Genomic DNA, 51190 nt, shown 5'->3' on the forward strand with positions numbered 1-51190 from the left:
GGATGGTGCTGGTGGCTGGTGTCAGAGGGCAGGTGGCCGGATGGGACAAGGGTTAGAAGTGTAGGTTTGGTTTTTGGGTTTAGGTGGGTTTTGTAAAATGGGGTTTGGGCTTCTGTTGGGTTAATTTTGAGTGTTGGGCTTGGGTTAATTTTGAGTGTTGAGCTTGAGTAGGTTTAGTTATTGTAATTGGGTAGTGGGTCTGGTTGTAACTAGGTTTTGGGTTATTTGTATTCGGGCTCGGGTAATTTGGGGTGGTGGGCTGATGGGTTAGTTGGGCTAATGGGTATTGGTTTAAGTGCGAGCAAAATTGGGCTGTGGGTATTTTGTAAAAGGGCCCAAAATTGGCCTACAACAGTATGTTCTTCTACTCTGATGAATATTGATCCATCATACTAATTGTCAAATTGTCGTTTGGAGATTGCTAGCGGAACTTAAAAAAGAAGTCTTAACAACCTACTGACTTAAATAAAAACTTTCGAATAGTTTAATGACCAAATTGTAACTTTTTTTAGTTAAGTGACCAAAACAAAAACTTACCCATAGTTCAATGACTAATGATTTACCCTAAACAAAAAGGGAACTAAGGAATGTGGGTTTCTTAGGGAGTGTTTCAATTACCTTGTTGAATTTAGTAGCATGTTAGTATTATAAACTAGTATGGTACACCCACGCTTCGTATTTGGTTGTTTATTTATTTGTGTCAAATTATTGAGTAAAAATTTAAAAATTAAAATGTACTCTAAGTCCTATAGACTTCATACATTTGGAATTTAGTCCCTTTACTTTTATTTTCAAGAATTTAAACCCTTTACTTTTCGGATCTAAAATTTACTTTCAGTTTATATATAACCACAAAACATATTAATTGGAAAGTTAATGATATTAACTATTTGGACTTATTAATAACATTATCAAAATATAATAACCACACTATGTTAGAAATTAAAGTATAAGGATTAGTTCTCAAATTTAAACATAATAGAGGGTTCAAATTTGAAATTTAATTATTTTTCTATGATGTAAAAAAGTAAAAATTAAAATTTTCTCTAAGTTTCTATACAATTCGTACATTTGGAATATAGTTCCCCTTCTTTTATTTTAAGGAATTTAGTCCCTCTACTTTTTGAATTAAAACAGTTCAAGTCTAGTTATGATCACTGTTAAAATCTTTCTATTAAATCCATCGACATTTTGAAATTAAAAAGAATATATTAAGTCATGTAACAATAAAATAATATTGAAAATATCGGTGTGAATTTTTTCTTAAAACACTTATTCGAACTCGTCATGATAAAATAATTTTTTTGTTGAAATATTGTTCTTAAGAAAATTTGACGTTAATATTTTGATTGAAATAGTTTACAATATTAACTATTTAGAATAACTAATAACATTATAAAAGTAAATGTACCAAATTATGTAAAAAAATTAAAGTATATAGATTAATTCTCAAGTTTCAGCACAATACAGGGGCCAAAACTAAAATTTGACCATTGTCTTATAACATAAAAGAAAAAAATACAAACCCAAATGGGAATCACTTGTCAATCTTCAAGATCCTTAGTGCATTCAAATTATATATAACTATGTAACGTTTTAGTTGAAAAGTTAATGATATTAATTATTTGGACTAATTAATAATATATAAAAATATATAACAATTAAATTTTAAATTTAGACATAATAGAGGATCAAAATAGAAATTTAACTATTTATCTATAATTTAAAAAAACACAAATGGTGTGTAGTCTTCCTTTTTATACATAGTTATAGGATCAAAATTGTAAATTGAGAACATTGTCATGCAATATAAAAGGGTTAATGTACTATTTGCCCCAAAATTACACTTAATTATCACTTTAGTACCTAATTTTTTTTTTATCAATTTGATACCTGAAATTTCCAAACGTCAAGCATGTTATCCCAGCCGTTACTTCCGTTACAAAAAATTGATGTGGCGTGCTCCCACCTAATTTTATGCTTTTTTCTAAAATAAATGCAAAAAACGAGAAAATGCAAAAAATAAAAAAATAGTAAAAAAAAGGAAATCAAGAACCTTTTAAAAAACATAAAATAAAAAAATAATTCAAAAAGAAAAAAAAAGAAAAGAAATCATTAAAATATATAAAAAAACAAAATAATATAGATATACGTATATGCTTAGTACTTTTTATTAACCTTGAAATTTTTTATTTTTACTTTTTGAAATTCTACCTTTTATTTTTTAAAATTTATTTTCGCATAAAAAAATAAGTATTCAAGGCTTGCCAGTTACTTTTTTTTTAAAATAATTATAATCTCAATTCTATGTAGCAAATATTAATAAATTATTTTTATATGTAATTCAACTTTGAAAATTTGTCTAAATCTATTTCAGATTTACTTTAATTCCGTTTGAATCAATTAAAAATTATAGTAAAAGAAATTAGAAGTGAGCATTTGATCGAACTAAATTAAATAAAATAAAAAAGTTTCGAGCTAATTGAGTTGACGGGTCTCTTTTTATCATGCTTACTCGATTTAAATTTTTTTCGAATAAAGTCGAGTTTTACTTCTCAACAAACTCTTACAAATATCACAAGCCTTTAACCTATTGGATAGTAACATTTTAATTATACACATTTCATCATAAAAGAAGACTCCAAATGCACGATCCATAGTTGTACTATACAGAATTTATGTCCACAATTGAACAGTCATCGTGGCCTATCACTTCTTTTGCAGTTCATTGATCCGTCACCCTATTTGTATTTAAATTAATCAAACTTGAAAGCATTTAAATTTAAAATAATTTAGCTCAAAATTAAATTAAATCTCAAATGAAAGACGTTGATTGAAGAAAATTATGATCACTACGAATTCATTTGCATAGAAATTTATGGTAATGACAGCTCCAGTTCAGAATCAAAAGTGTTGAAAAACACACATAAACAACATGTAACGTTATCTAATTTCTCCTTTTCTTGTGACTAGAATTATTGTCGCGGCAATAATCGTCCCCACGACTCGTGATGAGCTTCCTAAAAAAATAATAATAATGGGGGGAATGAAAATGTTTGGGAAGTAAATGAAATAAAATAGCCGTAAATAACAATTATATTAATCAAAAAATAAAATAAGTAAATGGAGTTGAATTTCGTAAGCAGTAAAATAAAGTATTAACCTTAGACTCGGTTAATTTCGATTTTGAATTGATCCTTGAAAATGAGTTTTTTCCTCCAAATCATAAGCTGGTTATAGTGGCTATGAACGTCCCAACCAGCAATTCTTCCTTTCATAGTTGATTCCGGTATGACCTACAAACCAACCCTTACCGATTGTCTAACTACAATACACACGTTCGAAATTCAAGACCCCCACAGCCTTGAGTTTTGAAGAACCCAACTCGGATCAATAGCCTCAACCGCGTGAATCATTTAAATTAGATCACTATCTCCTTTGACGAAAATCTCACTAGTATGACCCAACCAAGATACGTCAATTTGTTCGAGGGAATCCGAATACAACACGGTTGACTCGACTTCCCAACTGTAAGCCAAACAACTCCAACTCAACGCGCGCTTTTTGAATTGAAATTGAATTGACTTTAAGGGACGAATTTGTACTATCCCACATTCCGGACAGATGGTGAATACCGTTATAAAAGATTTTTAGTACGAATTCATTTCTCACTATTCTTGACCGAAAAGAATATCGACCTAAAACTAAGTAGAAGTTCAGTAAAGCATGAAATTAATCATGCTAGTTGGTGTATGTAAATAATTTTAATAAAAATAGTTGAAGGTGGAAAGGAAAAGGTACTTAGAAGTAATTTAGCCAAAATAATAAAATGAAAAAACAAATGACAGAATGTCTATACTTTAGCACTGACGCGTAAAAGAAAGAAAGGAATGAATTTTATTCAATTTCCAAGTGTACTCAAAGCGACTTTCAAAGGCCAAAACACACCCTATTTATGTACATATCATATATGAAAATTAGTCTACCTTAACTTAACAACCAATTACATGAAATCACATTTATAGCATTTTTTTTTCTAAACGTAGTTTTTACAAAGTCAAAAATTTGATTAGCACTTAAATGTCTCTAAATTTCTAATTCGGTCTCTTTTTTTTATTGTTTGTGCTCAAGTTTAGTACTTTTTCTGCTTATTTTTTAATAAAAGAATACAAATTTCGTTCCCGACAGAATTTAAATATAAAATCATCAAGTTAGTAGGAATTAATTGATTTGAACACGTAAAATATACAAAATAAACATAATATCAAAGCTCAAAGCATTTTGTACAATTTTAATTTAATTATTGAACTTGAAAGAACCAATTCCATATACATATTGTGTTTTTAAAATTATATATATATATATATATTTTCATAAATTTCTGGAATTTTTTTAATAATTTTGATTTTTTTCTGCTATGTTTTTTTAATTTTATTGTGAAAAATAAAATTTTAAAATATAGATAAATATTCAAAGGTGATTAAAAATTACTATAGATATTTTTATATATCCATATTATTCCATGTTTCTTTTTGCTATCTTTGAACTGGTTTTTTTTTCACTATTTTTTATATTTTATTTTTTTAAATTTTTTTGACCTTTTAGAGATTTATTTAAAAAGAGTGACGTGGCACACTCTTAGCATGCAACATCATCTTTTTCTGTAATAGCAATAAAGACTAGATAATGTACTTGACGTTTGGAAACTTCCGATATTAAATTGATGAAAAATAAAGTTGTTTAAAAATTAAAGTGATAATTGGATGTCACTTTGGAGGACAAATATTACATTAATCCTATAAAAAATTTGTGTGAAGAATATGTGTTGGACAAAGGACGTGTTGGACTTGAAGATCCCTTTTAGATTTCACTTTGAGCATTTTCTAAGGATTAAAATTGAAATTATACCATTTGTTTTAAAATTTCATGAAAAGAAAAGAGACTTGTATGTTGATTTGAGAGGTGTCGGCTGAAGAAGAATTTGTAAGAATATTTCTTATATTATATCTTATTTTTAATACAATTCTTAAAATTATTTATAATTTTTTTTTAAATCTCAACTTATAAATAGGAGGATAATACGTTTCAACACACTCGAATTTAAGTTTTTCTGCATTGACAACAATACCTATATCAATAGAGTATTATTATTTTTGTTAAGCAGTAAACAATTATTACATTGTCTAAATTTTCTAAACAAAAATAAGCATGTTTTTTATTAATACTTTTTAAAAAAAATAAAAACACATTTTTTTTTAATTTTTTTATTTTAATATTGAATAAATTGATTTTTTTAAAAAAATCAGAATAATTTAATTTTGTTCAATTTTAAAAATGAACAATTAAGCACAATTAATTGTATATATTTGTTATTAGTATGATAACAAATTCAGTCTACAAAATTTACACATCGTGTCAATTTGACTTTGATTTAATAAATTTAGTCCATAACATTTATTCTGTTAATTTAATTTTAATTTAATAAATTTAACATGTAATATTTACATATCCCGTTAATATTTACAGCAAATATATAAAAATCAAAGGTTAAATTTATTATTATACTAATCATAATTATATACAATTATTAAAAAATATTAAAATTATAATTAACCGTCATAATTATTTAATTTTTAATAAAAATTAAATTTTTTAAATTTTTTTAGGAGACAGTTCTCTTTACCTAAAGAAAATTAATGTAGTCGTTTCTGGGTAGCGTGCACGTTTCTTGGCCACGTGAGGAAACGACTCTGTTGCGTCCGCTCTTTCCTAGATATTCATATTTTCTGATATACTATTATTATATAAATTTATTGCTTTATAAATAAATCAATTAATTCATAAATAAAATATTGATAAAGTAACATAAAGATGTCGTATTTAGACTTATTCATGAGTCAATTTATCCGTCTAAACTCAAATACTTGTCAAAAATTTGAAAGTATTTAAGTAAAAATACTTAAAAAATAGACTTGAACAAAAAATTAAATCCGTTTGAAATATGATTTGAACTCGAACTTAAACATTGAACTCGAACTTAAACATTTAAGATTAAAGCTCAACTCGTTTTTAAATTTATAATACTTTATATTATATTATTTTTATATATTATATAATTTAGAAAGTATTAAAAAAATAAATCTATACTAAATATATTACTTTACTCTCATGCAAACATTAAAATAACAATAACATTAATATAACTATATAAAAGTTTTCAATAAATAGAAATATTAAAATAATATAATATAAATATTTTAAAAAAATCAAAAAATGATGTGAACAGACCTAAAATAAGTTTAAGTTAATTTTTTACAAATATGAACGGATTTGGACATAAATTTAAGTCTATATTTCAGACTGGACCGAACTTAGATAAGTATAAAATATGTTAATATCATACTTAGACCAAACCCGAACTTAAACCAACTCAGTCCATAAACACCTCTACTTGTATTAGAAATTAGATTACATTTTATTTTTTATTTAAAATGAATAAATTAATCCTATATTAAATCAAGGAGAAAATCAATTTTTTTATTAAAAATTTCATTTATTTATGATATTGATATGATTGAAAAAATAACAAGACAGTAACATATGAAATACCACGAATAGAAATGAATTAACCCAATCTAAATTAAACCAAGCAAAAATACGAAATCTTACCTTTTATAACTAGAAATTTGAAAAGTAAGCATGTATATGATACAACTATACATCTATGGGTAAATAAATCATGTGGTTGTCCAATGCAGACCACCATTTTTTTTATATTTTCTTTATGTTTTTTGCTCCTTTTTTGCTATACAATAAATGGAACAAATTATCATCAAGAATCATATGAAGAACATTGAAAAAAAGTTTACAGTTCTTTCAGGGGGTTACCAGAAAATACCATCATCAATTGCTGTTGATGTGGGCGGTTCATCATGTTCCTCCTCTATCTCCATCTCCGGGATTGGTTCTCCGGATCCGAATTCAGGTGACTCTATATCTGCAAGGTTCTTTAAATCGACAATAGAAAGCTCGTCTAAACGTCTTACCACCAAGTCTGGAGCCCTGAGCTCATAGACAAGATGCTTGTTAGCAACAGCAACGCACTTCATCCGTGCCTCATGAGCTGCCTCAACGGTCTGGTTAGAGTTTCCGAATACAATGCACCGCTCTGCAATGAATTCTAGAAGTTGTGCAGCGTATAGAAACATTTCTGGATCGGGTTTTCCTCGACATACGTCCTCTGCTGCCACAATGGCACTGAAGCACTCTTCGATGCCGATTGTTCTCATTGCAGCCTCTAGAGTTTTTCTTGGTCGAGTCGAAACCAAAGCCATTGGAATATTGTAATGCATCAAAATATCCACAAACTCACTAGATCCATCACAAAATCTATACACCCCACCTTGTAATGATTGGTAAATTTCTTCTTTCCTTGCGGCCATTCTTTTAACCGATGCCGGGTCTCTAGACCAACACAAGATTTCAGAAATCGCTTGCTCATTCTTCGTCCCTTCTATTCTTCTCAGCATAAAGGCTGGAATAGGGGATCGGCCTTCTTCTTCAGCAAGAGTAAACCATGCTTGCTTCTCGAGCTCGGGGTTATCTTTAATTATAACTCCTTCCCATTCGAAAATAGCTGCTATCCAACCACAACCCATCCTTTCATGACGAAGCCTGGGATTACGCAAGGAAGGCTTATCGGCTCTATTTTCCGGTGGCCACAACTCGGGTTTTTGAACTATACCAGCCTCAATTTCATCCTTCCAATTCTTAGGAGATCTTTCTTCTTCTCTATACGCATGCACCTCCTTCGTCAGCTCTATCGCACGAGCCTCTACCCCTAAATTAACTAACCTATCGGCTTTCAACCTCGGTAAAAGAGGCGACACAACAATTCTTCTGCCGGTAAATTCTGTAACTCGGACTCGATAACTGATTGGTTTCAGTTTGCCGGAAATGTCCCTGACAGAAACTCTACCATGCAAAGGACTATGACCAAGAAGAGATGTCGTTGCAATTGACTCCATCACTGCCATTTTCAACCAAAACTATAACTTTTACAAATTCCTCTATTAAAATCCGATCCTTCTAAATTATTTGCAGAAAAGTCCACACAAATCCAATCAAATGAACAGCAAAGGAAAATTAAAGAACCGAAAAGAAAATTCAACTTTCCTCGAATTTGCACCACAATTCACACATCAACATCCAAAAAAAAACGCCAAAAGATTGAAGTAAAAAAAAGCTGCAAAAACCAAGTTCTCAAATGATTCTCTTTGACCATAAAAGGGTAAAGAATAAAACAAATTGTCTCACAATAAATAAATAAATAAATAATCCAACTTTATCATCAAGCAAACTACCTCCAAACATACCCTTCAAGTCAAACTAAGCATAACCCAAAAAACCCAAATTCACAAACCAAAACAGGAAGAACAATTATAGAAAGCAATAAACGAAAAAACAAACCCAGAAAATAAAAAGTCGAATAAAAATACATAAATGGAAAAAATATGCAATTATTATAATTAAAACAACTCAAAGGAGGAAAGGAATAATGAAGAAGAACCTGGAAACCAAAGAAATGAAAACCCAAGATGAGATAAACTTGGATTCTTCAATTAAAAATCTGTGAATCTGCCATTTTAATTGTTTCTTGAACAAGTTGGTTCCCCTTTTCTTTTTTTTTGCGTGTGTGGTTTATAATTAAAATAAAAAGTTAATAACAATCATTATATATAGAGTTAAAAACAAAAAAAACAAAAAAAAGAATGAATGAAGAGAGAGTAGTGGAAGTGACTGGCTGGCCGTACACCTGTCGGTCATAAAATTTAACCTTCTGAATTTTAGGGGTTATATATGAAATGATATTATTATAAATTTGATCAAATTATGGTTTTAGTCCTTTTATTATGATAAAAATTTGAAATTAGTCATTATACTTTAATTTTTCATATAATGTAATTAATTAAAAAACACTTATTTGAACTTAAAATGTTTCACATTGTAATGATAAGTTGACAACAGTGTTTTTTTTTAAATTTCTCATCGACGTTTTATTTGAAAGAATTTCCACAATTACTTATTTGTATTAACGCACAAATATATTTTATAAAAATTAATATAAACAATAAATTAAGCCTTAGTTTAATGGTAAAGCATTGCTATTTTTCCCCCACAAATGAAGACACGTAGCAAGCCGAAAGACCACCTGAAGGATAAACTCCACCGGACCTTGAAAGTTACTAGAGGCTTCACCTCCCGTCTTAATCATCCAAACAAGCGGAAGGTAATCATTCAAGAAAGTTAGTTATTTGTTCTTCCAAGCACTCGACCTTCTGTTAAGAGTGTGATCTCTTTGGTCACCAAACCTCATGTACCATCGAATAAGAGTGAGTGTCAGGATTTATCCTATTATAGACATTCTTATCCCAATAAAGACATCCACCTCATACATCTCGCAATGATAGCTTGATGGCAAGTCCAACACGTTAATGCTATCCTCTACGAGACCCCTGAAGAAGGGATTGATTCTAAAATATACTAGCCTAACTCTGCCCTTTTACTCTCAGCACTCCACCTTAAACTCTCCCCATTTTCCACTCTTTATAGCCTCCAACTCTCCGCCTTGATTGGGTGAACTGACCTCCATTGACACTACCACATGCACCTCCATACTCCTTCCTTATTGTATCATTGTATCATCAAGATAAAAGAAGCATGTGTTCAAATATTATTATATGTATATTTTTCTATTTTTTTTTATATAAAAGATATAAAATGAAAAAAACACTCTCAAAATAGTACAATTTACTTTGTAAAATGAAGGTATTTTCGTCTTTTTTTCTAATTGAGTTGGTACTCTATTAATCCGTCACACCAACTTAATCGGAAATTTTATAATAAGTATACAGACAAAGAGAAGAAATTATGCCAAATCAAAATAAAAGAATTAAATCTCAAATTGAACATAATAAAGGGACTAAAATTAGAATTTGACCTTCTGTGTTACATGATCTTCATTATAATATTTTGAATTATTTGAAAATTACAAAGAGACAAAGAAAAAACCTAGATTATGGTATATTTACGATGTGGGTGAAAATTTTATCTAACAAAATTTTAAAAATTCAATATATCAACTTAATATGTTCTGATTGAAATGGTAAAATTGAGATGTTAAACATTGAGATGTTAAACATTGTGATGTTTTAGCTTCAAATCTCGTTATCCTAATATAAGTTTGTTCAATACTTCAATGTTGGGATTAATTACTAATTCGAATTTGAAAAAAAAAATTATATTGTTGGGGGAATAAATTGGAATGTATTCTTATTTATTAATAGGTTTTGGGTTCACGTGACTTGCAGTGGCAAACGCTTGTCAAAAAGTATTTATAATTAATCAGATAGGCGGTTTTGCGTTATTGTTAAGGATTTTAGGTTTTTATTGGATAATGGGAAGTTTTAAATTTCAAGATTTGTTTGAAATATTTAATAATGTGATTTACAATAATGAGGTTATTTTTTTCATTTGGTAATAGGTCTTTTATTGGAATGTTTTCTTATTTATTGATAGGTTTTCAGTTCACATGACTCACGGTGGCAAACGCTTGTCAAAAAGTATTTGTAACTAATTCAATATGCAGTTTCGGTTTATTATTAGGAATCTTCGATTTTAATTGGATAATGGGAAGTTTCAAATTTCAAGATTTGTTCAAAATATTTAATAATTTGATTTTTAATATTGAGGTTCAGTTTTTATTTGTTAATATTTTTTTTCACTAGAATGTATTCTTATTTATTAATAGGTTTTTGGTTCACATGACTCGCAACAGTAAATACTTGTCAAAAAGTATTTGTAATTAATCATATAGGCGATTTTGGTTTATTATTAGGAATTTTATGTTTTTTATTAGATAATAGAAAGTTTCGAATATCAAGATTTGTTTAAAATATTTAATAACTTGATTTATAATAATGGGTTTATTTTTTATTTGTTACTTTGGTATTTTTGAAGAAAAAAAACGATGTCGGTTAAATTTCAAATATGAAGATTTACTTCATATCCGGAATTGCACAAAAAAAGTGCAAGTTTTTTTTTTAGATTTCATATTAAAAGGTTATTTTACCTTAAAATAATATTTTTACTTTTTAAAAATAATAGATTTTTGGTAACTTTATAAATTATAACTAAGTTGGAAATCGGTTTATGGATGACACTAACTTAATCAAAATCTTAAATATAGTAAAAAGAATATAAGCATAAAATAAAATTATTCGTAAAACATACATGTATATATAGTTTTAGGGAAGAGAAGACAATAAACAATCTTTTCCAAACATTGTTTGTAGAGGAAAACTCGTGGAATTTCAAACTCCAAGTTGTGGCCTACTGACTGAGTGTTTACTTTTCTTAGGAATAACTTGAATTAGAATTACCGTTGTAAATATAATTATGAGATTTGTTTAGGGGTGCGCATTTTTCAGTTTTAACCGAATTAACTGATCAAATTGAATTAATCTAGTTCATCGATTCGCCACTAAATTTAATTCGATCGAGGTCGATTAAAAGTTTTTTGAAATTTTGGTTATCGATTAATTCAATTTGAAACTAGGTAACTAATCGAATTAACCAATTAACTGGAAATGATAATATATATTATAGGGTTATAAAATTTAACCTTATGAATTTGGAGGTTATATATGAAGATATTATTATAAATTTAATCAAATTATGATTTTGGACCCTCTATTATGTTAAAATTTTGAATTTAGTTTTTATACTTTAATTTGACATAATTTAATCTCTACTTTAATGTAATTAATTAATTCAAATAATTAATAATGTTAACTATTTCAATTAAAATGTTGACTTTTTTAAAAACACTTATTCGAACTCAAAAAGTTTAACCTCTCAATGATGAATTGAAAATGGTGTTTTTAAAAAAATTCACACCAATATTTTAACCAGAACAACTTTCGTAGTTATTTATTTAGATTAACTAATAAGATTATGAAAACTATATTATAGCACACTTACGATGTGGGTAAATAACAAAATTTTATAACAAAAATGAGGCCTTAGTTTAATGGTAATGTATAAATGTGGAAAACTAAAGAACAGTGGTGGATCTTGGCAATAAGTTTTGTGGGTCCTAACTAAAATTTTTAAGAACTTTGAGGGTTTTGGTGAGAATTTTCAAAAATTTTGGGGGACCAAGGCCCTCTTCGGCTAAAGAAACATGTGTTCAAATCTTATTATGTGTATTTTTCTATATAAGAGATAAAATGATAGAAACACTTTCAAAATAGTGCAATTTACTTTGTAAAGCAGATGTATTTTCATCTTTTCCTAATTGAGTTGGTACTTGATTAACCCTTGACACTAATGCAATAAGGGCACTATAATAAGTTTAAATAAGAGATGAAATTATGCTAAATCAAAAAAAAAATTAAATCTCAAATTTGAACTTGAAAATATAATAAGTTTAGATAAAGAGATGAAACTATGCCAAATTGAAATAAAAGAATTTACTCTCAAATTTGAACATAAGTTGTTCGAAAATTACAAAGAGACGTAAGAAAACTAGATTATGGTGGTAAAAGTATCAGGGAAGCCCTTGTACTTAGGGACAGATTGCATTTCGGCCTCTCTACTGAAACAATGGAGTCCTTATACATTTCAAAATGTGCAAATTAGCCGCTCCGTTAATTTATTTTTTGTTAAATGATGACGTTGAAGTTAAATCAATGTTGAAATTTATTTTTTTATGGGTGAATTATAAAAATGATCACCCGACTATTTCTTTCTATCTATTTTGATCAACCAACTATTATTTTTTTCGACTTAGTCACTAAACTTTTCAAAATTAAATATTTTAGTCACTCTGAGCTAATATGAGCTTTTTTATTAGTCTAGTAACAAAATTAGCCCTCTAATGTTTACACATTCTATCAATTTGATCCTAAATATAAAAATCAATAAATTTAGCCCTCAATGTTTACAAAATTTGTCAGTTTAGTTCAAATTCTAACTTTTTAGAGTTCTTGCAAGTTACTTGAAAAAGGCTACTCTTTTTCTTATTTTAATATCTCATATGGGTTAGCCAAAGGGTTATAAAGGGCTAAAAATGATTTTTTTTCAAAATATATTTTTTAAAATTTTTAGAGTTAAGACTAAATTACATATTTTGTAAATGTTGATGGCCAAATTTATTCAATTTTTTAGAATTAGAACTAAAATGACAAATTTTGTAAACATTGAGAGTTAAAATTGTTGAATTTTTTATATTTAGGATCAAATTGATAGAATGTGTAAACATTAGAAGGCTACTTTTGTAGTTTTGTTACTAGACTAGTAAAAAAAGCTCACATCAGCTCAGAGTGACTAAAATATTTAATTTTGAAAAAATTAGTGACTTAATCGAAAAAAATTAATAGTTGGGTGATCAAAAAAGAACGAAATACATAGTTAGGTGATCATTTTTATAATTTACCCATAAAAAATAATTTTCAGCATTGATTTAACTTCCACGTCATCATTTACTAGAAAAAAAATTTAACGAATGGGTTAAAATCTACGTTTCAAAATGTATAAGTGTTAATTTGCCTTTTTTTTTAGTAGAGGGGCCGATATGCAATCCATCCCCAAGTACAGGAGCTTCCACAGTACTTTTACCAATTATGGTACACTTATGATGTGGGTGAAAATTTTATCTAACAATTTTTTAAAAAATAATATAAACTATATATGCTTTGATTGAAATGGTAAAATTGAGATGTTAAACATTAGAATGTTTTAGGTTCAAATTTTTTTTGAACAATTTGATTATAAGTCCCTCCCTATCCCATAAATAAGAGGATAATGCGCTTCAGCACACTCTAACTCATGTCATTCTGCATTTGCAACAATGCTTATGCTAGTTAAAATCTTAAATATCGTAAAATATATAAGATAAAATAAAATTATTCTTAAAACATATACGATAGATGTACATCTATAGTTTTGTTATTTGGAATCTTTAACACACCTCGTATGGTGCCAAACTTCACAAAGATCACATGAGATCAATCATTCCCCATCGTCATCTATGGCTTCACAAAGGCAATCCACCATCCCAACACTCTTTACCCCATATTCATATCATATACCATTATCCTCCTTGTTAGGAGTAACTGTCTTACAGTTAGTTGGTTAGCTTTGTAACGTCTTTAGTTAATATGGTTAGCTGTTAGCTCATGCAGTTGTATTAAATACCAGGTGGATGATTGAGAATTCATTGAAGAATAGACTTCTATTTCCTCATATCTTGTGAATCTTAGCATGGTATCAAGAGCCAGATTTTTCTTGGCATATTTTTTTTTTCCTTCCCCTAGTGTGTCTTCATGGCCACAGATTCCGTACCTGCAGACGACACTCCACGCCACTCTTTGAATACTGAGGAAGCAGTTTATTCGCAGGGTCTTGGTAGTGGTACACCAACTGTTCATTATTTTGCTAAGCATGATACGATCAAGCTTGCTGCGCACAATTATCTGTTATGGAAGCATCAAATTTTGTTGATTCTTGAAGGAAGTGGACTTGAAGGATTTGTCTTGGGTACAGTTGCTGTTTCTCCAGCCTTTCTTGCTGGCAGTGAGGGTCAACTTGTGGAGAATCCTGTTTTTCTTGCTCATAAAAAGCAAGATAAGTTTCTTGCTTCTTGGCTTCTGTCAACAGTTACTGATGAAGTCCTGGTTCATCTTACAGCTGCTACAACCAGCTTTGATGTTTGGACTGCTATTGAAAGGAGGTTTGGTGCCACGTCTACACTCAAGATTTCGAGTATGCGTCATGCCTTGTACTCAATCAAGAAGTCTAATCTCACCATCACAGAATACTTATCCAAGGTAAAGACGCTTTGCGATAACTTGACAGCAGTGGGTAGTTTAGTCACCGAGGCAGAACAAGTTAGTGTTATTTTAACTGGTCTTTCTGTTGAATATGAGTCTGTCTGTGTTTTTGCCTCTGCTTCTCCTATCTCTTTGGATCTGCTCACTGACATGCTTCTTGACTGTAAAACAAGACAACTCGTTTTGTTGACTGAGGTTCCTCTGCAAGCCAATTTGGCTACTCGAAGTTCTGATCATATCGATGTTCAAAGTTTTCTCAGTCTCAGGAAACTAAGCATGGGCACAAAGGGCCTGGTCGAGGTTGGTCTTGTGGACGGTCTCGTGGAGGTGGTAGAAGCTGGTCTCGCTCTCGACCTCAATGCTAGTTGTGTGGGAAAGTTGGCCATATTGTCCAAAATTGCTATCATCGTTTTGATGAAAGTTTTTCTGGTGTTACTCATACTCCTTCAGTCAACTATCCTCAGGTTCCTAATTATGGACAATTTTTCTCTCCATGTTCTTCTATTGCTCATTGCTGTGGCTCGTTTTCTCCATCAACTGTTGTTTCTCCTCCGGTTCCTCCTAGACCTTCTACTCCGTTCACCTCTGATCAGCTTTGGTATCCCAATTCTAGTGCCACTAATCATATTTCACCTGAAGCATCCAATCTCACTAATGCCTCTCCCTACACAAGTACAAGTCATGTTACTTTGGGAAACGGTGAGTCTATTCCTATAGCAAATGTAGGATCGTCTACTCTCTTGGCTGGTTCCAGACTTTTGCGGCTTCAGAATGTTTTACATGTTCCTTCCGTATGCAAGAATTTGATGTCTGTGGGTCAGTTTGCTAAAGATAATGGTGTTTATTTTGAGTTTCACCCCTTTCTATGTTTTGTGAAGGACATTCAGACAGGGACGACTCTGCTCGAGGGCCACATGCATGAGGGTCTCTATCCGTTTCAGTTCTCAAAGACTTCTTCCACTAAGATCTCTTCTTCGGCTCAGACTTTTTGCCCCCCGTTGCTGAACAACACTCAGATTTCCTCTTCTTCGATATGGCACAACAGACTTGGCCATCCTTGTAATAACACGCTTGCTCATGTATTAAAGTCCTGTAATGTGTCTTTTCGACAGAATTCTTTGCCTAGTATATGTACTGCTTGTCAACTTGAGAAAGCTCACAAGCTCCCGTTTGGTTCTTCTCATACAATATACTTTTCGCCTTTTGAACTTGTGGTGACTGATGTTTGGGGTCTTGCACATGTGACTTCAAATGGCTTTACTTATTACGTTTCATTTGTTGACATGTTCAGCAGATACACTTGGATTTATTTTCTCAAAAGCAAGTCTGACGTACTTCAATGCTTTCTTGATTTTCATCAAATGGTCAAAACGTAATTTGAACAGTCCATTAAAATGCTTCAAACCGACTGGGGAGGGGACTATCGTATTTTGTCGAAGCAACTTTCTTCTCTCGGTATTCAACACAGGGTAACTTGTCCCTACACCTCCGAGTAAAATGGCGTCGCTGAAAGAAAGCATAGACAGATAGTAGACATGGGTTTATCTCTTTTAGCTCAGTCTGCTATGCCTTTACAGTTCTGGTATTATGCCTTTGCGCATGCAGTGTATTTGACCAACAGACTGCCTACACCTGTTTTAAGTCAAGTTAGTCCTTATGAGACACTTCATAAACTTCAACCTGATTATGGTTTGCTTCGCGTCTTTGGCTGTGCATGTTTTCCTGATCTCCGGCCCTTTAACCAGTACAAGCTACAGTTTCGGTCCCAACAATGTGTGTTTCTGGTTGGTGCTCCAAACCGGAAGGGTTATCGGTGACTTGCTCCCGATGGTCGAGTTTATTTCTCTCGACATGTTCGATTTGATGAGGCTAAATTTTCTTTTCATGATGGTGGTTTTTGTTCTCCTTCACCAATGGTTCCTCCAAGACCTCTTCATCAGCAATCTGTTCTTCCGGTGGTTGTTCCTAGCGTTTCTTCTAGTATCCCTGTTACAGGGTCAGCTCAGGCCTCTCTTGAGGTACCATCTTGTGCTCAGTCTCTTCATAGTCCTCCGTGCTCCTCTTTTCATTCTTCTGATACCCTCACAATAGCTGCTCCAGCTCCTACAGCTTGTGCTCAGTCTGAGTGTCCGCCTCCAGCTCCTCCAGTTGTGAGTCTTCACCCCATGCAGACTCGCTCCAAAAGTGGAATTTTTAAACCTTGAGTGTTTGCTTCTGCTCTGACTGAGATAGAGCCCGTCACCATCGCTGAAGCTTTTCACAGTCCTGTTTGGACTGCTGCTGCTTAAGCAGAATATGCTGCCTTGATCACCAATCACACTTGGGATCTCGTGTTTTTACCCGACGGTCGACGAGAAGTTGGGTGTAAGTGGATTTTTAAGATTAAGCGGCATGAAGATGGCTCGATCGCACTGTACAAGGGCCGACTTGTGGTTAAAAGATACCTACAGGAAGCTGGCATCAACTTCCAAGAAACCTTCAGCCCTGTGGTAAAGCCTACTACAGTCAAACTTGTTCTTGCATTAGCTGTGTCTTTGAATTGGCCGCTTCGTCAAGTTGACATTAATAACGCGATTCTGAATGGCGACTTGAGTGAGGAAATTTATATGGTGCAACCACCAGGGTTCGAGCAACAAGGGCCGAATGGGGAATGTCTTGTTTATAAGTTAAGAAAAGCTCTTTATGGTCTTAAACAAGCCCCTAGAGCTTGGTTTCACAAGTTGAAAGATTTTTTGGTCGATGACGGTTTTGAAGTGTCCAAAGCTGATAATTCACTCTTCATCCTTCGGTCTGGATCCCAGCTACTCTATGTTTTAGTCTATGTTGATGATATCATCATCACTGGAAATGATTCTAAAGCTATCGATCGGTTGTTACTAAACTCAATGATATGTTTTCGCTGAAGGATCTCGAGAAGTTGAGTTACTTCCTTGGGATTGAAGTTAATTATGGTTCAGATAGTGTGTTCCTTACTCAGAGGAAATATGTTCTAGATCTTCTCAAAAGAGCTTCTATGGACAGATCAAATAGCTTGCCAACACCGATGGTCACTACGTGTAAGTTGTCTGTTAGTGAAGGAAGTTCTGTGGAGGATGAACATCATTACAGAAGTATTGTTGGTGCTTTGCAATACGTGGTCATCACTAGACCAGACATTGCTTACTCAGTGAACAAAGTTTGCCAGTTCATGCATAAACCCTTAGACGTATATTTCAAAGCTGTGAAACGGATATTGAGGTATTTGCAAGAGACACTGAACTATGGGTTGCATTTCACTCGAACCTCAAAGTTCTTACTTGAAGACTACTCCGATGCCAGCTGGGGGTCAGATATCGATGATCGTAGATCTACCTCAGGTTTTTGTGTGTTTTTAGGTGGGAATCCCATTTCTTGGAGCTCCAGAAAACAGCAGGTTGTCTCTCGTTCTACCGCTGAAGCCGAATACAGGAGCGTTGCTCATCTTACTGCTGAAATAGTGTGGATTCAATCCTTACTAACTGAGTTATGTGTTCCAGTTAAAAATAAAGCGATGATCTGGTGTGATAGTTCGGCAGTAGTCGCAGTAGCCGGCAATCCTGTTATGCACTCCAAATTCAAGCATGTCGAATTAAACTTGTTCTTTGTCAGGAAAAAGGTTGCGAGTGGACAGTTTCAGGTTGGACATGTCCCTGCTTCAGATCAGATTGCAGACATACTAACGAAGTCTCTGTCAGAGCCGTTGTTCATGAAGTTTCGTCATCAATTTCGGCTTGGTGTTGCAACAGAGAGTTCTAAGGAAGTTAAAAGTTGACAAAGTATGAGGCATGTTAGGAGTAACTGTCTTACAGTTAGTTGGTTAGCTTTGTAACGTCTTTAGTTAATATGGTTAGCTGTTAGCTCATGGAGTTGTATTAAATACCAGGTTGATGATTGAGAATTCATTGAAGAATAGACTTCTATTTGCTCATATCTTGTGAATCTTAGCACTCCTTCATGGTCCCCGTTTGATCACCATGGAATGGTCCGATGGTGCTTGGTACCTTAAGGCAATGATATAAATGTCGTTGTAGGAAGACAATGGCATCCCCCCAGATTGCTTCGATGACTTTTCGATGGATCGACTCAATTACTATGTAGCAGCCTCATTCGAACTTTGTATCCCCACCGGCCGAACCATAGCTGACCATATGCTTACTCACTTTCCTAGGAAAATTATGCAGGGAAAATTGCTGAATTGTCTAAAAAAAAATTATAACTCCACCTTGCAAATCTATGGTTGAAGGTAGTTTTTCTAAATTATTTAATGGTTACACGGTTGAGGTAAAGAAAGGGAAACATTTTGCTACTAGTTATGAAACCAATTGCAATTATATTCATACTTAATTTCTATGGAAAACGTCAACTTATCTTTTTTATATGAAAAACAACATTATCATGGTTTCATTAGAAGAATTCAATTTCATGACCTCGCTTAAGTACTATATTACACTCAATGAACTCATAAAGTTCCTAGAAGATATATCGTTAAGGATTCTTTATTACATCTATCAATCCATCACATCTAGTTAACGTTTTGTCTAATTCTTTAAAATCGACTTGAACAATACCCTAAGTTGGCATCTACTATGATATTATGACAACCATGGAATAGGAAACTCAATGGTTGGGACTTGTACCTAATCATCTTCCCTCTATAAATACCCTTCAATATCAGGGTAAAAGGAGAGACAACATGTATAGTCAAAACTTTGTCAAGATTCAACCTTAAACCCTCTCGAATCTACAACCTTACTGACTTTCTGCATTATCCATGATGTGAACAACCTTCATCGTAGCAATTCTTCACACCCCTTACAATATGAACTACCCCCGTTGTACCAACGAACATCTTACATAACTTTAGTGTTATAATAATTGACGTATCCGTGAAAATTTAATAAAAAGCTATGTCTCTACTCTTGAAGGCTGCAATCAAGTAGTTTAAGTTTCATTCGATATAAAATAACATAGCTTGTACTAGTGCATATCAACCTGTACAGTTTGATATAAAATTTTTAAAAGTTTAGATTAAAAAGGAATTACAACAACACCCTAAATATATATATAAATTAAATAATATCCACGTGAATAAATAAACTACCACCCAAGCTCACTAGTTTTCACAATCATATATATATATGTATAATTATTAAGGTCATACCTTTTTGTGATCCAATTCCAAATAACTCGAATCAATCTTTAGAAATTGTCAAATATATTATTTTAATCTTATTAAGAAGTTGCAACAAATTTTTGAAATGACGTGAATAGACATTTGCAATTGTTGAATTGTTAAAGGAGGAAAATTACACAATTTTAAGAAATTTAGTTTAGTTAAACAAGTGGGCTTAAACCGAAACAAAGCTTTGAAATTAAGTGATATGTCAAATAGGAAGCTTAAAGGAACGAGGAGCAACTAGGGGAAGAAGAAGCAGATACATCTCGAAATTAGAGGCAATCTTTGAGCTAACAGTATAGCTTCGATACAGTGGGAGCACTTTATTTGCCGTTTCACTTAGTGGCAAAAAGACGAAGTCAAGGCGTCGCAATTATTGTTACCGGAAACACCTAAAGGAGTATTGCCTATTCACTTTCATCATTATACCTTTCTAAATGTCTGTAAAGAGAAATCTTTAGTGGGAATAGAGGAATATTGGAACTTGTCACTCGTGCAGCTTAACTCATGGAAGTGGAAGTCACGGCAGAATGCCTATATCATAACTTATAACTATTCCATCAATGATTATCTCAGCCTAAACGACACCATTGAGGAATTTATGACTTGTGAGAAAAGGGGTAATTATAAGACAACACAAGAGTAACTATACTTGAAATTGACTCAGGTGAGCAGTTAGAGTTAGAGACTACTTAGTGGCGCAAGACAATTTTCTCTAAGAAATTTGGAAAAAATAGCCCCATAATTTGGAGAGGAGGGATGCCTTCTCACAAAGAAAATTGTAGATTTTGTAGGAAAAATAGATAGATCTAGTGCTTTAAGTGTAGTATTTTCATTTATTTATACTTGTAATTTTGTCGAACAGATTGGTTATTAAAATAATTTATTGATTACATCAATATATTTTGTATAATGTTCTCATGTGCTTTTTGCATGCAAAATAAAATAAAAATAAATATTGGCTCACTGATTGTTTAATGTTTAAACTAATACTAAACGATATTACGTAGTCAGACCATAATACGAAAATACAATTTGTATTAGTAATACAAACCTAAACATGTCTTTAGTCTAATCGAAAATGAGCAAATCGATTGAAAGACTAATATATCGTCTATCAAGTCCAATTGGGATATGCTTTGTCTTGAACATCGGCCCAGATGACTCCCAAAAGATAAAGATATAAATGTGACTAACTAGACTGATAGTACATTGGACTGGATCAAAGAAGAATAGATCCTAAATCTGTTTATGGATTTATTCACTTGTGACGTTTAAAGTGTGACATACATTAACCTTCAGTGGATGACAGATTATATATGTGTGGCTCGTATATTTTAATGTAAGTAAAAACTTGAGTTCAAATAGATAAGGAATTAAAAGCTGGTGTGTCAGATATACGACTTCTGCAGTATGTAACGTCATTCACAACAGTGAAATTCATAACCTGAGGTATAGGTAAATGATATCTTCTCATTCACATTACATGGTTGATGAAAAGTAAATGTGGTAATGAGTCGTTCGTCTTTGTGATTAATGACTTGATTACTATTTGATAGTAATTGATTTTTCATGAAAAAATATGTAATGATTGCTACGACATCATATTGGAAGAACGGATTTATCCTAAAAAGATTAAAGATATTTTATAAGAGTAACACACTTATGATAAAGTCATTGGATAAGCACTGATCGAGTTGCTTTTGTAATTATATGTCATTAGGGAGAGCTCAGTAACGATACTATAGTGGACTGACTTCATGACTAAATGAGTTTATAATTCATAGGTGAAAAGCTGAAACTTAATTATCGCATATATGTCCAATCAATCTCTTCACTAGCTCATTGAAACCATAAATAAATTGTATGTTGAATTAAATGAGAATAAATGAATAAAAATGGTAAGAATAGAGAAATAGGAAACATTTGAAAATGAATGTGATTTCTCCAAAATGAAAATGAAAAATGATTTGAAAATGAATTTATTATTTTCAAATTAAATTAAGTTCAAAAATAGAAATAAAATATTTGGTCATAGTGAATCTATTTAATGTAAAAATATTAAATATTTTTCTCATAAATTCTTTTATGGTAAAGTTGTCATAATTTTAACGGAATTAGAATTGGGTGGAGAAAATTATTTAATTTATCAACGATAATTATTTTGGGAAATAAGAAAATAAATATCGAGTTGGATCGAATTATAAAGTATTAGGTTAAAAATCAAAGAAATACTTGTAATTGGACTCGATATGAGAGAGACCCAAAAGCCTCTCATGTTTAATGCTAGGGACGAGGAGCCCTAGTTTATTTAATTAGGGTTGTTGCCCTACCTAATTCTAATTAAACAAGGATTTCACATCTTCTCCGTATAAATAGATGGCACCAATATGGTTAAATACAAAACTTTGAGATATTGTTATTCTACTGAAAATAGTGATAGTTTATTCTTTAAGTATAAATTCTATTTTTTGAAACAACAATTCTACTGGTTTTATTAAGAGAAAATTTTGCTTCCCATCGGAAGTAAAGTAAACAATTTTTGGTTGTGTTTGATTCGAATTAGTTTGAGCCTACACTCGAAGAGTTTGTAGTACGAGAATAACAGAGATGGTCATTCGGTTAAAAGTAAGAACAACAAAGATCCATATAGCTGAAAACACTCGTGTAACTTCAATAAACAATTTATTGCTATAAATATAATAAATCAACTCGGTATTCGAATTTTTAATTTTCTGTTGTGCAAAAAGCACGTTTTCAAATCAATTTTTTTCATCAAAAACACTATACTCTTTATAAAGAGTAGTGAAAAAGAGATCGTGACAAAAGATATCTTAAAATTCTCATAATATCAATGTAAAAGAATAGATAATTTCGAAATACAAGCACACAATAACCAAGAACAAAAAATTGAGAGAAAAGAAAATGATTAAAGTCCCCTTAAGATCAATCACTCGATGAAGATGGACCATCAACTCCTCCATATGAACAAAGGCAACGCATGCTCAAGTTCCCTTCAAGATGAGTCACTCAATGGAGTTGGTCCATCAGCTTCTCCACGTGGACAAAAGTCCATTTGGACCCATTTTCAGTCATGATTTTGTCGCATTATCCATTTTCACCGAAGTCTTCTTCACAAAGTAGGGTAACATAATGGAGTGGGGGTTGGCGTCTAAGCAAACACCATGCTTAGTTATGGTGGTTGCCTAATTGCCGTTGTTAATGCTACACTTTATATAGCTAGAGTTATAGCTGATCTTCCCATTCTTTTCCTTTTTTTACCTATTAAAAGTCATAACTTTATAGAGCCTTGCAGGCAGCCTATCCCATGCAAAACCTTGATCCATCTCCATCCCCATCTCTATTATCACCCATCATTACTCTCAAGTCTCAAGGCATAACTTTTATACATTCCATGAACAAAAAGAAATCATTTTGAGATATAAATTATCCTTATAAAAATTTAATTTTATTTTAATTTTTACAATTTAAAATTACTTATAGTTTATGTTCAACATTTAAATAAAAAGATAGCGTATTTCAACACGTTCAAATTCATATCTTTCAACATTGACAATAATATCAATATCAATCGAACTAAAACTCAATTGACTTTTTTAAAATACAATTTATCTTATTGATTTCCAAGCTTGAAAAAGGAAAATAAAATGGGAAAAAGCAAAGAAATTGGAGTAAAGAAATAGAAGATTCTCCCGTGGGTTTGGTGTGAAATGTGATTGACCGCCCCACCCCCCACTTCTTTTGCTTCCTCCCGCCTAAACAAAATCACATGCATTTTATATAATAATATTATATACTTATATACTTTTACCATTTTCTCCTTCACCACCAATCATATTAATCATATAATTCCAAAAAAAGTTTATTATTAACTCGATTTATATCGATAATTTTTATTAATGTAGGAAGACGTGAATTCAAGTGTGCTGAAGTGTGTTATCTTCTTATTTAAAGGTTCGAAAGATATTATAAGTACTTCTAAATATAGATAAAAAAAAAGAGCAGATTATAAAAATATATATATAATAAAATTAATGTTAAAAAATTTAAATTTATGTTGGGATTTTAAAATTTTGTGTTTTGTTTAATCAAGATCAAAATTTAAAAAGCATTCAATTGGGTCTACCTTACATAAAAAAATGTTTTATCATTTAAAACCCATAAATTGATTGTTGTTACCTTCCCAAAAACCAATTTTTTTTCTTGAATTCTCTATTACAATTAAGTCACTTGAATGTTCAATCCTAACACTGATTTGGTTTTAGTACATATTTTAGGACCGAATTGAATGATGCAAAGGAAAGTTCTAACACTAAATTCGATTGTTGAACTCACTTTAAGTTGTTCACAACGAAAAGTAGGTCTAAATTTTATTGAACTATGGCTATGATTTGTGTGAATCTATAAATATCAATTAAAAATATATTTAATGTATTAACAAGCATTAGGCGTAATAATAAAATATATTACACTTTTAATAAGAAAATACATATTCAAATTTTCAATAATTAAATAAATTATTAAAAATTCATAAAAAAAATAAAAATTATTAAAACTCTCCGTTTTAGCCCGATTCAACTAATTTTAAGCGAGATCAGTACCTTTATGTAATTGATGTAATTCATCTTTTCTTTTCAAAAAAAAATCTATTTGATTACCTTTATTTTAAGTTACTATTTTGATAATCTTTTTTTAATTAAATTATAATATGAGAAATTATTTTATGGACCATTTCCAACATATTATCCATGATCCCCTTCTAATTATTTAAGAACATTTCAATAATTTTTTTTTTCTTGTCATTGAAATATAATTTTAGTATTTTTTTACTCTAAACCCCAACCTTAAACTTTCAATTTGAATCCTGAACCTTAAACTTCGAACACTAAATTCAAGCCCGAACTCAAACCTCGAACCCTAAACCTTGAACCTAGGGTTCAAGTTCGAGTTTGGGGTTCGAATTCAGGGCACAATGTTAAAAAAATTACCAAAATTATGTATTAATAACATGTAAAAAATTACTAAAATGTCATTAAATAATTAAAAAATAACCATAAATGATATGGTGGGAAAGACCCGTAAAATAATTTCTCTCTTAATATTCTACATTAATTTATACGAGTTTTTAGAGAAGTTATAATTTTTCAAAATTTACTCTTCAAAACCTTTTTTTTCCATAATTTAACCTATCCTCCCTCTTCATTCAAATATACCAAAAAAGAAAATATCTAATAATGCCAATGACTAATTTTTCTGGCTTTTATTATTTAGCACTGTATCAAGTGGTTGAAACATTATTATTTCTTAATCTAAACATAGTTTAGGGCAAATTTGTCAACAAAATTGGTCCACACTCCATAGCATTTATGATTGGGGAGGGGGTTTATTGTAATTCCAATGAGACAGATCCGCAATTTACAACATCATTAATTCCTAAATTAAATGATTATTTTATGTATTTATTATAATTATTTTGGAAATAGTTAAATTAATTATGGGAATCCAGTTTTTTAATACAATGTACACTTCCCAAAGCCATTAAGATAATGGTACTGTGCAAGTGATACAGACACCCCCTTACCTCTTTTCTCTTAAAGAATATTTTTTATTAATAACTTATGTGAAAACCCAAAAGCACCCATTACAAAGAAATTAAATTAGCATTGTTTATTGGTATTTTTGTCTTTCCCCAAACGGGTGCCCCCATTAACACCCTTTGGCTGGAAAAATTTGGCAAAATCGTAATATGGGGGTAAAATTGTATTTCGGGTTCCCTTTAAATTCAAAATTGAGCAATTTGGTCTCTTTAAAAAAACAAAGCAATTTAATATATGTCAATTATACATAACTTCGATCGATATGATAAAAAAAGTAAAATTTTAATATTTATATATTTGGTTTAAATTTTCAATATTTATATATTTTGTTAAGTTTTTGTTCACTTTTGAAATTAAGAAAGATTAAATTGTCTCGATTTTGCTAAAATGGATCAAATTGCTTAATATAAAAAATTAAGAGGGACCAAGGAAGTGTTTTTACCTAATATAGGCAACAAGCATATGATGATGAATTGGAACAAGATTGCTTTATTACAAGACATAAACAGAAGCTGAGCAGCTCATTGTCTCTCATGAGAGATCATGTGAGAGAGAAAGAAAAAAAAAACACTCAAATATACTTAACTCTCACTCTTTTTTGTTGAAAACACAATCTATAGCACACACAGTCAAGGAAAAGGGGCAAAGGAGCAAAGGCAAAGGCAAGGCAAGGCATGCTTTTTATGTCTATATCATACTTTTGTTTTCTAGTTACTGTTCCAGTTCTTGTTATGTTTTGCTTTTTACATTGTACTTTTGTTTTTGTTGGGTGCTTCTTTTACAATTCTAAGTACTCTTTCATGTCTGGTTTCTTCTTTAAAGAAAGGATTTTTGGTGTTCTTACTCTTGTAGATTTTTTCATGAGTGAAACTTTGAGTTGAAAAATGGGTATTTTGATTTTGCTTGTATCTGCTTAGTTTTGGGGTTTTCTTTTAATTCACTTCTCTAAGATCTATAATGGTGGGTATCCCCATTTTCTGTCTTTCACCTTGCCTTTGTTAGCTTGAAATGCAAGTGAAAAATAAAGTTTCTATTTTTATTTTTAATAAAGTTCAAATCTTTTACCAAATGAATGTTATTTCTAATGTTAAGATCAATTTAATTTGTGGATTGTTGAAGATGATGGCCTTTTTCTTTTTTAGCTCGATTTTTTGTTTATATGACTTGCATTGCATTTTCTTGCAGGACTCTAAATGAATCAATGGGATTAGAGATGGATACATTAGATCTGAGTCCCAACACTGTTCTTCCACCTCCTCGACAATGTTCGAACATCGAGAAGCGATATCCGAAAGGAAAACCGGGTCGTAAAGATGAGATATTGAAGGTAAAGGAAGGGTTTACCGAAATCAGCTTTCGCCGTTACCGTAGTGCTTCTTGTAAGAACATGCAATGTAGATCTATTGGGGCGGAAAGTAATGCTGAGTTAAAGCGTGGATCTATATATCAAAGCTCTAAAGAGGTAAGTAAAATGAAAAAGACAGGTACCGTCGAGGGCCGGAGGAAAATTGAATTGTCGCGTAGTAGTGATACGTCTTATTCGTTTAGGTTTGTCGATTCTCTATGTAATTCAGAAGATGAAAGGAACTCAGTGATGTCTGTTGGCTCAAACTTGAAATCAGGTTCGGTTAACAAACCTTATGTCGAGCCATGTTCATCGAGTGGCTTTATTGAAATCTGCTTAAGTTCGGATAATAAAAATTTAGATAAGAGAGGGAAACAGTTGGTGGAAAGTGTCAGGATAGGTAACAAGAAGGATGTAAGTTTCGGATGTGAACCGGTTGTTCGTCCTTTAGATGATGGGAATGATCTTCTTGAAGAAGACACGGTTCGGAAACTGCATAAGTCGATATCTGCTAAGGTGGAAGCATCTTATTCGCCATCATCATCGGAAAGTGACCGGTTTTCCTGGACCAGCTCAAGGCCTAGATTTAGTCCTATTAAAAAGATGTTTGATCCGTTCATGAAATCGAAGTCACTGCGAAGTCCGTTGGGTTATGCAGCAGAAGCCGGGATGGAAAATGCTAGGAGAAATAAGACATTCCGGAAATCTTTGTTACATGACTTCTCTCATTCACCTCGGAATTCTGAACCGGATTCCTTGTTCACTACGAAAGATAGGGTTCAATCACCAACGGCAAGTTCACCAGTTCACCTACATGGTTGTCTTAAGTTGGGAGTGAAACATGGGATGCCAATTTTCGAGTTCTCAATGAATCAACCGGAAGATGTTGTTTTTCTGGCCAAACAATGGAAACAAGATAATGCTTTCAATTGGGTATATACATTTCACTCAGTCGGCAATAGAAAGAAGAGCAATGCGAGTATATGGGGATTGAGTGATAGTAGCAAAGATTCTTCGATTGTTGCGCAGATGCAAGTCTCGTGCTGTTTGTGCTCAGAAATTAAAGATAATGGGGTTCTTGAAAACTCCATGGTTAAAGAATTTGTTTTGTATGACATTGCGCATGCGAGACAGCGTGTTTCCATCCAAGAATCCCCTGATGTTCGTAAAACCCGGGTCTGTCCTAGTCCAGGCTCAGATGTGGGTTGTTATGAATCAGATGATGGCTCTAATGCAGTGAAGCTTAAAGATCATTTAAATGTTGCTTCGGACAGCGATGAGGTTGAATCTGTAAATGGATCAACTCCATTGTTACCTGTGAATTTGCACCCGAGCCTTGAAACTGCCGCCGTAGTCATTCAAGTTCCATTTAAGAAGAGAGAGAGCTTGAAATACAGACGAGGGGATAAAATAGGCTATACGAGGCATTTAAACCTACTCAATCTCTCTATGGTCGAAGAATGCAAAAGCAACGTACAAGATAGCAAGATCCAAGAAAAGGTGAAGGTGGTTATTCCGACCGGAAACCATGGATATCCTAGTACCGAGACTTCAGGTCCTTCATCGTTACTCGATAGGTGGAGGAATGGAGGAGGCTGCGATTGCGGTGGCTGGGACATGGCTTGTCCCCTTGTAGTTTTCGGCAACCCGAGTATAAATTGTTCCGAAGATCAACTGTTAGTGGACAGTGAGCAGCCTTTTGAACTTTTTCTTCAGGTAAGGTTTTAGTTTTACTCCGAAGCAACTTTTCAATTCTGCAGGGTTAATTAATGTTACCCGTTACTAAATTTTGATTATCATGTAGGGTGCCAAAGAGAATACACCGGCATTGACCATGACAGCCATCGAAGGAAGGTATGCGGTTGATTTCCATGCAAAGTTGTCCGCATTACAAGCGTTTTCCATTTGTGTCGCCATATTGCACGGTAGTGAAACCCCCACGGCTACCAGTGAACCACAAACCAATCATTTGCCCGAATGCAATTCACTGAAATCATTTCTCGAGGATGAAGTGAAATTCTTAGTTGAAGCGGTCACGGAAGAGGAGAAGAAGAAAAAAGCCGGCAAAAGAGCGGTACCAATCCCACCATCCTACGTGATTAACCCTCCCTTCTCCCCAATCGCTCGTGTTTAGACATCGAAAAGCAAGGGGTTACTGTATAGGGGGATATCATACATCTTACTCGGTAAATCGGAATGCACATTCGATAATCCGAGTTCCTCGAGGACACAAATTTCTTCATTGCACTATTGGTTCATTCTTGAGTTCCATAATTAGAGAATTAGAATAGGGAAAAAAAACACCATACTGTTCATATTGTAACTTTGATAGCAAGGCAAAAAAAGAAATAGTGATGTAGCTGTTGAGACTGTGGAGCTATGAGGGGCAGTAAATCATAGAAATTTTTTACCTGAAAAAATGTTTTTACTATGTCTGGGTTGGAACATGGAACCAAAGTAGATTTGAAGGTAAAAAAAAAAACATTGTTCATATTAACAATAATAACCTAAATTGCCCATTTTTGTCCTCATATTCTATCAAAATTTTCACCAACTACCATCTTCTTTGTCTTACCCCTATTTTAACTATTTACCACTTCAATAATTCAGCAATAAATGCTGTTTTTTCAGTGAAAAACCGAGTGACCCTGCAAATCTTGTCTGAAGACTATATCATGATGTACTTATGTATCAATGTCAGAGTTCCATGATAATGTTGTAAATGCAGGGGATTCCATGTTACATATTGACTTCTTAATTTCTTATTCCTCCCAAAATCTCGGATTTAGTCCCTATGATTTCATCAATTTTAGTTTCGGTATTTTTCGAATTGGTCAACTTTAGTCTATTTACTCATTAAATTTTAAAATTTCAGTACTTACTTAAATAGTGGTAGCTAAATCCGTTTGGTTAAATTCAAATACTAGTACTGTACTATGCATATAATTGTAAATTAGGTCAATATTTTCCAATTAGATCATTTTAAGTTTTTATACTTTTGAAATTTGAAATTCTAGTCTTGACACAAATGACAACCATTACCGTTTGCGCATACGATAAGGTATTGAAATAACAAGCTAATAAGGTATTGAACATACGATAATATGCTTGACACATCAAATTTTGGAAATAATAAAACTTAAATGAATATAAAAATTATCATTCGGTAAGAATTGAAACCTTATAGATTAATTTTATCATTTATTAATTTATAATTTCATCATTTTTAAAAAATTAATTTTTTTTTTATTTTTGAGAGGATCAATTTGCAATTTTATCATATATCAATTTATAATTTTATTATTTTAGGGGCCAAGTCCCTGCCTCCCCATAAATTCCCCCTTATATTAGTTATCCTTGAAACACGGAATAAGGCTAATCATTTCCAATGACATATCTTAATCTCTTTGATTTCATATTTCAGTATCCTAATTTTGCTGCTTTAATAAAATTACAAAAATACAAAAAAAAAATGGTCAAATTATAAGGAAGAAGAATATAATAATAGATGCTTATTTCATTAAAAACGTACAAGAACACTACATCTTTAGTCAGCAAATTCCAAAGTTAATAATAAAATAGGATGTGGATGTAATAGGGTAAACTTTATAGGTCCTCAACAGCAATTAGGATTGCTGCCGGCACAAGCACAATAGCCAGCAGGAGTACAAACATTAAAGTTAGTAACACACTGCCTCACACAATCCGCATCGGTTTCGCATTTCAGTTGCTTTTGCGCTTCGATCATCGTTGGCACATCCGAGAACAGCATACCTTCAAGCAACATCAAAACTTTAGTAAATGTTTCTATTTCAAACAAACTCTCAGAATATATCGATACCGATACATCAACATATAGACTTATCAAAATTTTATTTTTGGAGGAGAAATTATAATTTTATCATGTATTAACATATAAAATTTAATTTTGGGAGGGAGGCAAGGACAAACCTGACCATGGAAAGAGCCAAGTTGAGACAATGCAAAATTTTAGATCTAAGCTCGACTTAAAAAAGGACTTAATTTTACCCAAATCTAGTATAGATTAAAAATTCTTACTCAAAACTTGACTCATTTTTATTTTTGGATGAACCTTCAGACTTAGATAGTTAATCTAACCCATAATCTAAGTCTAGACAAAATCCCTAACTACAACCCTCCCTTCACCCCAATATACATGCTGATGTGACTTGATTCTAACGAAAGTCCTACAAATTCATAAGTCAAAGGGTTCATGAATTACCGTTGTTCTTTCTTCCATCGTGATTTTATCTTCAATCTTTGTCCAACACTAGCAAGCTCACAAAGAGTGAATGCTTCAAAATCGGCCTTGCATGACTATCGCGCAAAAAAAAAAAATTTTTAATATGAGATAATACCGAATCTATTAATATACCACTCGATCTGTAAATCTGTAAACCTCTTGCAAACTCGAAACACATTGGTTGCTTATAAAAAGACTTACCAGATGAGAGCAAAAGAGTGAAGAAAGCAACTAGTTTCAAAGAAGCCTCCATAGTGGTGGTGTTTCTTTTTATACAAATTCAGTAGCTTTTCTTTGGGTAAATGAGTGTTTTGTGTGTGTGTGTGTGAGTACTCTACTGCTATAAATAATGTCACTAGGTTGGTTCCATGTTAATTTTATAAAAAAGGAAAACAAATATAAGTTTGGGAAATTTAGGAACTTCCTTACATTATTAGGTTGACTTCACGATTAATTTTTTTAAATAAATGAAATGAGTAATTATTAGGTCATAAATATATTAAAAAAATCTTAATATGCAAAATTTAATTTTTTTTAATCTTAAGTTCACCGATCCAAATATAGTTTCAGTTCGGGTTATATTAGTCTCGTTACTGTTAGAGCTTTATCTAAAAAAAAAATTTTTCCTCTCCTATTTAAACTGGACTTTACTCTAAAACTAGTTGTCCAAAAAAAAATTCAGATATTTAAAAAATTAAAAAGAAAATCAAATTTGTAAGAAAATTTAGGCCGAAGAGGAAAAGGTTTAAAAATTTTAACAAAATTGTCTGAGCTCGGGTTCGAACCGGGGACCTCTAGTGTGTGAGACTAGCGTGATAACCAACTACACCACCCAGACATTGACGACAACCCACTAGTTTTAGCTTATTACAGCTAAGATAAAAAGCTATTAATGTAGGGATATTGATAAATTTAGCCCTCACGTATACAATTTTGGTAAATTTAGCTATTATAGTATTATTCTTTTTTAAGGGCAAACTACACCCCAGATTGCTAAACTGTTAGTAAATTTATGTTTTTGTCACTAAATTTTAAAAAATTACAAAATAATCACCGAACTATTTGAAAGTACAGGGAGTAATAATGGCCGAATTAAAGTGTAGGGATTAAATCCACAATTTTCGTGAGGTACAGGGAGTACTAGCAGAATTTAACCACTGAAGTATGATGGTGAAAACTGAAAGTACAGGAATTGCCAAAAATTCGCCGTTGCCGGGGATCGAACCCGGGTCACCCGCGTGACAGGCGGGAATACTCACCACTATACTACAACCAAATTAATTTAGTAAAATATAAAAGTACGATAACCTAATCTCTCAATAATTTATTCTGTTTTTTCCCCACTATTTAGTATTTTTTATGTTAAATAAAGTATTAAATTTATTATTAAATTATCTGTTTCCTAATAATAAATATTATTAAAAATTTTAAAATTAATAAACTTTATATTGTATTTTAGAAGTGTAATTTCGAAAACTATTATCACATTTCTATTAAAGTATTTAATAAATCAAATTGAAATCATTGTAACTTGAGAAGGAACATGTGAATGTAATAAAAACAATCAAACACTCGAGGATGTTTACGCATTTTTTTTAATGAAGTTGGTGTGGCATCCAGCTGGCAGCCAAATACATTTCATGTAAACATTAGACTATTTATATGCTATCCCAACTAATAATTTAATAATTAAAAAAATAAAAATTATAAAATAATTATAAAAATTTCATAAAAATTCAAAAATATTAACATAAAGTATATGTTGATTGCCATGTAGAATGCTATTTTTAAAATTTTAATATTTTAGTTAGTATTTTTATTAAAAATATTAATTCGACCCTTTTTCAAAAGGTTGATAGATAAATTTGATTTTTTTAAAAAAGTTACGGGCCAAATTTTTTTTTAAACTAAAATTATTAAAGATGGACTTGACCCAATTTTTGCTTACGTAGTTGGGACTAAAATCAAACAGTTATAATAGTTGTCGTCTAAGGTTCCGTTTATTTCACTGAAAATGATTTTTGGAAAATGACTTACTTTTTTAAAACAGTTAATATTTTTTTATGTTTGGATGAATGTATGTAAAAAATTTTCAAGAAATATTTTCTGTTATTTGGTAAATTTCTTGAAAAAATTTCATAAAAGTTATTTTTAATGAATCAAACATTCATTTGTGATTTATGATAAGTAGTGAATTGATTATGATGTGATGTTAAGGTGAAATTATAGTAAATAATGAATCTTAATGATGTTAAGGCTTAAATTGTAAACTTTGTGAAATTTATAATTGAAATAAGAGAAGCAATATGTATGAAATTTTGTTATGTGAAATAAGATATTATAATGAATTGTCTGATTAAAGTGCTTATATGGTGAGAAATAAATTACATGACAATAGGGACTAAAATGAAAAATGTACAAAAGTTTAAGTGTGAAACAATTTAATATGTGAGTAAGGAAATTATGATAAAAATTTAATGAATATATTATGAGATGATAAAATATGTAAAAAAAATATTGTAAAAGTGAAATTGTGGAAAAATGCGTAAAAACTTTTACGTTAAAACAAACTGAGCCTTAGCTAAAATTATCACTATCGTCAAAGATTGAATCCTAATTACCTACATGATAGACAAGAATACAGATCACTATACTACAAGATTTCATTGTCAAATTCACTAATTTAATTTTATAGTACTCATTGGATTGTCCAGGGAGCGAAGCTGAAGAGCTTTGGGTATAAACCTCGCCCACTAGTTACTAACAGTAGTGCAGTCCCTCAACAAATGGCATATGGTTTCAGCATTATTTCTACAAAAAGGGCAATGATCTTGAACATTCAAGCCTCTTTGGTTTAAAAAAGTTTGCAGTAGGAAGGATTTTGAGAACACATTTCTAAAGGAAGTACTTGAGTTTAGGGGGAAGCTGACTTCCACAGGGAAACCCAATGTTTCTCATAAGTAAAAGGTTGCATCGATCTTAACACTATGAGAGGCCACTTCATAAGTAGAAGGTTGCAAGGGAAAAAAGAATTTGTAACCAGTTATCAACTCAAACTTTGATTAAGTAAGTCAAAATGTCTAAATCTTTATCTTTCGGCTTTTAGAAAATTGCTTTTCAACGAAGTTACCTATTTGTCCTTTATTAAATCTTCACTTTATAACATCATGTTTAAAATTGACATTTTATATTGTTAAAAGTACTTTCTGACAATAATGGTAAACACTATCAAACTTTTCAAAAACTTTTTTTCATAGCACTTCTTAGCCTTGATGGTAAACTAGCACAAACACTATAACACCGCAAGATACAAAAGTTAAGAGACTATTTAGGCATCTTGACATTTCTTTATCATACAAGAGCTTCAGAGCTATCCCTACAAATACCTTTATAGTAAAAGAGACTTTGTAACATTAAGATGCCTTCCAAAATTAGTTGAATGTCTTAGTTCAAGAACATATCTCAAAGATTCTACCCACGAAATTGTCTTTGGTTCAAATGAGCGTTGATGTTATACTCACTCGACTAATTCATAAAAAAATAAATCAAGCTATCAAAAGCTTACGAAGATATTAAGATATTTACATAATTGAGTTTGACAATCTACGTTTGCGAGTCTTCAACCAATCCTTAAATTGTTACAACTTCACTCTCGTACATTCACAATAATATCATGATTAATTATTTTGAAACTTGAAAAACAAGAATATATTCGTAAATGCTTATTTTACTGAAAACGTCGAACAAGAAGGCATTTTTTGCCCACAAATTCCATACATATTAATAATATTGGATGTAGATGAAATAGGGTAAAAATTATAGGCCCTTAACAACACTCAGGATTGCTACCGGCACATGCACAATAACCAGCAGGGGTACAAACATGTAAGTCAGTAGCACACTGCCTCACACAATCCTCATCGGTTTTGCATTTCAGCTTTTTTTGTTGAGCCTCGATCATCGTTGGTACATCTGAGAAGAGCATACCTTCAAACCACATCACTTTAGTAAATGTATCTATCAAGAGTCTTATAAGTTCACAAAATGAAGCTACACAGACAAATTTATTTTGTCTTCCATTAGAGTTTTTATTTCCCATCTTTTTTCAATATTGATAAGCTCACAAAACGGGAATTCCTCAAAATTGATCTCGCAATACTTTCAATAGAGATGGAAACAAAACTTTAATAGGAGAAAATACCAAATTTATTAATATACATCAACAATTTATTGGGGCAGTCTCAAGGGGGCTGGCAGAGTCAGGGCCCTTAAAATGAAAAATATCATATTAGTCCTTTTATATTTTATAAAATTATAAATGAGTAAATGGTCAAATTACACTTTGATCTTATATATGTTTGTATTGATTGCTTATAGAAAGACTTACCAGATGACAGCAAAAGAGTGAAGAAAACAACTAATTTCAATGAAGCCTCCATGGGAATTTTTTTTTCCTTTTTAATTTCAATGGCTTTTCTTTGAGTAAATGAGTGTTGTGTGTGTGTGTTAGTGACAGTACTCTTTTGCTATAAATATTGTTGGTAGCTTGGCTCCATATGTAAATATTTACAGAAAAGGAAAACAAATATAAGTTTAGAAATTTTTATTGCTGTTTTGGAAAATTTACAAACTTTCCAAACTCATTCCTCAATTTTCCATAATCATTTCAAGTGTAGTTTTCGCAAAGTACAGGGAGTAATAATGGCCGAATTAAAGTGTAGGGATTAAATCCACAATTTTCGTGAAGTACATGGAGTACTAGCAGAATTTAACCACTGAAGTATGATGGTGAAAACCGAAAATATAGGAAATTGCCAAAAGTACGCCGTTGCCGGGGATCGAACCCGAGTCACCCGCGTGACAGGCGGGAATACTCACCACTATACTACAACAACTTCGTTGGCTAATTAATTTAAGAAAATATAAAATTACAGAAACCTAAATCTCTTAATAATTTATTCTGTTTTTTCCCCACTATTTAGTATTTTTTATGTCAAATAAACTATTAAATTATGTGTTTGTTAATAATAAATATTATTGAAAATGTTAAAATTAATATTTGGAAATTTTTATTGCTGGTTTAGGAAATTTGGGAACTTTCCAAAAGTATTCCTCAAATTTCCATAATCCCTTGGATTGTAGGATTTTTTCTATAATTATGCAGATTTTCTTTTACTCTGTTTCCCTACATTATTAGGTTGACTTCACAATTATGAAATGAATAATTATTAGCTCATAAATATACTAAAAATCTTAATATGCAAATCCTAATTTTTTTAGTCTTAAGTATTTACTACCCCATATGTGGCCTACGTTTGAGTCATACTAATTCTATTACTGTTAGGGCTTCACCCTCTTATTGTAATTCACCAAAAAACAAAAGTTTTTCTCCCATATTTAAACAAGACTTCTACTCTAAAATTAGTTATTCTCTTCTGCTTCTCCCTTTGTTTTCCTTTCTTCTCCATTTCTTTTAATGTAATTTTTTATATTTTATATTTGTTAAAACTAGTCCCTATACTTTTATCTTTTTAAACAATTTAATTTTTTTAAATGAAGCGAGCTTGTGGACTAATTTTAACAAATGAAAAACATAGAAAAACTATGTTAAAAGAAATGAAGAAGGAAGGAAAATAGATAGAGAAGCAGAAGATAATGGAAAATAAAGGTAGAAAAAAAAGAAAGTTAAAAGAACATAAAAGTAAAAATTAAACAACTCAAAATGAAAAAAAATATAGGAATCAATTGTAGAATTTAACCTAAAATTTCGTTTGAAATGATGATTTAACGAGTCACGTCAATTTACCATTACACTGTTAACAACAATTAATGGCTCAGTAATTAAAATGTTATAACACGATAACATAAGTGGCTAAAATATAATATTTCAAATATAAATTACTAAAAGTAAACTGAAACAAATAAAAATGACCATTTTACTAATTTATCCTTGAAAATTTAAGAAAATATAGGGAGGAAAAAGTTCATTAGTTATTTAAGAAAATTAAAGAAATTATCTGAGCCCGGGTTCGAACCGGGGACCTCTAGTGTGTGAGACTAGCGTGATAACCAACTACACCACCCAGACATTGATGTTATAAGCTCTCACTTTTACCATTTTATAGTATTACATAAAAAGCTATTAATGTAGGGATATTGATGAATTTAGCCCTCATGTATCCCCTTTCAGTCAATTTAGGTATTATAGTATTATTATTCTTTTTTGAGCTAAATTTGACTGATTAACCTTTCAAAAAGTGTCCAATTGCTTTTCTTTAATGGACCTCATGTATACACTTTCAATCAATTTAGCTATTATAGAATTATTCTTTTTTGAGTTAAATTTGACTATTAACCTTTCAAAAAATATCAAATTATTTTTCTTTAATGGAAATACTAACTAAAACATTAGTAATTTTAAGAGTAAACTACACCCAAGATTGCTAAACTATTAATAAATTTATGTTTTAGTAACTAAACTTTAAAAAGTTACAAAATAGTCACTGAACTATTTCAAAGTTTTTATTTAAGCCACAAGGTTGTTAAGTTTGTTTTTTTTTTCAAGTTTTGCAAGCGAGTTTCAAGTGATAATTTGACAATCAATACGATGGATCAGTACCCATCAACGAATAAAGAATATACCTTAGATTCAAGTCAATTTGATGGCTAGTGTTGGAGATCAGAAAAAAAAAGTTGTTTAAATTTTAGTTTACAGATTTGTATCGTCCAAAGTTATTTCACAAGAAAAACTTAAATGTAGAAGAGAAAGAGAAAAAGAGCTTTTGATTTGTCTAGGTAATGCGAACAGATAAAGCCATGGAGCATCAATTTAACTACCCAATAACTTAAATGAAAACTTTTGAATAGTTCAATGATCATTTGTAACATTTTGAAGTTGTGTTACCAAAACGTTAATTTACTAATAGTTTTGTGACCCTAGGTGTAGTTTATCCATTTTTTTAATAAAGTTGGTGTGGCATCACGTGGGCAACATAAATACACTTCATATTGACAGAAGATTATTTATCTTTTATGCTACAACTTCTAATAATTTATATAAAAAAATTCAAAAATATTAACACCAAGTTCATGTTAATCGCCATGCAGAATGTTATTTTTAAAATTTTAAAATTTTAATTAGTATTTTCATTAAAAGATTGACAGATAAATTTAATTTTTTTTAAATTTGTAGACTAAATTTAATTTATTTTTTTAAAAAATAAAATTTAAATTAATAAAATATAAACATTAAAGATTAAATTTAATATTATGCCTAATTAAAATGAAAAATCTGGAAACAATAACATGGTGTCAATCATAATTCTTGCGATTCAAATGCCAAATGCTTTATAAAAAGAAGAAATAAATTTTCATATCAAATTAATTCAATATTATTGTCCAAATTATTAAAGGTGGGCTTGACCCAATTTTTGCTTATGCTGTTGGGACTAAAATCCAACAGTTATAATGGTAGTTATCTTACCTAAAATTATCGCTATGGTTAAAAATTGAATCCTTATTATCTACGTGACAAATAAAAATACTCATTACTATACTATAAAATTTTATTGTCAAATTTACTAATTTAATTTTATAGTACTTATTATAGGAACTTAGATAAATAAAACAAACAAATTCTTATAATATTGATCTTAAAATACGAGGATGTTTAGTCTTAGTTAAAATACAAGACAAAATAGTCTTAGGGGACTCACCATACATGACAACAAGATTATCCCTACAAAAGCTATCTGAGGATACATTATTATTGAAATTAACTTCATAAATTTGCCGGAGCATCAACACTCTAATTTGAGATAATAATTCGAAACATCCTGTAGTCATCAACCAAACGTAACAAGAAAAGTGTTAAGATACAATAGTGTTTGGAATAAGGCTAATAATTGAAGTTGCATTAACTTCAATTTCAAGATGGGTGATGTTCGAATTAACCGCATGTTTGCGGCCGTCTCTAAGTGCGCAAAGCTCCGCTTCAACACTGTTGCCTTTAGGGAAATGGCGAGAACATCTTTTAACCCAATTACCCTTGTGGTCCCTAATAATAGCACCCACACCCGCTTTCCCCGGGTTTGCCATGGAACAGGTACAATGGAAGGTGGGTAGCGGACTTTGATTTCCGGGGAAAGGGCAAAGGACGCACGGGCCCCTGCAAGAGCCCTACAAGTCACTGTTCCTTGTTGTATGGGGCTGTTAAAAACAAGGCAGATACGAAGGGGCCAAAGCTCCCATAAAGCGAAAGCGAAAGTGATGTTCCAGGGTATCTTAGGAGATGACAGAGCGGGTATAAACCTCGCCCACTAGTGTTACTATGGGAAATTGCAAAAAATACGCCGTTGCCGGGGATCGAACCCGGGTCACCCGCGTGACAGGCGGGAATACTCACCACTATACTACAACGACTTCGTTGACAAGTTCACTAATTTATTTTTATTAATTATCATATAATCTCAACCGCTCCTTGGATATTGTTGTGGCCTCTCGCACTTTCACAATGAATACTCTCACCCAAATAAGTATTTCCAATTTAATACATAGCAGTTGCACTCAAATAAGTTCTTCACAATGATCCAAATTGCACACTCTCTAATCTTTATATTCCAAGGTCCATTGAAGCTTTTACGATATCACTTCAATTTAGTTCTCAAATCCGTCCATACCTTTTAAACCATTATAGAGATTCTTATATTAGGAGTCAGATAACATTTCGTCCCTTCTACTAAAAAAATGAGTAAATTAGTCTCTATACATTAGATCAAAGAGTAAATTTGTCATTATGTTAAAATTTTCATCTATTTCTAATTTTAAAAATTAATCTTTATACATCAGCATAAGGCACACATGGCACGCCACATGTTACTATTTGGTTATTTCATCAATCACGCTAGTTTTTAACAATACAAATGAAAGAAATTTTCAACAAAAAAAAAAATATACTCTTTGATCCAACGTACAAAGAACAATTTATCTTTTTTTTAATAAAAGAAATAAAATACAATCTAACTCGAAGAATACTTTTACAGATGAATATCCTGATTTTGCTGCTTTAATAAGACTACCAATATATGTCAAAAATAGTCAACTTAAAAAGTACTACAATATTCTCACTACCAACTGCAATGTCAATTGTAACTGACCAAACATATTGACATGCAACAAGTTAGATTAATATAAATATATTAATATAAATTTTTTAAAATTTTAATGTATAAATGTACAAAATCAAAGTTTATGTATATAATTACACATTAAATTATAATTTATATATAATTTTGGGATTAATCTCGTAATTAAAAAAACATAGAAACATTATAATCGTAGCTTCTTATTTCATTAAAAACTTCGAAGAACAATACATTATTTCCCAGCAAATTCCAAACTTATTAATAAAATTGGATGTGGATGAAATCGAGTAAAAACTTAAAGGTCCTTAACAGCAATTAGGATTGCTGCCGGCACATGCACAATAACCGGCAGGAGTACAAACATGAAAGTTAGTAGTACACTGCCTCACACAATCCTCATTGGTTTTCCATTTCAGCTTCTTTTGTTGAGCTTCGACCATCGTTGCCACATCCGAGAACAGCATACATTCCAACAACAACACCAACACTTTAGTAAATGTTTCTTTTTCAAACAAACCCCAAGTACTAGAATAAAACATCAAATCATATCAATACCAATGTGTACATATATATTATCGAGATTTTATCTTTGATCTTTATCCAATGTTGACAAGTTTATAAAGTAAGAGTGTTTCAAATTGGTCACGCATGACTCTTTTACAGAGAGAGTATTATGTTGCTATAAATAATGTTAGTAGATTGGTTCCATACGTAAATATTTATAAAAAATATATATATATAAATTTATAATTTTGGAAATTTGGTTGCTTTTTTTTGGGGGGGGAAATTTAGCAACTTCCCAAAATCATTCCTCAAAATTCCATCATCATTCGATTATAGGATTTTTTTTATTTTTTATTTTTAGAATTATGCAGTTTTAATTTTACTCTGTTGCTTTCCACGGCTAGGTTGACTTCATAAATTTTTTAGAATAAATGAAATGAATTAGTATTATCCCATAAATATACTAAAAAATTAATAAATTTAATATGCAATTTCTATTTCTTTTAGTCTTAATAAGTTTTTCTTTCTGTTTCAAAAAGAAAAAAGAAAAAATTTCTATCATATTTAAACGGTACTTTAAAAAAGTTGAGATAGATAAGCCAAGCCAAAGAAAATAAAAAATGTCTGAGCCCGGGTTTGAACCGGGGACCTCTAGTGTGTGAGACTAGCGTGATAACCAACTACACCACCCAGACATTGATGATGAGTCGTTAGTTTCACTCAATTATAGTATAATGCGAAAAGCAAATCACCATTCACAATAATTTAATGGCATAATGATAATTTTAACCCTCAATATTTACATCTTCTATCAATTTGGCCATTAATCTTTCAAAATTTTTCAAATCACATTTCTTTAACAAAAATACTAATTAAAACATTAATTTCTTTATGAAGTTGATGTGACAAATCGCACGACAATCCAATTGCACTTCATGCTAATATGAGATTTGTTTTGGTATGTGTTGTTTATGGCCAGCCTAATGAAAGTGGGCTTACCCCCATTCTTGCTTACGCTGTTGGGACTAATATTGAACGGTTACAATGGTCGTCGTCTTAATTATCGAACCAAAAGTGCTTGAGTTTAGTTTAGGAATACTTTTCAAAAATGCTTTTGGAAAGAAACTAAAATTTTCAATTTCTGAAAAAGGTGCTTTTAGGCTAATTTTTAGTTTAGAAGAAGCATTTTTTTCTCTGAAAAAGCATTCAAATGGTATTAGTGTTTTTGGAAGGTGTAAGCTGTAAATTAAGAAGAGATTTTCACGCATGCTCATTAGAATCTTGATTAAATTAATATATAAATTATTTTTTTAAATAGTCCAAATTGAAAATAAGATATTTGTGTTTGCAAACTACTCAAATTTAATTTGAAAAATATTCAAATTCAATTCCGTAATATCTAGTTGAACTTGAGCTATTGATCAAGCCGAATTCGAACTTCGTAATACTTTGCTTGAACGGCTCATGAGCCTTATCTAGCTCTTCATATTTTTATATTACCAAATTACATTATTATCCTTGATATATACTATTAACCATAAGCTTAATTATCAAAGCAAGCTTGAATGCAAAAATTAGTAAACGAGCTTAATCAAACTCAAACTCAAGTAACTCGATTATATCTCAAACCAAACTCTAGCTTAAAAATAAAAGTTGAATTAAGCTCAAACTAAGTATCAAACTCAAGGTTGACAATATTCGGGCTCAGCTCGATTATACCCCTAGACATAATGTATAAATCTTACAAGGCTAAACTTATCATGTCAATTTTAGAATTGCCACATGATCTTACTATTATAAAAAATATATATAATAAAAATATGTGATTAATTGAGTGACTATATTATAATTTTTTATAATTGAATGATAAAAAATAAATAAACATAATTGTGTGACCTGCAATGTACATATATAGATTATTATTTAATACACCGAGAAAATCAATGTATCAAACAATTATCCTATATATATATCAATAAAAAATGCATAGATAGAGTTGCAATTTGACGAGAACCCAAGTGGAGGGGCTGATATAACACCCTTTTTTTTAGTATGTAACAAGTGAACAGTTTCTCTAACATTGGCCCCCTTCCAATAAGATAAATGGAAGGAAGAAACAACCTACAGACAATAAGCATAGTGAAGTTTTCGATATAAATTACAAACTACACTTTAAGTCAAAGATCTTCTACCATCTAAAAACATAGTTTCAGATCACGGCCGTCGTTTCGGGGGCTTAATTGAAGAATTGCTAGTGGTTGCAGCAGTTATTTTCTTAGAACCTGATGATATATATATATATACACATTCCAATGAAAAACGAAAGAGTGAGGAGACTGATCAAAATTCAAAACAGTTTGATCATAGGAACATTATATAATAATTACATACTTGATGGGATCTTGGAGGTGCTCCGGGACAGTGACAATCGAGCAGTAGGTTTTGTTTGCAACACTTTCTGAGATAGCTTTGGAAGCTTAGACGGGAGTGATGGGGCGATAGACCTATTTTTGAACAGGAGCCAACCGGAGTAAGTCAAATTAATCAAGTTATCAGATATTGCAGTGAAAAATAAAAGCCGTAGGAGTTAAAGTATAGTGAAAAATAAAAGCCGTAGGAGTTAAAGTATACTTACTTCCCAATATTATCAGATTTTTCAGATTTGCTTGCTTTCTCAACCTTCTCTGGTTTATCAGGAGGTTTTGAAACTTCCGGGAAAAGAGTAAACTCCACGGCACTACAGATTGAGCCATCAGTATCTGTAGCCCCCATTGATAGATCACCATCAGATATATCACTTAATCTCTCCTCTGAATCTGCATTTCCGAATCCCAACAGTTCAATATCATCAGTAAGATTCAGACCCAAATCTCTTCCTATCATGTTTGTATGCGCAAGTGATTCATTTTGATGCCTGGATTCATCAATTGACCGATGAGAGCCAGATTCAGAATGCTTATCACCATTAGCTGAGAAAATGTCAGCATCAACATCTGCTTTCTCAAAACTTCCCAAGCTTGGCTGTCTTGAGAGGCCTAGGCTTTGTCGAGGAGTCCCACTGGACCGTCCCCTAGGAGAGGAAGATTCATACCTCAGTGAGCTCATACCACGCTTAGTACCATTGCCATTACCCTTAAGCAGTTGCAAACGCTCAATCTCCTGATCTTTCTTTGTGATGGTTTCTTTGAGCAATGAAACCTGTTAGATCAAATAGAAGATTATAAATGAACAAGATTACACCGTTGCAACGATGCCAGTTGATAGGCTCATTAATGAAAGTGAAGATTTTCATGGTCCAACATTGGACTATAACTCTGCTTTCTCCGTCGCCAGAGAAATAAGGTAACCATTTTCAAACAATCAACAATTGGTTTCAACAGCTATGCTTCATTAACTCGAAGAAAAGGGAAAATGAGTAGAGGAAGAGAAAACGATACTTGTTCCATAAGTTCTCTGATATCTCTTCCTTCTCTGTTAGTCCGTGCAGCACCTAACTCAACACCAGAAACTCTTTCAGCAAACTTCAAAGTACTTATGGTTTCAGCGTATGACTCTACATCAGGATTAAGCTGCACAAACATAAGGGTTTTCGCCTGGCCACCTACAATCAGTAAGAGCAAATAAATAGGCTTTTAAGGTATATAGAATCTATTGGGCATGACCGTGAAATAGCAAATTAAAATCTGAACAGTAAAAAGTACCCAAAGAACTCTGGAGAACTTGAGTCAGTTTGCTGTTTCTATAAGGGACATGAGAATTCTTTTGTGCCAGAGCAAAGATTACATCTCCTAGAGCTGACAGGGATTTGTTTATATGTTGTGCCTCCCTAAGCCTATCTCCAGTTGCTTCAGAACGATCTACCCGTTCACTGCCAGCAAGATCCACCAAATGTAGACTACCGCGCAAAACAGCATTAGTTTTTATGTCCGTGCCACGAACATGAACAGTGAGAATGCTGCACATAATTTACTGAAACCCATTAGATGCAAAACTCAAACTCTCCAAATAACAAGTTACATACAGAATAAAATATAACCTGTGGGATCTGCTACTCCTCTCATTTAGGGCGGTAGCACCAACAGCCCTATTCATTAAACCAATATTCATCAATTCCAGAACATCTGTGGTTGATTTTACAGAATGCATGCTTGCTTCAGGGACAGCTAACCCATTTGGTTGGGTAGTGCTCCAAATCCCAAGTGTGTGCAAGTCAAAGGAAACAAATAAGATCTTTAACGGCAAGAAAAAGAATCATAAGGAATAAAATATAACCATTAGACCAAACACAAAATTATAATGAGTATTGCAAATTCTTAAACCAATAACGTAAGGTATTGCATAGAACCGAGGATAAGGAACAATAGCAATAGAACATAAGTTATAGAGCCAAATTTCAAACCAGAATCAAGAAACATAAGAAATGAAATTCAAAAGATTAAAATAAAGGATATCTTCTCTGAGAACTGTCAATAACAAGCAGATCACGAACTTGCTCATTATATATCTCAACCATTTGAACACCAACTTCATATATAATGGAGCTCTTCCTGCTTTGAGAGATTTGAAAAAGATCATTCAAAGCTCTATAGTTGACTCCCCAGTCTTCTTTAGAAGACAAATTAGGTCCACTCTGGAAAGAAGAATAAATATGCATAAGACATAGCCAACAAGTTTAAAATAATCTATATATTTGAAATGGAATAATATTAGCAGGCAGCTCACCATAGTATAAGTTTTTCCTGAGCCAGTTTGACCATAAGCAAATATGCAAACATTGTATCCATCAAGAACAGATCGAATCAATGGCTGGGTGTCCAAAAATACCTCCTCTGCAGACATATCACATTGAAATATGTGATATACAAGCAGCAGTCATGAAAAGTGTGGCTATAACTATATAGCATTAAATTAAGAGATGAGTTTCATTATCAAATGAACAGAGTTAAGAAATTTTAGAACCTTGGGTAGCTGCTGGACTGAAAACCTTGTTAAACTTGAAGAGCCTATGAGTGTCCTTCCCTAATTTTGAGGGATTCGAAACAACCAATTCACCATTCTCACCAACATATTCTATTGCTGTTTGTTTTTTACTTTGCCCTGGAAGGAATGGCCTTATCCTACAATAAACTCTAATATTTCCTGCACAAATAAGTAGTTTCAGCTACTTGGCAAAGAAACCCGAACAAACTAAGATATACAATGTACCTTTCAAATCCTGAACCTCATTGTACAATCTACGGTTTTCAGAAAGAACCAAATGATAATTTTCAGCAGCATCTACCACTCCTTTAAGCTTGATTCCTACTCAAGAAAAAAGGGTATACACAATGAGGAATTGCTCAAATCCCAAAATATAAGGAAATGAAATCTAAATGGCAGACCAAGCCAGACAAACAAAACAAACAGCAAGAATAACCAACACTACCTAAGAAATTTATATCCTCTGAGCAGCTCTTTTTAGTCTTCAGAACCTCACGTTTGACAGATTTTGACGCATCCCTCAATTCCTAAACAGTGTAAAACTTCTTGTTATAGGACCATGTATCAATATCGTATCATAGAAACATCACAAAAACAACAAACCTTCAAAGCCCGAAATTGCTGATCAAGGAAGCTCTGATAACTGCGCTCCTTATCTTTCCATCTCTTTTGTTTAGATTCAGAAAATGACTGAAGCTCATCAACTTTCTTCCTGGAGTCACTTAAAAGACACTCGACTTCTTTTAACTTCTTTTCTAACAATACTTTATTATCCTCAGCCTGGGCTTCCAATTGTAGACACTGTATTTCATGCATCTTTTTGCTGCTCTCTAGTTCCTCTTTTAGCCTAGAAATCTCGAGGTCTTTCTGAACCTTCTCCTTCTTAAGCTGAAGCACATCCTGCTCTTCAACTTTACCCTTCTCCTCTAGTTTGCTCTTTTCAAACTGCAATTCTCATGAAATAACAAAGCAATTATATTAGACTATCAAGCAACAAAATATGGCAAAGAGATAAATCTTTGCATAACACCACATAGTCACCTGGTATTAAGACTTACAACGGGAAAAAGGAATAGCCCCATTGATTAGCCATGTCAATCTTAGCTTGAGTTCACAACACAACAGGGATCAAATTATCTACTATCCAAATTCTAATGAAAAGTTCTGATCCCAAACTAGTTAAACTAACATAAAAGCATTGCAGGCAGTGCAAGTACATAAAAAGGAGACTCAATATCAGATTTGCAAACTTAATATAAACATTTTAAACTAAGTAATACAAAGTTAAACCATCCTTTAAAATTTTCTTCTGAAATTAAATGGCTTTTCCTTAAAAAGAAAATTCAAATCTCAAATTTGCATCTGTCAGTACACTAGTTGAATTTCATACAAGATATAAATGGAAATACATGCAAAAGTACATATATATATATATACTGTATCCTTCTTGCAGTTTAAACTTAACTAGTAAATATAAGTTAAGCAATTCACAGAAATAGATTTAGTCCTTCAGTTTCAAATTTATGGATGAAGCATTATGGATGAAGCAATTATCAAAGGATGTGAAACCCAGAGAACAATATGTCAATGAGAGTCTTCAGAAAACCAAAGGCAAAGAACTAAAACAACATAGTAAAATTTAAACAATCAACAATGAATTAAGAGGGAAAAAATTAAGAATTGCACCTTTATATGTTGTAGATTCTTTAGAACAACCTACAGGAACCAAAACAAATCCAGGATTATTGAGACAGGGAGAACTAAAGGCAAAAAAAACTAAGGCACGTGCCCTAAACTGTTAGTCAAGTACCATATTTTCCTCCATGGTTCCCTTTGCTAGGGTCTCAAGTGCTCTTATCCTTGATTGATACTTTTCCTCCTGTGCCCTAAAAAGCTTGTTTTGCTTCAGGATCACAAAATACAAATATTCATTATCCATGCACCGCACGTGAGAAAACAATCTCTTAGAGAGAGGAAATAGAAAGTTCCGAAGCAATTTACATTTTTTAAATTTCTTGCCCTAGTTGAAACTCGCCATTCTATCTCTTCTACAATCTTTCTCAACAGGCATGCGACACGCTGAGCAAAAAGGAAACAATAGAAAACCACAAATTAAAAGACGGTATCAAAATATATATATAGCACGACAGATGCATGACTACCAGTCTCAGAAAAGAGACAAAACTAAAAACATCCATGAATGCTAAGGAAATACAGCAAATGTATGTACTCCTGATGGCATACATGAGGTACATCTCCTTTCTTTCTTTCAATACTTTCATCCATAATCTTGTAAATTATACTGAATAGTGATTGAGTTGAGACGTTCTGCAAAAAGGAAGGTGCATAAGAATGCATTAACCAAAAAGTTGCTATCAGAATCTTGAGTACATAATAGATACTGACACATGGATGGAAAGAGTTCAGAATCTTACATCTAAACTGCTTGATTTCAATAATTCTAAAACTGTTGCATCAGAAAGATCAGCATAACATCCTTGCTTCATTTGGATGCTCTCGACTTCACCAGAAAGATCCCATCTCTTTCTGGAAGGATGTTGGAAGCTATTGGCCTCATCATTAGGATTGAAACATGATCTAAGTGTCTTAAGGCACTCTAAAACCGGCATCATATGGCCCTGCATATGTCCCAAATTATTAACCAAAATGTAGAAAGAAAAGAAAAACAGCAATGGAATGCTAACTTGCAACTTGAACCCAACCAACTAGGGTAATTCATTTTGTCCCAAAAGTAAAAAGGTAGTTCATCATACACCATTAACCCGATCGAGGTTTCATTCCATGATCAATGATCAATCCATCATTGTGGGGGGGGGGGGGGGAGAAGCCTCCACTCAGATCAAGAACCATCCCAAAGTTAAGATCAAAAGGCTTGAAAGAGGAGTTTACATCCCAAGACAAATTCTTTTGACTGAGATAGACGTACAACTAAACATGAGAGTCCAAAGTTCATTTTATCAGGTATATACCAAACCCATACACCCAAAACTGAGCCAACCATAGCTTACTCCTCATCGTGCACAAGCTAAGATCAATTTTGTAGGCAAATAGTTTTTGTTTCAAGATCAATTAGTAGAAAAATGTTTTCACTTTAATCCAACATTAAATATTTGGCACCCAGAATAGAACATTGCTCAAAGAAAAAGCATCTTCAAATCAACTGATACCTGCTCAATATCAGACAATTCAAAGCTGGGCAGCCCCATTTCATCCATAGCAATCAGAAATTTCTTGACATTTGCAAGACCACAATCAGAATCACCATCCTGAAGTTAGAGAAGAAACATGCTCAAATGGTGAAGTACAACGTCCAGAACAAGATAAAAACATTTAAAATTAAGTCTTAAAAAAAGAAAAGTGAACTAAAATAATAATAATAATTCAGAAAACAAAGTATTAACAAATGATTGATCAAACCATTTCAACAGAACCAGGATGCAGCTTGTTCAAAATGGTACAAAAAATAGTTCCATCAATCAGACACCCTCTCAGCTCGTCTTCTGTCATATCCAGTGGCAACCTTAAATCAGGAAATATTGCATTTAACCAGTCCACCAAAGAAGACAGCCAGTCACCTAGTAAAATCAAGGCTCCAAGTTCAAGAGTGGAAGATGATTAAAAACACTGAAAGAGCTAAAAAATGTTATTACTTTACCTCGAATCACACCTTCAAAACTTCCCATTTGTTCAATATCTACATTATGAGTTCCATGCAAGCCATTAGCTGTACCGCTTTCCTTCATATGCACTATTAGCTGAATGTCGAAGCTGACTTCTTTGAAATCTATCTTTCAGATAACATAGGACTCAGTCCTGCAAAGGGGGTAACAATATTTATCTTAGTGAAAATTTTGATATATGTATCATTAATTATCTATTCAGAGCTAAATACAGAAAGTAAAGGCACAAATTTTGTCATACTAGTTGGAACTTGATTACAATTTTAAATAAAAACCGATTTTTCAACGAAATTAGCTCACATTTTAGAGGGAAACTAGGGGAAAGAAAAGGCATTACTGGTGTTAAGCGTAAAGCCCTTTTTTTTCCTTCCTTTTTGGACACAAGCGAAAACTGAAAGAGATAAGAGAGAGAAAAAAAAGAAAGAACAGAGATTCTTTTCGTGTCTTACACTTAATAAAATCACTCTGCTAACCAGAAACTAAGAGTGTTCAATTGTCGAAAAAACAATAAAATTTAAAATAAAAAAAAAGTAAAAAAAGAGCTCGGAGTTACACTCTTCACGTTTTCTCAGCAACCAAACTATCAAAATTCCAAAAAAAATACAAAAAAAAAAATCAAAATTCAAAACATCAAGCTGCATTATCGATTCTCCGTATAATTTCTTAAATAAATTTAAAAGCTGAACTAAAAATAATCGAAAAAACCCATGCAGATCCAAACACAACAATAAAATTCAAAAAGAAAATGTAAGAACAAAATGTAGGTTAAAGCACGAACCTGAGGAAATCTAATAGAAGACTAGATCAAGATCTTGAAAGATAGAACTCAATCTACAAATTCCATAGCTCAAAAAAAAAATCAAATTTTCCCTATGAAAAAATACAATGCTTAGAAACCAAATATAAATTTTATTTTCCAAATTTCGAAGCAGATCCGTCGAAAAAAAAATCAAGCGATTTCAAAATCACGAACAGCTCGATCTTTTTACTTCTTCCTTTTCTCCTTCTGTTCTCCGCAAAGAAGAAAGAAAAACAAAACAAAGTGAATTAGCGTTGGAAAATGGAAAAACTAGAAAAAGCGAGTGAACGTGCGAGAGCGAGTTTTGGTTAGGTTTTTTGGTTTTTAAGGCTTTGTTTGTATTTTTCTTTTTTATCGGACCATTTTTTTCAAAAAAAAATTGTTTTTAGTTTTTGTTTAATTTTGGATTTTCCATTGGGCCCAGCGATTTTGGAGTAAAGTTCCCGCTTTCGTGATTTTGGGTTTTTCTTTGTCGTTTGATTTTTTTTTAATTTGAAATATTAATATTTAATAGAGACGAACAGAATAACGGACTCAACGGTGTAACGGTGTTCTGTAGATAGATAGATCTTTGCTTCATAGTTCAAACAGAATACTTTCAAAGGTTTTTTTCTTTAACTGTCACTAAATTAGTAATCAGTTTACTTTTTCATTACTTAAACAACTTTGTTTTCGATCTTCGGCACTAATTGTTTAAATCGATTTGGATCTAATATATATTTTTCTACTCGTCGAATCATCGCTTAGC

General features: G+C 31.9%; 4 protein-coding genes, 2 long non-coding RNA genes and 4 other non-coding genes across 15 annotated transcripts; 2 read left to right on the forward strand and 8 right to left on the reverse strand.

Moving 5' to 3' along the window:
* Positions 1–6656: 6656 nt before the first annotated feature.
* Positions 6657–8826, reverse strand: LOC107963776 (5-amino-6-(5-phospho-D-ribitylamino)uracil phosphatase, chloroplastic). 2 transcript variants are annotated; one of them, XM_016900245.2, is made up of 2 exons: positions 8570–8826; positions 6657–8029 (listed from the first exon to the last, which is right to left on the reverse strand). In XM_016900245.2, exon 2 carries the CDS (start codon positions 8025–8027, stop codon positions 6885–6887), a length of 1143 nt encoding a protein of 380 aa, XP_016755734.1. In that variant the 5' UTR covers positions 8028–8029; positions 8570–8826; the 3' UTR covers positions 6657–6884. The 2 variants fall into 2 exon arrangements, with proteins under 2 accessions (XP_016755734.1, XP_016755733.1); XM_016900244.2 differs by having other exon boundaries at positions 6657–8245; positions 8570–8707.
* Positions 8827–14299: 5473 nt separating this feature from the next.
* LOC107887505 (uncharacterized) lies at positions 14300–18830 on the forward strand. 3 transcript variants are annotated; one of them, XM_041105957.1, is made up of 3 exons: positions 14300–15593; positions 15773–15953; positions 16186–18830. In XM_041105957.1, the coding sequence occupies exons 1-3, from the start codon at positions 14388–14390 to the stop codon at positions 16365–16367; spliced, it is 1569 nt and encodes a 522-aa protein (XP_040961891.1). In that variant the 5' UTR covers positions 14300–14387; the 3' UTR covers positions 16368–18830. The 3 variants fall into 3 exon arrangements, with proteins under 3 accessions (XP_040961891.1, XP_040961884.1, XP_040961888.1); XM_041105950.1 differs by having other exon boundaries at positions 15773–18830; XM_041105954.1 differs by having other exon boundaries at positions 15782–18830.
* Positions 18831–26215: 7385 nt separating this feature from the next.
* On the forward strand, positions 26216–29469 carry LOC107963777 (uncharacterized). The gene is made up of 3 exons (XM_041105960.1): positions 26216–26378; positions 26892–28767; positions 28856–29469. The coding sequence occupies exons 2-3, from the start codon at positions 26908–26910 to the stop codon at positions 29183–29185; spliced, it is 2190 nt and encodes a 729-aa protein (XP_040961894.1). The 5' UTR covers positions 26216–26378; positions 26892–26907; the 3' UTR covers positions 29186–29469.
* A 1081-nt stretch (positions 29470–30550) lies between these two features.
* Positions 30551–31669, reverse strand: LOC107887972 (uncharacterized). The gene is made up of 3 exons (XR_001681223.2): positions 31517–31669; positions 31295–31389; positions 30551–30825 (listed from the first exon to the last, which is right to left on the reverse strand). It is a non-coding gene; the product is annotated as an uncharacterized lncRNA (long non-coding RNA).
* A 410-nt stretch (positions 31670–32079) lies between these two features.
* TRNAV-CAC (transfer RNA valine (anticodon CAC)) lies at positions 32080–32153 on the reverse strand. Its single transcript has one exon. It is a non-coding gene; the product is annotated as a tRNA-Val (tRNA).
* Positions 32154–35024: 2871 nt separating this feature from the next.
* Positions 35025–35825, reverse strand: LOC107887974 (uncharacterized). The gene is made up of 2 exons (XR_001681224.2): positions 35703–35825; positions 35025–35302 (listed from the first exon to the last, which is right to left on the reverse strand). It is a non-coding gene; the product is annotated as an uncharacterized lncRNA (long non-coding RNA).
* A 1504-nt stretch (positions 35826–37329) lies between these two features.
* Positions 37330–37403, reverse strand: TRNAV-CAC (transfer RNA valine (anticodon CAC)). The gene has a single exon. It is a non-coding gene; the product is annotated as a tRNA-Val (tRNA).
* A 2261-nt stretch (positions 37404–39664) lies between these two features.
* Positions 39665–39736, reverse strand: TRNAD-GUC (transfer RNA aspartic acid (anticodon GUC)). The gene has a single exon. It is a non-coding gene; the product is annotated as a tRNA-Asp (tRNA).
* A 1847-nt stretch (positions 39737–41583) lies between these two features.
* TRNAV-CAC (transfer RNA valine (anticodon CAC)) lies at positions 41584–41657 on the reverse strand. Its single transcript has one exon. It is a non-coding gene; the product is annotated as a tRNA-Val (tRNA).
* A 1251-nt stretch (positions 41658–42908) lies between these two features.
* Positions 42909–50777, reverse strand: LOC107963779 (kinesin-like protein KIN-14J). Of its 3 annotated transcripts, XM_041105970.1 has the most exons (22): positions 50617–50771; positions 50422–50513; positions 49619–49776; positions 49381–49538; positions 49131–49229; positions 48378–48581; positions 48187–48270; positions 47944–48021; positions 47753–47845; positions 47629–47658; positions 46546–46887; positions 46388–46469; positions 46168–46263; positions 45922–46101; positions 45685–45791; positions 45414–45592; positions 44999–45163; positions 44664–44917; positions 44400–44563; positions 43598–44160; positions 43354–43466; positions 42909–43244 (listed from the first exon to the last, which is right to left on the reverse strand). In XM_041105970.1, the coding sequence occupies exons 3-22, from the start codon at positions 49704–49706 to the stop codon at positions 43177–43179; spliced, it is 3147 nt and encodes a 1048-aa protein (XP_040961904.1). In that variant the 5' UTR covers positions 49707–49776; positions 50422–50513; positions 50617–50771; the 3' UTR covers positions 42909–43176. The 3 variants fall into 3 exon arrangements, with proteins under 3 accessions (XP_040961904.1, XP_016755737.1, XP_016755738.1); XM_016900248.2 differs by having other exon boundaries at positions 50422–50777; XM_016900249.2 differs by having other exon boundaries at positions 49631–49776; positions 50422–50774.
* Between the last annotated feature and the right edge of the window lie 413 nt (positions 50778–51190).

This window comes from Gossypium hirsutum, chromosome A03 (genome assembly GCF_007990345.1).
Source record: "Gossypium hirsutum isolate 1008001.06 chromosome A03, Gossypium_hirsutum_v2.1, whole genome shotgun sequence".
NCBI classification, from domain to species: Eukaryota; Viridiplantae; Streptophyta; class Magnoliopsida; order Malvales; family Malvaceae; genus Gossypium; species Gossypium hirsutum.

What these genes read in the sequence shown, in the direction of transcription:
- LOC107963779 (XM_016900248.2), bottom strand. Translation starts at nt 49,706, where the DNA reads ATGAAGGAAAGCGGTACAGCTAATGGCTTGCATGGAACTCATAATGTA. An exon ending in AGAAAGGAGATGTACCTCAT is followed by an intron (nt 48,022 to 48,186) that starts GTATGCCATCAG and finishes CTTTTTGCTCAG; the next exon opens with CGTGTCGCATGCCTGTTGAG. An exon ending in CAGGAAAAACTTATACTATG is followed by an intron (nt 45,593 to 45,684) that starts GTGAGCTGCCTG and finishes TCTTCTTTCCAG; the next exon opens with AGTGGACCTAATTTGTCTTC.
- LOC107963776 (XM_016900244.2), bottom strand. Translation starts at nt 8,036, where the DNA reads ATGGCAGTGATGGAGTCAATTGCAACGACATCTCTTCTTGGTCATAGT.
- LOC107963777 (XM_041105960.1), top strand. Translation starts at nt 26,908, where the DNA reads ATGGGATTAGAGATGGATACATTAGATCTGAGTCCCAACACTGTTCTT. An exon ending in CTTTTGAACTTTTTCTTCAG is followed by an intron (nt 28,768 to 28,855) that starts GTAAGGTTTTAG and finishes ATTATCATGTAG; the next exon opens with GGTGCCAAAGAGAATACACC.
- LOC107887505 (XM_041105950.1), top strand. Translation starts at nt 14,388, where the DNA reads ATGGCCACAGATTCCGTACCTGCAGACGACACTCCACGCCACTCTTTG. An exon ending in TCATGTTACTTTGGGAAACG is followed by an intron (nt 15,594 to 15,772) that starts GTGAGTCTATTC and finishes TGTTTTGTGAAG; the next exon opens with GACATTCAGACAGGGACGAC.